We start from the raw sequence: 72,089 nt of genomic DNA on the forward strand, positions 1-72,089 counted from the left end.
AGGAATTTTGCCAAGCTGGGGCATACTAAGGGCTCTTGGCCAATTCAGCACATCCCTAGAGACCCAGGTTCTATCCCTATACACCAGCTCTGAGGCATCTAAACAAGGACTTCTTCCTATTTTTCTTGGTCTCATGGGTAATGCGTTCCTCCAGCTTGTCCAGAAGAACATGGAAGCAGAAGAGGAAGTCTGAAGAGGGCATTTTGAGTTTGACATACTGTGTAAGTTCTTTCAGGGTGTCATGGTCCTTCTGCTCATAGAAATCATCAAGTTAGAAGTCCATCCACATAGGGAAGATGGAACAAACCATGCTGTTGGCAAATTGGTGACAAGAGAAATGAGAGCACGCCCTATCCTTCCTGAGCCTTTTAATATATCGTTTTTTCTGGCAGGACATGCATGTTGGGAAGTGTGTAAAGACGCCTACATGCAGGATGCTCCTCACAACCCACTTCTAGGAATTTCTCTAATACAATCCTCTAAAATTTCCCATGTGACAGGAAAAGAAATTGTTTCTCCACTGGATCTGACTTGTTATACACAACCCTCCTTGTCATCCATGAGAGTCCAAAATAACAACCACATCCACAACTGTGTAATCTGCTATCCACTGACGTGGCAAGCATCAACCCCCTGGGGAAAATCACAACTGGTGTGCAAAAAAGAATTTGACTTTGATTCAGAAACTTCAAAGATACCCAGTTTTCAAAGACAGAACTTCTCTTTGTGCCAACGTCCACTTATTTCTTCATCTTGTTCATCTTCCTCCCAGTAATAGTAGAAGGATCTGTACCAATGCAGGAAATAAGGAGAATAACTCTATGCTCTTCCTTTTCTGAAATAACAGGACACACATGGGACTGGCTAAGTCCCACATGGTAATGTAAATATGGCAGACAAAAAGTGGAGATATGTCTACACAATTTCAAGGAAATTCTGTGAGGATGGTTATATGCCTCTCTCCAAACAAATGCACAATGGCTCATGCCTCTAATACTACTAATCCGGAGAGTGAGATATCCGGATGACAGTTTGAACCCAGTCGAGTTTGTAAAATTGTAAAGACACTTTTCTTCAATTAACCAGCCAAAGGCCAGACTTGGACCTGGGGCTCAAGTGGTAAAGTGCTACGAACGGGACAGCACTCAGGCCCCAAATTCAAGTTCAAGTTACATTATTTCTTCTGTCCATATTCCTTCAAAGGCTTCCAAGATAGTGATTTCCTAGGAGAGGGTGGACGTTGGGTGCCACTGAATCATTCCTTTAATCATAGTTTCTCAGCAACCAAACTGCTATGTTTCCACTAGCTTATGAGGCAAATGAAATGTTCTGGCAGCCCAATACGAAGGAAGTAGTCATGGAGGGTACTTCTTTGTCTCAAGCCAAGCTCCTGTGACCAGACCCCAGTGAAACACTCTCAGAGAGGTACCAAGTATTCCAATAATCTTCCAGAGGTGGTCTCATCCGCCCTGGGTTTGAAAGAGGAACACTCACTTTTTTAACAGAACATCCAGCAAGTGCTCCATTTTGGCCCATTCTCTAAAATGCTGGAGAAAGTTTCCAACACAGAAGATATCACCTTTCTTGTAGGCAGGGACCAGGTCCATTATCAGCATTTCCAACATGCCTGAATCCAAGTTCCATAAATTATCAGGCACATTCAGGGTTTGTGCTGACTGATTGTCACACTGAGGTGGTAAAAAGAATGGATCTTTGAAACATGGAAATGGGAGTACACTTCAAAATGAGTAATTGTAATAGAGTGGATTGAAAAGTACACAGCAAATATTTTCTCAATAAACACATATAACATCACAGAATAAGAAGGTTGTACTGTGGGCTAGGTCGAGATTAAATAGATTTCCTGTCCTAGTTATACCTGGCCTGAGTTGCCTTGTGATTCCCTTGGTTTCTTCTTATAAAAAGGCCTGAGATATGGGATTCATGTTTAGCACTGATCTAATGTCTACAGCATCAAGTGAGGCACACACACCTCTCATGCTGAGACCTGAGTCTCTTGAACTTTGAAAACAACACAGGAACATCTTTCTTGTTCCTGAGCTACAGGCCACATGAGGTGTCTTGAGCTGACTGTCAGTTACAGTTGCTTAGCTCTCAGAGTTCCATATTATATTCCATTGTGAGGGACGTAGTGTCATCTCTCAGAGCCCAATGATCTAAGCTGCTTGCTCACATAAGAACATGCCAAAGACAAACTGGAGGCTGAAATCTCCTCTCCCACAAAAATCTATAAACATGTGGACATTGTCAAATCCCAACATCCTCAGCTAGGCCTAGGAACCAGCATGGTCTCAGCCTCATAGAACCCTTCCTAAGTCAGATCCATGCCTTGTTTGTCACTATTCCTCTCATCTGCACCAATCATTTTGCTTCTCAGGGCCCTCTCAGCCTGCTATGTGCTTTTTGCATCTATTTTTGACATCCACTTCCTAGAACATTGTTAGGTTTTTGTTTCCTAATCTTCTGTTTGCTCTTGAAGTACCTGTGTGATGTCATGTGGAAAATCATACAAGTATTGAGAAACAAACCTTACACATATAGTCAGATATTTTTACAGGTGTACATTCTTGTAAGATAAAAGATTATTTTGAAACTTTTGTCATATTTTATGATAGAGGGGAAGGGGAGAAGATAAGAGGGGTTACATTGTCTTCTCATAATTCAATGATTAAAAATACTGTGGTTGAAGGAATGTAAGATTTAAAGATAAAAACTGCTCCTGTCTGTTTTATAAGCTAGTCGTTTATAAACTATTCCTCACTAAAGTCTTGTCATGACTGTCCCATGAACTACCTTTCTCCTTCAAAATAATCAGGAAAAATCTTCAGAAATAAGTTAGCTGTTGTCCAATCTCTGGATAAGAATTTAAGGTACAACACTGCCTGCAATTCTGTGTTTATACATGTGTGTGGAGTGTGTGTGTGTGTATGTGTGTTAATGTGTGTCTGTGCAAATGTGTGTTTTAGGGCTTGAACTCAGGGGCTAGATAGCAAACCTGGGGCATCTTTCCCTTGAATGTAGTGCTCTACCAATTTTGCCACAGTTCCACTGCAAGCTTTTTGTAGTGAACTGGAGAGGAGAGACTCATAAAATTTCCTGCTCAGGCTAACTGAACTAAATCTCAGGACTCAACCTCCTGATTAACTAGAGTTATAATTATAAGCCTCCAGAACCTGGTGATGAAGCATTGTTACTGGAGGCAATGGGGTTTCAAGTTTCGGTCCAACTTCACAATACTCTATATCATAAAACAGCAACAGCAAAACTCTATATCAAAATATAATAATAAGATGTAATTAGAATACAATTTAGTGATGTAGTCTGCTAGCATAACTTTCAGGAAACCATGGCCTTAATGATTTAGCATCACAAAACCAAACAAAATGAGATAATTTCATTAGACTCAACAAATTATTTAATTCCATCTTATAATACTTTCTAAGCATTATAAGAAACAGGAAAACATTCATATGTATAAGGAGAATGTAAAGAAAAATGGCAGATTTTGAAATGGAAAATTCTACACTGCAGGAAAACTATTGTCATGGTGAATATGTGATAATGTTCTTCAGAGCAGCAATAGATATATATTTATTTCCTATACATAGTCTAACTTATATCTATCTCTATCAAATTCCAATCTTCTAGTGCACATTATCAATGTATTCATGTTTATGGTATATTTCAAAATAGCTAACAAAGTCAGGAGGTTACCAAAATACATTAGCTTCAATGTTTTAGGACATAAACCTGCTAATTATATTGACTATTCTATATTTTTAAAAGGAAGCGTGTTATCTTTGTATGCTGTAAGTATGTACGTACACTACTTCAACGTGAAATGGAATACAACAAGATTTTTCCTGTAAAGCTAACTATTTAGGACATCACTTCCAGACCACTGTAGTTTTACCTGCAACCCTCCCCAACCACTAGCTATGCGTGATGGAATATGTTTATCATCCCAGGTCCATGGGGAGCTGAGAGCAGGAGGATTTCAATTGTATGCAATTGTAGGCAAGAATTTCCACATGGCTCCATCTCAACCAAAGAAGTTTCAACATTGCCTAGCACCTATCACTCTCACCTAGGAGAATATAAAATAAGAGCATTGTAGTATAAGAAACAAATTATATTAAAACATGCCAATATAAACTATCATGAACAACACACACCTAGTGTTTGTTTCTCATACCTGTAATAATAACTATAGCTAGGATTATATATGTGAGCCCAAGACACCAAGCATTTCATCATTTTAAAAATGTCTATTTGAAGACAGGTGCCAGTGTCTCATGCCTATAATCCCAGCTACTCACGAGGCTTAGATCTGAGTATCGCAGTTCAAAGCCAGTCCCCATAAGACTCTTATCTCCAATTTGCAACTCAAAAACCAGAAGTGGCCTGTGGCTCAATTGGTAGAGTGCTACCTAATTTGAGCACAGAGGCACAGGGACAGTGGCCAGGCCCTGAGTTCACCCCACAATTGACTCAAAAAATAAATAAACTTTTTAATGGCTGAACTTCTTGTGAATTAAAATGACAGCTGTGGTATACAATTCTATAGACTACAACAGATTTTGTTATATTTGCAGTTAGAAAAAGCAACAGCACTTGAATAAAGGATATTTTTTTCATAAACTGGGGCAGACTGGTCTTTAATTAGAGAAAATTGCTGGACTCATAAGTAGTATTTTTTGGTTGGTTTTTGTTTTAATTTTAGAACAGGATGAGAAACATTATTTCTGCCAATGGTCATTTGGATATGTTTAACATCATTCATAGGCCATGTAGAATTAACAATAAAGAAAAGACACAGTCAACTGGCAATAAACCTACTTGTTTTTATGCCATGTTCCAAGGGATTTGTTTAGTTTATATGTTACTATGGCCTATAGTTTCCTATTCTTGTCTTCATCAAAATACAAGTATGTTCTACCAATTCAGATTTGAGCCAGGCAATATGTAGTATTAGTGCTAAGAGTCGAGGAAAATTGTAACACAACCAGGGAAGCATAAAACCAACACTTTAGTAGCTGGACACTGAAGACTCAGGCCTATAATCCTAGCTACTCAGGAGGCTGATGATCACAGTTCAAAGACAGCAGGAGTGAGAAAATTTGTGACTTTTCTCTTCAATTAACACCCAAAAAGCCATAAAGGAAGCTGGGGCTCAAGAGGTAGAGTACGCTTGATTACAAAAACCCAGGGGCAGCAACCAATCCTGATTTCAAGCTGAAGGTCAGGTACACAAATAAAAAAACATCAACAACAACAAAAAAAGAAACTGGGAGAAAGCTCAGGAAAGGATGCCATTGTCTACAAGAAAAATATACACATGACATGAATTGTGAAATGGTAAACTCACTGTACACACCTTAGTAACAATTACATTTAAAAAATAATCTGAGAAAACCGAAAACCATGGGCCTTATGATGTGCATCTGCTTTCCCGAATTTCAAAGTTCCATCATCTGAGCTGGTACCTCACTGGTTGAAGCCCAGGGTGATTAGTAAATATGAGGGCAGAGATCTTTTCAGAATGTCCCACCAAATCTTTGCTTATGTTTGGCAAAAAACAAAACAAAGCAAGGAAAATAGACTTTAAGGTTAATAAGGATGCTATTAAAGATTCAGATGTTGGTATACTTTGTGGAAGGGAAGGGAAAAAATGGTTTAAATAGGGATACAGGTGGACCCATTGCAACACTGAGATGTAAAACATTTTATGTCAAAAAATGAACTTTACAACTTTGGCGGGAGAGGAGGGGGATGGGAAGGGATAGAAAGGGGAAACAAAGGAGGAGGCAACAATGCTTCATAAGAAATGTACTCATTACCTTGCTCATGTAATTGTAACTTCTCTGTACGGTATTTTCACAATTAAACAAATTTAAAAAAAAAGATTCCAGGCAAAATAATACTGTTACATGATAAGTTAGTACATATGTTTTGTAGATACTGAACACACATGTGTCAGAAAAAATATCCATGGATTCAAAACTAGAAACACTGAAGTGTAAAATCCCACATAAATCCAAAGACATTAATTGTTGGGGATTTTAACACACCACTCTCCCCACTAGGTAGATCAACTCGGCAAAAACCCAACAGAGAAACCACAGATCTAAACAGCTGCATAGATCAACTAGATTTAACAGACATTTCCCGAATATTTCACACAGCAGCATCAGAATAAACGTTCTTCTCAGCAGCACATGGAATATTTTCTAAAATAAACAACATTTTAGGCCACAAAGCAAACTTGTCCAAATTCAGAAACATTGACGTTATACCTTGCATTCTCTCTGACCACAAGGGAATAAATTTAGAACTCAACACCAACAGCCACCAAACAAAGTCCGGTATAATATGGAGGCTGAGCAACACACTGCTGAATCACGAGTGTGTCATGGAAGAGATTAGAAAGGAAATTCTAATGTTCATGATATTCAAGAAAAATGATCAGACAAATTACCAGCTACTCTGGGACACAGCAAAGGCAGTACTCAGAAAAAAGTTTATAATTCTGAGCTCCTACATCAACAAATTGGAGAGATCTGAAACCAACAATTTAATGACACATCTAAACCTCCTTGAAAAAGAGCAGCAAGTTAAACCCCAATCCAGTAGACGGAAAGAAATAATTAAAATTAAATCAGAATTAAATGGATTAGAATCCAAAAAACTATAGAAAGAATCAACAAAACATAGAGTTGGTTATTCGAAAATATTAAAAAAATTGACAGACCCTTAGAAATCTTATCAGAAAAAGAAGAGAAGACACCCAAATTAATAAACTCAGAGATGAGAATGGAAACATCACCACGGAAACAACCAAGATTCAGAACATTATAAGGGAATACTTCTCAAAACTTTATGCTAATAAGTTTGACAACTTGACAGAAATGGACCTTTTCGTAGCAAATATTGACATGCCAAAACTAAACCAAGGTGAGTTAAACCATTTTAACAGGCCAATATCAAGCATTGAAATAGAAACAGCAATAAGAGACCTCCCAGCTAAGAAAAGTCCAGGACCAGATGGTTTTACAGCGGAATTCTACAAGGCCTTCAAAGCAGAGCTCACACCAATACTCCTCCAACTCTTCAATGAAATTGAAAGAGAAAGTTCACTACCGAACACATTCTATGAAGCCATCATAACCCTCATCCCAAAACCAGGCAGGGACTCATCAAAGTAAGAGAACTATAGATGAATTTCTTTGATGAACATTGATGAAAAACTTCTCAACAAAATTTTGGCCGAACGACTACAACAATTCATCCAAAAAAATCATACACCAGGATCAAACAGGATTCATTTCAGGGATGCAAATCTGGATCAATATACGCAAATCGATTAATATTATTCATCACATCAACAGGAGCAAGGATAAGAACCACATGGTTATCTCAATAGATGCAGAAAAAGCATTTGACAAGATCCAACACCCTTTATGATGAAGGTTTTCGAAAAATTAGGAATCCATGGGACATTCCTCAATACAATAAAGGCTGTATATGACAAACCTACAGCCAGCATTATACTTAATGGTGAAAGCTAAAGCCATTTCCTCTTAACTCAGGAACAAGACAAGGATGACCACTCTCTCCACTTCTCTTCAATCTAGTAATAGAATGCCTTGCTACAGCAATAAGACAAGATGCAAACATAAAGGGGTTCCAAATAGGGAAAGAAGAAATAAAACTCTCCCTCTTTGCAGATGACATGATCTTGTATTTAAACAATCCCATAGACTGCACTCCTAAATTACACAAGCTGATTCAAAAATTTGGCAAAGTAGCAGGATATAGAATTAACCCTCAAATATCAATGTCTTTTCTCTATGCCAACAATGAGAAAAGTGTGGTTGAAATTAGGAAAATAACTCCATTTGTAATAGCCCCTCAAAAAATAAAATACCTAGGAATTAACTTAAACAAAGAAGTGAAGGACCTCTATGATGAAAACTTTAAAATCTGAAAAAGGAAATCCAAACAGAACTTAGAAAATGGCAAAACCTCCCATGCTCATGGATTGGAAAGATTAACATCGTGAAAATGGCAATACTTCCCAGGGGTTTCTACAAATTCAATGCAATACCTATCAAAATTCCAACCTCATTCTTCAAGGAAATAGAAGAGGCAATCGAAAAATTCTTATGGATCAATAAAAGATCCCGAATAGCAAAAACGCTCCTCAAGGCAAACAACACTGCTGGAGGAATATCAATACCAAATTTCAAACTCTACTATAAAGCCATAGTAATCAAAACCACTTGGTACTGGCAGAAGAACAGACCTCAGGACCAATGGAACAGAATTGAAAACCCAGAAATGAACCTACAGGCATATAGCCAACTAATCTTTGATGAGGGAACTAAAGTAATAGAATGGAAGAAAGACACCCTCTTCAGAAAATGGTCCTGGCAAAATTGATTAACTACTTGTAGAAAACTAAAACTAGATCCTTATATATCACCCTGCACCAGAATCAAATTCAAATGGATTAAAGACCTCGGAGTCAAAGCAGACACTCTAAAAACATTAAAGGATGGAATAGGAGAAACCATAGGTCTCCTTGACTCAGGCTGAAATTTTCTTAATTTAGACCCAGAAACCCAAAAATCAAAGAAGGTTGGACAAATGGGATTGCATGAAGTTGCAGATCTTCTGCAGCGCAAAGGACATAGCTAGTAAGATCAATAGAAAGCCCACAGATTGGAAAAAGATCTTCACTAGCCATACAACAGACAAGGGTCTCATATCTAAAATATACTTGGAGCTCAAAAAATTAAATCCCTCAACAACAAATCCTCAAAGACCAACTGCCCAATAAATAAGTAGGCTAAAGATTTGAAGAGAAACTTCTCTGAAGAAGAAAGAAGGATGGCCAATAGACACATGAAGAAATGCTCAACCGCCCTAGCCATAAAAGAAATGCAAATCAAAACAACATTGAGATACCACCTCATCCAGCCAGAATGTCTGTAATCAAGAACTCTAACAACAACAGATGCTGGAGGGGATGTGGACAGAAGGGAACCTTACTTCACTGTTGGAGGGAGTGTAAACTTGTTCAACCACTTTGGAAAGCAGTATGGAGGTTCCTCAAAAGACTTCACATAGAGCTCCCCTATGACCTAGCAATCCCACATTTGGGCATTTACCAAAATGTTTTCAAACAAGACCACACTAAAACTACCAGCACAACTATGTTTATTGCAGCATTATTTACCATAGCTAAGATATGGAAGCAACCCAGATGCCCCTTAGTAGATGAATGGATCAAGAAAATGTGGTATATATAAACAATGGAATTCTATGCCTCCATCAGAAAGAATGGCATTTCCCCATTTGTTAGGAAAAGGAAAGGCTGGGAAAAAATTATATTAAGTGAAGTAAGCCAAGCCCAAAGAAACAAAGGTCCCATCGTTTCCCTTATTTGAGATATCTAGTATATGTTTGAGTCAAGCAGGAAAGGTCAGATAATGTAATGTTAGGAAAATGAACCCTTAGATAAGTATTTAAATGTTTCTTTCTTTCATGCATTTGTTTCTAACTCATTTACAAGATTATTTCTTTGTAGCTTTGTATGTGCCTCCCCCACAATACAACCCCTGCTTTCACTATATTTGATGTCGGTATAATTTGTGGAGGAGATGGGGAAAAACAAGTTGGTTAAGGATACAGGTGGACCCGATGCAACTATGAGAAGTACAAGTTTTCATGTCAAAAACAAACTTAACAACTTTGGTGTGGGGGCGAGGGATTGGGTGGGGGGGCGTGGGATTCTGGGAAGCTATGTGAAGGGTCAACAAATGAGGAGGCTGCAATGCTTGATAAGAGATGTACTCATTATCTTGCCCATGTAATTGTAACCCATCTGTACAATATGTTTACAAAAAAATTAAAATTAAAGAAAAAAGAAAGACTGAAGTGTAAGGTATATTAATTAGGTAAGTTTCATTAGGTAGCCATCGAAAAGAACACCACATGGTATTCAGTCAGGTAAAGTAGTTTATTTACTGAACTGCTGCCCATGCCATACATGTCGGAGAGGCGTGTAAAAAAATGGGGGTGCAACCTAATCTAGTGTCAGGACATAAATAGGCCAAGGATTGGATGAGATATGGCCAGGCAAGGGAAATGGCTGGCCACATTGTATCTGGATGTTACCTCCACGCTTGGGATTCACCTGTAGCCACATGTAAAGTGTAACCAGAGGCTGACCAGGTTGTGACTTAGCAGGAAGGGGAGGTGGCTGTCTCCAGGTGTGTCAGATACCTAGTTAACACATAAAGGGTGGAAACAGCCAAGAAATGGGGAGGTGTCTGCATAGGGTCTGCATGCTTGGTCAGACCTAATACCAAATACTGGTAGTTCCTCTGCCATGTGACTCCTGACTCCAAACAATTCATTCTCTATCACTTTCTTTCTTTCTTTCTTTCTTTCTTTCTTTCTTTCTTTCTTTCTTTCTTTCTTTCTTTCTTTCTTTCTTTCTTTCTTTCTTTCTTTCTTTCTTTTTCTTTCTTTCTTTCGTTCTTTCTTTCTTTCTTTCTTTCTTCTTTCCTTTCTTTTCTTTCTCCTTCCCTCCCCCTCTCTCTCTATCTCTCTTCTCTTTCAATCAACCTCCCAATCTCCTCTACCTCAGTATTTTCAACTCTCAAATAATGAACACTTGCTGAGTTGAACTCACAGGCTGGGAAGAGCAACTCAATTGGCAAATGTGAAATTTAATTTAATATTTCCTCACACCTCTACCACAGGTCACTGGAATCAAATTGTGAACACTTAGCAGCATGGCATTTCAAGCCTTTTGGAGGAGGAAAGCAAGCAAATACACTGCATTCTGTGAGGTCCACCCAGGGAAGGTGAGGCAGACTCCTTCCTCCTCTTGGCTAAATCCCAGCCCAGCTTCTGGATCAGGAGAGGTGACTGCCTCCAAGTGAGCCAGGGATGTATGTGACACAGGTACTGAGCAGCGACTTAGCCTCTGGTGGTGCTGAGATGAATGGCATGATTCAACATGATTCACTATTTTGTTGAGATTGATACTTCCTAAATTTTTGTTTAGGCTATTTTCAAATTGTGATCTATTTTTTTTTTCTGATTGCTAAACATGTTTATAGATGTGAGCCAGCACATCAGACCATTCAAAGTCCTTTATTACATATGGAAGACATGAAGTTTCCCAAATGACATACAACTTGACAAACAGCAAAATAAAGCCTTAATTCTGGTAGAGATGTGTTTTTAATGTGAAACAAAATTACTTAGCAAAATATCTAACTACTGTGGTTCTACTTTCAAACTTACCCTACATTTTAATATAAAATCACCTATATTAGCCAATGATTCACTCAAATTACCTGTAATCATTTATTTCTGTCATATCTTCTAGAGGTAAGCAGAACTGGAGCACACACTATTAAAGTGTTGGAATTTGAGAGGATCACATTTCTGAATCAGTCTAGGAAGGAAAGTATCACGCATATCCACCCATTAGGTATATGTGGCACCGCTTGCTTACAGTACAATGAAGGGGAGTAGCACTTTCTAATGAAGTCCTTGGATGAAACCCACCTCCAGCCCATGTAGACCCATTAGATGTCCATTTGGTGTCCGAGGGGGTCCAAGACACTACATTGGTGCTGCAGCAAGTGCAGCACTTGTTGCAGTAAGCTGTAGCCAACAAGGCTCCATCATTGACCTAACCAAGCAATCCAGACTCAGGTGCCGAAGCATGGGGATAGTCAGGGCAGACCCCAAGTCCTGCTTTCCCCCTGTGCAGCCTACATTGCCAAGGCCAAATCCATTCCCCAGCTTTGGAGACCATCAATGGTAGGGGGTGAGCCCATTGCCTCCAAAAAGAGCATCCCTGGAATGGCATCAAGAGATGGGCCCATGTGGACCAGAAGGACGATGGAGGAGGCTACACAGCAAAGCCAAAGAGGCTTCGTGCCCCCGGTGCTGCAGCTGATACTCTGCAAGTCCAGGTTCCTCTGGTAGTGATGGGCATATGCAAGGATGGACCTGCACCCGAGTCCACAGGGACCAGAAAATGGAGGTCCACAGAGATGCTGAAGGGGATCCAGGTTGCTGAGCTTCTGCAGCTTTCACAAGCCCACTGGCAGAGGGGATAGCACATGGCTCCAGTCCACAGATGAACTTAAAGACTGATGAGGTGAACCGAGGTTGTGCTGCCTGGCCTCAAGGTGGCTAGCTGCACACCCAGCCTTCCTTCTCACATGGACTGTGCAGTGTACAAACATAGTGTCCCCCCACCCCACACCATGGGTGTAGGCAGTGAACCCATAACAGTCTCCCTGGGATGGCACTCGCACCAAGGACCACTGACGAGCAGTGCCAGCACAACTGGAGGAGAGGTCATCAGTGGACTCAATTCCAGCCCCATGACTGCCAGCTCCTGGGTGAAATGGAAAAACTGAGACTGGGAAGTTAGGTGGGCATGGTGGGTGGGACTCATCTGACAATGTTGGGGAGTATGCCCACACATACACTCACTGCACATCCACTGCAAGGGAAGGGGCCACACTTCTCAACGAGTGATCTGAGAAAGCACCCACAACAACAGAGACTACAGGAATGTATGCACACATGGGGACTTGGAAAGGGCTCCAGGGCACAGCCTTGGAGCACTGAACAACTGGCCAAAAAAAAAAAAGAAAAGACAAAAAACTTAAAAGCATCCACTAAAACTTTCTTTTTTAACTCAGGAAGGTTGCATTTAGTTCTTTCCCATGTTTGATTCATGAAAAAGAAATCCTGAAGTGTTCTGTAAAACACCAAACTCAGGATTTCATCTGAATTCCTCACTGAAGAATGAATAAAATAACCGAGCAAAAGGTAACACACCTATTGTCACTGTGCTATCTCTCTCTGATTAGAAATTAATCCTGCCATGCACATGAAGATTACTTATGCAAAATGTTTTCCAACAATTCTAGTTGTTGTATTGCATTTATCTGCCTCCTCCTGCATCCTCTCCTGATCCTCTTCCCCAGGGTAATGTACCCCTCTTGCTTCTCTCCTCCCCTCTACTTTTTCCCTCTCCCCTCCTTTTCTTCCTCCTGCTATGCCCTTCTTCCTTTCTTACCCCTTCCTCCTCCTTTCCTTTCCTCTTTCTCCTACACTTTCACTTTCTTCTACTTCTTTATTTTCCTGGGGGTTGGAATCACATTAAGCAGATGCTCTGCTGCTCACTACAGGCCTCCACTTGGGACACTCTATTTCTTTACTGCAAACCCAGAAAATACTTTTGATTCAGGATATAATTCATTGTACATATTCTACATCATAAATATGTGCTACTTCATACATTGTGGCTAATAGGTTTGATTATGTTTGGGGATTCAGTTAAACTCATTAGAAACAATGTGTTTGAAGGCAATCTAGTGTGATCCTGTTACTCCCACATTAATGAACTGGTTACTTTGTATCTAGTAAAATATTCCATATTGCTCCCAGTTTAATGAACTGTCACTTTTTGGTAGCACCCACAGTAACGCTCACCCAAGGATTGCTGGGGATCCGAAGATTAAGTCCTGACAGGAAAATCCATGAAATATGTATCTCAAATTAACTATTAAAAAGCCAAAAGAAAACCTGTGGCTACGAGGTTTAGTGCCATATTGCACAGAAGAAGCTGATGACAAGACCCAGGCCTGAGTTGAAGACCTGTGGTGGGTGCACACATACACACACACACACACACACACACACACACACACACACACACACACACACACACACACACACACACACACACACAATTTCCTAGCTAGAGCTAGTAGAATGTCTGTTTTCCCAATAACATGTCTGAATTTTTATCCCAAGTGTTTAGATATTTTTGAAACCTTTATCATCAATTTACCTAATTTTAATAAACGACACCCTGTTCACTATTCTTTAATCCTGGTTGGAAAATATTTTAAGACATATTTTCAGGTAGAAAATTGAATTTGTTTTCACAATTGTAACTGTCTTGGTTTGTAAGAATGAAATAATTGCGCCTTTAATTCATTAGTTCATAAATTAGAAAGGTAACACTAACCCTAGAACCAATTGCATTTGGATTCTAAAAGCCACACAAATACATTAGATTTATTAATCCCTTCTTTGATTCAATCCATCTTTCATAAAATAATTTGTAGTTTTGCTCAATATTTTGTTATTTTTCTAATCTGAACCCTAACTGGAACATTCAGGAAAAGCTGTGATAATGGAAGTACAATATATTTCTAATATCTTTTCCTGAATTCTTAGAACCTAAAATAAGTTCAGATTTACTAAACATTTATCCCATTCCTTTTTTTTTTCTTTTTGTTATTAGTGGGGCATCATTTCTGGGCCTGGGTACTATCCCTGAGTTCTAGGCATGGGCACAATCCCTGAGTTCTTTAACTCAAGGTGTGCACTTTACCTCTTGAGCCACAGCACCACTTTCTTGTTTTCTGGTGGTTAATTGGAGATAAAATTATCACAGACTTTCCTACCTGGGATGGCTTTGAACTGTGTTCCTCAGAAATGAGCTTCCTGAGTAGCTAGGATAATAGGCGTGAGCCACGAATTTAATCCATTTCTTTACTCTATCCTCAAACCGCTTTAACCAGAAACCAAATCCTAATCACAATCCAAGTTAACAACAAATGGTTAATGTAAGTAAAATTGTTTGCATTCTATAAAATCACTCATTTTTTTGCTTCTATTTCTTAGTGAAAAGTAAATTTTACCCTAAAGCTTGTCCTTCCCTAATCCTAACAAGAACTAAAACAGTAACTCACAGTTTAAACCAAATTATAGCTGAATGTTTAAAATTACACCGACATTGGTTTGCATTCATTCTAACTTTGATGCCATTCATTCTTCCTAAAATATGTTGCAGTTTTACACAGTATCTTACATCTTTTTTCTTATTCTAACCCCAGCTCTAACTGGAACACCTTGCCTAATCCTAAGCCTACATATAACTGAATCATAATGTTAATAGCAAGCCTCTATTTCACATTTATCATATCTCTTGCTAAGCGTGTAGGTCTAAATTTTACTTGCATTTTGAACCTAAATTTTTAAAGTTTTAAAGTGTTTTTCTATTTCATTTTCTATTTATATTTTCTATTTATATTTCTATGTCAGGTTTTATTTTTCATTAATTTTAAAATCTTATTTTATTGTAAAGAGGCTTACAAAGGGATTACAATTACATGTGTAAGGTAATTCGTTCTTTTCTTGTAGAGCATTGTTATCCCCTTTTTTGTAGTTGTCCCACTATCCTTTCCCTCTCCTACATCCCTCAGTCTTCTCTCTCAATGGTGTAAAGTTCATTCTCAACAGAGTGTGTTGTGAGTATCATTGTTTCAATGGGTCATCCTGTGTTGAACCTAAATTTTCTGTTACTCTAACCCTAATTCTAATTCTCTCTGGGATCCCAACCCTAATCAAAATAATAATGATAGCTCAATTCAGAAGTTAACTGAAAATACTCAAGGTTTTTTTCATCCTGTTAATCCACTGTACATCTTGAATTAAGTTGCAGTTCACATTAAATTTTCAAAATTAGATTATATGTGCATATATAAAGATGTAATTTGATGTGAAAAACAGAAGATCTTTGGAGAAAAGAATAATAAAAAGGAAATAGAGGGAGTATAATCAAAAGTTTAAAATATATTATGGAAAGAGCATAATGAAAATGCCACTTCTGAAAATGAATAACCATTAACAAAGTAACTAAAAATTAATAAATACATAACACTGCCTTCCAGTGTTCTTTTTTTTTGGGGGGGGGATCCGGTCGTGGGGCCTGAACTCTGGGCCTGGGCGCTGTCCCTCAGCTCTTCAGCTCAAGGCCAGCACTCTACCACTTGAGCCACAGCTCCAATTCCGGCTTTTTTCTTTTTGCTTATGTGGTGCTGAAGAATCGAACCCAGGGCCTCAAGGCATGCAAGGCAAGCGCTCTACTACTGAGCCACCTTCCCAGCCCCCTTCCAGTGTTCTTTAAGAGTGCCATTTTTCTTTTGAAAGAAATATATATGTTAGATAAACTTTGTTTATGCATAATTTATATTGTTATTGGCTAATTATTTAATTTAATAAATAAAAATCAAATAAGATTCCGTAACAGAAAATGTAAACAATTACTTAGTAATTGCTTGACAAAAAGTTGTAGTAATGAGTTTTAGGAAACTAAATTTCTATTTCCCTACAAAGCAATGATTTAGGGTTAGTAATCTAGTATTTCTAGTAAGTTTAGAGAACATAATTGGCATGAAAAGCAATGAACTGTACATCTTTTGTCTTGCATGAGTGATATTTTAAACATTGTCTTTTATCCAAATATATACTTAGGTTTACTTTTAAAAATAAATACAATTTTATCTCCTTTCAGAACAAGTACTTACCCTGCAATTAAATGTATTACTATATTCAGATATTTGAATGCTAAGTTTTCTGTTTAATATATGATCTAAATATTCTGAATGACTTGATTTTTGTATTTGTAAATGTCTAAGCTCTAGAATTTTTGCTTCATCAATATAAATTATCTCATGAGTTTATTGTGAAGGCTCCAGTAACCAATGTGGTCAAAAACATTTCTTAAATTCTAAAGTTAAAAACTAATCATTTTTAACCTTTTATTATATCAGTTCTTGTGTGACGAATGTAGAGAGTATAAGAACCTTATTCTCAATAATAGTTTCAGTTAAATTAAATTAAATCATATATCTGGATTTCTAATTTGGAGGTAAATCACGTGGAAATAGGAAAATAATAAGAAAAATAATTACTTTGGGATTATTTTCTTCTTAAAATTATTTTTTATTGTGAAAATACCGTACAGAGGGGTTACCATTAAATGGGCAAGGTAATGAGTACATTTCTTATAAAGCATTGTTGCCTCCTCTTTTGTTTTCCCTTCCCATGCCTTCCCACTTCCACCCCCAGCCAAAGTTGTAAAGTTCGTTTTTCGACATAATGACTTGTCCATCTCATTGTTGCAATGGGTCCACCTGTATCCCTAATATTATGAAGCAAAAATATCTCTAAGAAATATATTTTTCAATAGTGTTTCAATCCTTGGGTAAAGGGAATTATGCTCTAATATATAATTTATCTCAAATTAGAAATTCTGCAACTAATCTAATGTATGTTTTCCTGCACAAACTGCTGTGTCTTCTATTCTTGTCATTTGATTTTAATTATATTTTTTGTTTGTGACATGTTCCCTACTTACATTTATTACAAACTTCTATAATTTTACAAATCATGCCTGTACCCATTAATTTATGTAATTTAATATTCAAACAAATTATCTTTTTTCCTGTCTCCCACAGGGAAGAATGAGGTGCTGCAGTATATTAAATGAAAGCACTCTAAAAGAGAGTCTGTATGGAATGGAAATATGTAACATGAGGATGGGATCATGAGCATTTTCTATTTGGCTGAACAGTACAGTACTTTCCTATAGGACTTTCCTACCATTTGATCACACAGGGAAAGCCACAAAATTTGAAGTTCATATGAAAGAATTACATTCCTAAAAGATGTGGCAACCTGCTCAAAAGTTCGATCTTATCACTAGTACTTTGTGCTTGCTGGCTGATCTATTTCTCCATCATATGTTCCATATTATTAAGCACATTAATAATTTAGCTGTCAGTACATTTCAAGAGACTCCTGAAATCACATCTATTGCTGTGTAATATTCAGAAGAGAGGAAAAAGGTTAAACTGATCTCTGATTCCTCCCTTTAGCCTTCAATATGCTAATAAATTGTCAAAACAATCACGTTAGATGTTAGTTTATTTTCCCTATTTAATTAGAAATTAAGCAAGTGTTTTTCGCAGTAAAAGGTGATGACAATGGTATCAGAGCTCTGATATGAGCACCTCCTCCCTAATAAGTAATGCTCTATGGTCTATAAATATGGAAGCCACACTAAAATTCTCTCTCTCTCTCACTCTCTCTCTCTTTCTCTCTCTACACACACACACACACACACACACACACACACACACTCTCACACACACACACACACACACACATGCAAACACACACAGCTGCTACCCAGAAACATCAGAGATCAGTTCCATTCCTTTGTAATTATAGTTGATTGGTGTTTGCTATATTGATTTTTCTTTGCTTCAGGATCTTGCCTGGACCTGTATGTTTCCCTGAGATCAAGTCCCTTCTTCTTAGTATACTGTGTGTCTTTATATGCTTCAGGCCAATTAACAGTAACCTGAATACAATATCTACAATCTTGACATTCAAGTCAAACTCCATGAATTCATACTATTACAAAATACTAAAATGTATTGGATCTAGAGACCAAAAAAATCCACCTTGTTATTTTAGTAGGAATTGACATCATGAAATAGAAGAATATTGATCAGGAACTGAGGTAAGAGAACGGGAGTATGTGGAAAAATGCCGAATATGGATGTGAGTTAGAAATACAGAATTACATTCTATGGGCCCATTTATTGAAAACTTGCCATCTTATATTGAAAGTTCTATTTACATATACAGTTTTCCAGTTACTTTGCTTACCTATCATTTCTGATCATAAATCCTCTTATGAATTTTTATAGTATCTTTTAATATATCACATGATTTGCAGGTACTTATCATCTTAAAGAAAGACAGTATACTTCTACATCTTACATTCTGTGTCAAACCTTATTTTTATTTCCCTGTTTGCTGAAAAAAATGTATTCCTGGAAACAAGATATTGACAGCAAATCTGGGTGTAATTTTCATTTAGTAAACTTCAAATATAATATAAACTTTGTATTGACTAGTCATTTTCTAACAATGAGTGATATTCATGAACACAATGTTTTGGTGGCTTTAAGTCAATTGAGGATTGATGTGGTAGTCCTTGTGTCTAATTGTCTTAACCATTATATTATTTATATATAAACATGGGCATTGCACTTTTATATTTTTATATGCAAAATAGTCTCCAGGGGTTTACTTTAAAGTGATAATGGTGGGGTGGCTTCCAGTTCCAAACCTTATATTTCATTAAAAGTACTAGAAACATAATGTTTACTGGAGCAATATAAAAGATGAGAACATAATTCTAAAAAGAATGTATTTATTGATTAAAACATAAAATAGAGTAAAATAGGTTTCTTGCTTGAGACTGCATAAATTATATATGAATGTAGCTCAAGATGAGGCTCAGAGATAAATTCGTATTTATAATACTGAGATTTATAACACAATATAAGAAATATAGGTATTTTAAGGAATTGGTCATTCAAAGATATGTAATGGATGAAGAATGTAATTGAAAATAGCCTAGGAAAACAATTCCACATGCAGGTATTATGACTTTATAATATTAATATGAAAGAAATGGAGCTTTTGCTTTTCTGAAGAAGAATGTTTAGCCAGTAATTTCAATATAAGGCATCAGTTGTTATGAGTCTAAAGTCTTTTCCTCCAAGATATTCCCCAGTACTATACTCGTCCTCTGTAGCATAAGAAGTAATTATTTTCATTAGTTTTGCTTAATACTAATTTACTTGTAGCAAATAGGTTAAAATGTCTTCTCTATTTCTCTTAATGTAATAACAAATATTTCTCTCTTTCTGTCTCTTCATAGAAGCATGAAATAACTACTTCAAAATAACCCAAGCAGGAAAACAAAAATAACCTGATACAACCATCACAAATCCCAAATTATGTGAAAAAATCAACAATATATAACATAAATCTGAGGAAGAGGAAAAACAATGGCAGAATAACAACAGAAAATTTCCCTAACTCTCTCTAATGAAACAGAGATTTAGAGTCCTGGCCAGTACTCCACTTCTAGAGAGTCACACCAAGATAGCCATAATTATAGATTTACAGCTGTAATTATAGATATAATTATAGACATAAAATTCATAAGAAGATTTTATACTATCTTCACTAGAAAACAGAAATCTATGAAAACGTGCCCAGCCAGGCAAGTGACTGCTGTGACTGTATTGGCCATCATATTCAAAGGCACATCTGCAGTGTAGAAATAAAAGGGCTACATAGAAAAAAGTAGGAACAGAAATGTACATCAGAGAAAGCCACATGCATACACAGAGACAATTCAACATACCATTGGACAGTCCGAACTGTCACTGGAACCATATGTATTAACATCACAATGTCTCACCACAAGTGATTTACACTTCTACACTTAATTGTATAGACAAAAACCTAATTCCAGAAAAACAAATCAAAACAGAAGACCAAACCAACACCTAGCAAATCAACCAAGAACATTGAGTCAATTATTAACATCATAGTTTCCCCAAGAGAAAACCTCCAAATGGACACAACCAATCAGAAAAAAAAATACAAGAAAAAATATGTCAAGGTATTTCAATTCACACAGTAAATAACCAGGCATTAGAACAGACAATCAAGGACCTCGAAGATAGTTATCAAAATATTTTACAAATGTTGCTGAAAATGTGATTAATGAAAAGATGGAAAACCTCTACAAGGAAATTTGTGAACAAGATGAGACCAAACAAAGATTAGCAAAATAATTCATGGAGATAAGAAACAAAGATAAAGTCTGAGAAGTAAAGGGAGTCCAAGGAAAAAATGGATGCCCAGTTAAAAGATATGAGAGCAGACAGAGCTAAAAAAAACAACCTTTGCAACCCCCCCACCCAAAGAAAAAAATGTACAGAAACTCCATACAAGACCTAAAACAAATCTTTAATAAAGAGATAGAAGCCCTAAAAAAGGACCAATTAGAAGACAGGAAAATCGAAAACAAAATAGAATGTCTCCACAGCAAATAAATGACATAGAAGATAATCTCAGGGTCAAAGACAGAATAGGTTTAACAGGAAAGAGAAAATTAGCATTTAGAACAAATACAAGAAATAAGAAATTGCGGCGCACGCCTTCTCGACCAGCGAGGAAGAACGAACACCACACCAGGAGTCTTCTCAGATCACGCTTTATTGGAGAGCCTTTTAGTTGATGGGAGAGCTTGAGCGCAAGAGAGAGTGCACCCGAAACATGGACACTTATATAGGGAATAGGAACACGGGTCTTTCTATCATTGGTCGTCTGCCTTTCACCGTCACCAGGTGCCACGGGATTGGCTGGGGACTCTACGTGGCTCGGCATGCGCAAAGCCCAGGACCCACCGTCCCGCCAAGCACCGCCTGAAAGGGAATGGTTACCTCAAAGCTGCAAGGGAGTGGGCGCCATCTTGTAATGGCGTTTACCCTGGCTCCCTACAGTTCCCCCTTTTTTGTTTTTTGGCAACAGGTAAGAGTAGAGGTTGGGCCTCTGTCTAAAACATTAGGACCTTGCACTGGCCTTCGCCTGAGGGGCGCCTTCCCCAGTGATGACCAGGCCCGTCCGATGCCTTTTTGCAGAGGTGGGATCTTGGGCATCAACCCACTTGCAGCTCAGCATGCTCTTCTTGAGGAGATGGTTCTCCTCAAGTGCAGTGCACTTGCCTAGCACCCTGTCCCAAATTGAAAATTGCATACCTGTCCCGGTGCAATGGGATCCCCTGATCCCTCCGGGTGCTAAGGCTATGCAGGATGGTAAGGCTTAATTGCCTCTCAGGGCCGACAGCCCGATCTGGGGTGAGGATCCACTCTCCAAAGAGGCTAATGCTTGCAAGATAACAACCTTGTCCCTTCTGGTTTGGGCTCGAAGGCGACAGACCAACCATAGGCAGACCATGCATCCTCCCAGGCAGCAGGCTAAAAACATTCCGACTCCCACCCACTCTTTGAAAAAGGACACCACAGAGGCCCAGTCAGTAAATTGTAACAGCCCACAGCCATTGGTTTAGCTATCACAAGGGTTGCTATTAGCACTGTTGCTAACAGCAGGACGATCAGCTGCATCAGGAGACGAGTGGATGGCATCTTAAAGAGGGGGTTCTGCTGCAGTCTCCACCGGCCTGGTCAGTCTCGTTGGCACCCAGTGAGGTACTTCTTGACTCTGTGGAAAAGCACAAACAGCTCCCCTGGATCTCGTTATTACCAGATCCGGTCAATACCATTTATTATTAATAACATCCTTCCACATAACCATGTCTTTAGTATCCATGGGGTCTCTTGTCATATGCCGATCTGCGGCAGAATGATCGTTGTCATTTAGAATTTAAAAATTAAGGGTAATGAGCGCAAGAGAAAGTCTTTCCCTGGGGGACGCTGACTCAGCAATTACCCCTTTTTGTTTTTGAAGCATTTCTTTTATGCTTCTATTAGCTCTTTCCACTATACCTTGACCTTGAGGATTGTAGGGCAGTCCGGTGGTGTGGGCAACCTGCATTTGTGCGCAAAAGGCGCGAAAACCATGGGAAGTATAAGCAGGGCCATTATCCGTCTTGAGTCTAAGGGGCTTTCCCCAAGCTGCCCAAGCTTCTAAGCAGTGTATTTTGACGTGAGACACCTTTTCTCCTGCCAAAGGTGTGGCATGAATGACACCAGAAAAGGTGTCCACAGACACATGTAAATAATTTAACTTACCAAATTCTGTCAGATGAGTAACATCCATTTCCCATAGTGCGTTTGGTCTCAACCCCCTGGGGTTTACCCCCACATGGGGAGGATGAAGAAAGGTAACACATGATTTACAGACTTTAACAATATCTCTTGCCACATGCCTGGACAAATTATATCTTTTCCTAAGGGTATTAGCGGGTACATGATACAATCTATGAAAGTCTTTTGCCAATTCTACAGGATCAGCAGTGACCAGAGCCACAGCCCGAGTTTCCTGGTCCACCAAATCATTACACCTTGCCATCGGGCCCGGCAACATAGAGTGGGCGCGAATATGTCCAATATAAAAAGAGTGTTTTCTGTTTAAGATAAGGGATTGAATCTGTAACAAAACATTAGAAATTGTACTGGCCTGCTTAATTGAAGCAGCAACTTCAAGAGAAGCAACGGCATTTACAACATCTAATGAATCAGAAAATAAATTAAAAGGTTGATCAAATCTTTTAAAAACTTCAAGCACAATTAAACATTCAACAGCCTGTGGGGCATTCGGCCGAAAATTAAAGACTACGGGCTATTTGTGTCCTTGAACAAAAAAGGCACCTTGTCCAGATTTTGATCCATCCGTAAAGATGGTCAGAGCATCAACCAAGGGCTCCTTTGAAGTGACAACAGGAAAATACATTAAATTTTTGTTAACTATGGCAAGCAGAGGATGCTTAGGATAATGGCTATCAATTACATTTGGAAATGAGCAAACAAGAATTGCCCACATATCCACTGTGGCTGCTAAAATTTCAACTTGCTCACGGGTGTATGGAATAATTAATTTATCTGGAATTTTTGCAAAGTGCATCAAACCATACTTTATAGCTAAAATTGCCTGCTTAGCCACTAATTCAGGAAAATATTGAACAGTTTTTGCTCCCACAGAATTGCCGTGGAGCCACCATAAGGGGCCATTTTGCCAAAGAACCCCCGTGGGATAATTTTTTGTTTTTAATATACATAAATCGATAGGTAATTTTAAATCAACCCGTGAAAGTTGAGCCCTAGACAAAGCTGCCTCAACCTTTTGTAGGGAATTTAGTGCTAAAGGTGTCAGGGATCTAGAGGAGGTGACTTCAGGGTAGCCCTCCAAAATGGCAAATAAAGGTAACAACTCTGACCGAGGGAGATTAAGAAACCCCCTTATCCAATTAATATCTCCTGCCAATTGCTGAAAATCATTAAGTGTTTTAAGATGACCAGTTTGAATGGAAAGTTTTTGTGGTTTAATCTCAGTAGGAGAAACAAAGGTTCCCAGAAATTGAACAACACTAGTCTGTTGCACCTTCTCAAGGGCAATAATCAGTCCTTTATCAGCTAAAGTCTCCGTTACCTGCCCAAACACGTTATGAAGAGTCTCTACCGAGGGAGCAGCCAACAAGATATCATCCATATAATGGACAATCCGTACTCTTGGAAATTTTTTCCTAACAGGGATTAATGCAGCCCCTACGAACAATTGACAAATTATTGGGCTATTAGCCATCCCTTGGGGGAGAACTTTCCACTGATAGCGAGCATCCGGGGTTTCATAATTAACAGAGGGCAAAGTAAAGGCAAAGCGCTCCCTATTCTTTTCAAAAAGAGGTATGGAAAAAAAGCAATCCTTAATATCTAAAGCTAAAATAGGCCACTCTCGAGGTAGCGCAGAGAGCCATGGAAGTCCCCTTTGGATGGGTCCCATAATTTGCATCTGGGCATTTACTGCTCTAAGATCATGTAATAATCTCCATTTTCCGGAGGCCTTTCTAATCACAAAAATTGGGGTATTCCAAGATGACACTGAAAGCTCAACATGCCCCAGCTGCAGCTGTTCCTGGACAAGAGTTTGAGCCGCTTCCAATTTTTCTCGAGAGAGGGGCCACTGAGGAACCCACACCGCCTATTGTGTTAACCAAGGTATGGGTACCGCACCTTCAGTGGAAACTTTGTTTTCAGAGGCCCCTAAGAAAAACCCAAACCCTTCCTGTCCTGTTTAGGAAGTGGCTCTATCGGCTCCTTGCGTCCTTGGAGACGCCGACCAAGCCCCAAGGCTGGCACAAATCCTTGCTGTTTCATCATATTCTGACTGGCCTCAGTATAATCATTAGTTAAAGTTAGCTTTAGCTGTTGCTGCACATCTCTTCCCCAAAGATTGACAGGGACGTCTACCACAAATGGCTGCATTTTTCCAAATTGGCCTTCGTCTGTTTTCCAAGTCAATTCTTTTGCACTTAACTGTGGGGCATCGGCATAGCCCATGCCTTGTAAGGTCTGGGAGGATTTCTGAGTTGGCCATTGCTTTGGCCACTCCCCTCTTTGGATGATGCTTCGATCTGCCCCTGTATCCACCAGTCCCTCAAATCTTCTCCCTTCCACTTGGAGAGTTAGCATGGGTCTTTGGTCTAAAGTTATGGACAGGCATGTAAGGTCGACTCCAGTGGAGCCTAGCCCTTTATCTCCTCTCTCTATCTCCTTAGCAGGGAAGTTGCCATGAAGAGAAGGCAAAAGCAGGAGCTGTGCAATTCTATCCCCGGGAGAAATGGACACCACTCCATGGGGGACATGACAGAGGACCTTGATAGTCCCCGTATAGTCAGGGTCAATCACTCCCGGGAAAATTATTAATCCTCTCATTGTGGAGGAGGAGCGTCCTAAAACTATTCCTACAGTGCCTTCATCTAGGGGTCCTGTCATGTCTGTCTCCACAATCTGGACTCCCATCTGCTGTGTTAATACCCGTCTGGAGTTGGCACAGAGGTCCAACCCTGCGGAGTCTGAGGTTGCTCTCTTTGGCTGGGGGGTTGTTGCGGCTGCTGTCCGGGAGCCAGAGTCTGAAATGCCCCGTAAATTTTCGGGCCCTGGAGACGAGGGCCCTCCTTCCCGTTTTTTGGCTCTGGTTCCGAATCAGCATTTGGAGTAATTTGGGGGATAAAATGTCCATTGATGTCTCTAACTGACCTGCACTCGTTGACCCAATGCTTTCCCTTTTTACAATGAGGACACACTCCTGGAGTCCTTGGCGGCCTGGGTACGTTTTGCGCAGGACCACCATTTTTTGGGCACTGTTGTCTAAAATGTCCCAACTGACCACACCGGAAACACCCTTTTCCTTTACTATCTTTTGCGGCCCCGGCAGCAGACAAGACAGCAGCCGCCATCCCCACATTGGTCAGGGGGCCACCTACTTCTCTGCAGGCTTTTAACCAAGCTTCTAGGCTTTGAGTTCTTACTGGGGTAATTGCCCTCTGACATTCCTTGGTGCTTTGTTCAAAAATATTTTGCAGTACAAATGGCATGGCTGTTTCCAGATTTCCTAACACCCGCTCAGCTGTCTCTAGCATACGGGCAACAAAATCAGAAAATGGCTCATTAGGGGCCTGCATGATTTTTGTTAGATTTCCAGCCATCTCTCCCTTGTTTGGGAGGGCCCACCAGGACTTGTAAAAGATCTCGTTTACCTGGCGGTATACTTCAAATGGATATCCTGTCTGGTCTACCGTGTAGGGTCCCTGCCCGAGAAGCATGTCCACCGTCCACTCCGGGTACCCATCATGGACATTTTGTCTATATTGGGCTTGAGCTTTATCTTGTACAATTGACCGAAAATCAAGGAACTGCCCGTGATTAAGGCAAGTACGGGCCACTTCAAAGTAATCCATAGGTGTCATAGCATTAATAGTTAGCCTTCGAAGCAAGGCAGTGGTATAATTGGCTGTCACCCCATAAGTCCTGACTGCCTCAACTAAATCTTTTAACTGGGAGTAGGAAACCGGCTCAAGAATTCTCTCATTGGTAATGGGATTCTCAAAGATTGGGAAAGCGGCTGCTAACCACGACCAGGTGCTCCCTTTTATAAAGTGACTCTGCCCTGCCAGGGGGAACGCCCGGGGGGCCGACGGGTGAGGGCCAGCTCCTTTTCCTCTTCCTGGCTGCTGCAGTACTCCTACCCCTAGGGGGCGCCACCCCCCATATCTGTCTGCCTCACACTCCGCCGCAGCCTCTTCTAACTCTTCACTATCAGCTGGATCGAGCTGTTCTCCCTCCTCCTCTAACATTTCTTCCTCTGAGTCACTCACAAGATCACTGCATTCTTGGTCCCGCCCTTCCACATGTAGGGCTGAGAACCGGTTTGCTTTTAAAGAAGGGCATGGGGGTCTCCTTGAGACCCCCTCCTCCCTAAGACCCTTCTCCTTTTGTGAGGGCTGCAGTCCCTCCTGCTTTAATTCTTTAGGATCCTTTTGTCTTTTTTCCCTTTTTCTTTTAGGCCTATTTTCCTCCCCATTACTGGATGCTGACACTGATAGACTATCCTGATGCTGTGTTAGTACTTTGCATCCTTCCTGGATTAAATCAAACCCTCCCTCCTCGAGGCAAGTGCGCACCATCAAAAAGACAAGCCACAAAGGAAGAAGCAATGCAAGCAACCAATAAATATCTAAATCTACAGTGAACAGCATACCGGGGGATACTTACCGACGTCCCCTCTCCGCGTGTTGAGTTCTGGCTCCGGTTCGGCCTCTCGCGCGGGTCCCGGGTTTCGGCACCACTTTGCGGCGCGCGCCTTCTCGACCAGCGAGGAAGAATGAACACCACACCAGGAGTCTTCTCAGATCACGCTTTATTGGAGAGCCTTTTAGTTGATGGGAGAGCTTGAGCGCAAGAGAGAGTGCACCCGAAACATGGACACTTATATAGGGAATAGGAACACGGGTCTTTCTATCATTGGTCGTCTGCCTTTCACCGTCACCAGGTGCCACGGGATTGGCTGGGGACTCTACGTGGCTCGCGCATGCGCAAAGCCCAGGACCCACCGTCCCGCCAAGCACCGCCTGAAAGGGAGTGGTTACCTCAAAGCTGCAAGGGAGTGGGCGCCATCTTGTAATGGCGTTTACCCTGGTTCCCTACAAGAAATGATATTGCCAGAAGTACAAGACTCAGTTAGAAATCAAACTTCGGGTAGATAGGTATCAAGAATGAGAAGAGCAGGAAACTAAATGGATGGGAAACATATTACAGAAATATAGCAGAGAACATGCCGAACATCCAGAGAGATAGGCTCATTCAGAAAAGAGAAAACTTTAGAATACCAAACATAGAATTCTAGAACTGAACAAGCAACCACTACATAATAATCCATTAGAGGATCATTAAAGATCAAGGAAAGGATTCTTAAAGCTGCTACAGAGAAAAGACTGATTATTTATAAAGGATATACAGTGAGATAAATTACAGATTTTTTAGCTGATTTGGCAAAAAGAGAGCCTGGCATGATATATGACAAACATTAAAGGTAAACATCTACCAATCGTTAATACGGGGCCAAGCCAAACTCCTTTACATTTAAAGGAAATATAAAAATATTTCATTACAAAGTAACTTAAAGCAATGTATCTCTACCAAATCAGCAGGATAGAAGTTAATCAAATATATCCTACATAGAGAAGATCAAGTAGAACATCAACTGATTATGAAAAATGCTACCTATCAGAGAGAGTAGATGAAGCACAGCTCCTAACAGCAAATGTATAACATAGCAGGACTTATCAGGCAATTCTCAGTCTTAACTCTCTACATCAGTGGACTCAAATTTCCAAATAGAAGACATAGATTAAATAGTGGTATCAAAAAACACGTCGTATCCATCTAGCATCTACAAGAGACATATTTTATTAACAAAAACAAACACATACTGAAATTGAAAGGCTGGAAGGAAAATTTTCAAGCAAATGGACACCATAAACAGGCTGCAGTAGAATTACTAACATAAGATAAAGTAGAATTAAATTAAAATTAGTACAAAGAGACATTACATATTGATAAAGACAACACTCAATTAGGAGGATACAATATGTCTAAACATCATCAACCAAATACTACTTAACCTAAAAACACATCTCAACACATCATTGTCATCCATGAATGACCAACCATCCAGGAAAAACTCAACCAAGAAACTACAGACTTAAATTACTACATTGACCACCTAGCCCTAACAGACATCTACTGAATATACGACCATCATCAGAATATACATTCTTCACAGCAGCTCATGGAAGATTATCCAAAATAGAACATATCCTATGTCACTCAGAAATTCTGTCCAAATTGAAAGAAAAATTAATTGAATTCCCATATCTTGTCAGACTGTAACAGAATAAACTTAGAATTAAACAGCTAAAGCAAAAAAAATTGTAAAACCCATGAAGACTGAATAACACGTTGTTGAATGACCAGTGGGACACTGAAGGGATTAGAAAAGAACTGAAAGTTTCTGGAATTTAACAAAAATGAACACATAAAATACTAGTTTCTCTGGGACACAGGAAATGCAGTAGTAAGAGGAAAATTTATTGCTCTGAGTGCCTGCTTCAAGCAATTGGGGAAATCTCAAATAAATATGTTAATTATGTACCTCAAACTCCTTGAAAACAGGAGCAAGCCCTAACCCAAAGCAGTAGACAGAAACAAATGTAAAAAAAATCAGAAATAAATAAATAAAGACAAAATAAAACTTAGAAAAAATAAAAAAACCAGAGTTGGTTTTTTCAATAAATTAACAGACTTGACACAACCATACCAAGTCTGACTAAGAAGAGAACTTATATAGATAAGTAAATAAAAAGCCAGCAGATTGGGAGAAGATCTTTACTTGCTCTGCAACACACTATGTCCTCATATCTCAATATATTTAGAGCCCCAAAAGTTAACTCCCCCGCAAATAAAAACATATCCTCAAGAAATAACAACTCTCTTAATAAGTGGGCTAAAAATTTAAAGAGAGACTTCTCTGAAGAAGAAATATGCATGGCCAATAGACACATGAATAAATATGCAACATTTCTGGCCATAAAAGAAGTGCGAATCAAATCAACATTGAGCTGCCACCTCACCCCAGTTAGAGTGACCATTATGAAGAAAACTAAAAATAACAGATGCTGGGCTGGTCGGGATGTGACCAAAAAGGAACATTACTACAGTATTGGTGAAAATGTAAACTTGTTCAAATACTCTGTAAAGAAGTATGGAGGTTCCTCAATAGACCTCCCTTATGAGCCACCAATGAGGGATCAAGAAAATGTCATATACGTTCACAACAAAACTCTATGCTTCCATCAGAATGAATGGCATTGCCCCATTTGTAAGGAAATGGAATCACTTCGAAAATATAATAAGTCAAACAAGCAAGATCCAAAGAATCATAGGCCACTGATTTTCACTCCTTTGGAAACAATAGAATATGTCTACAATATTCACAATTGCTCAAAAGCAATATGCATATCACCATATAAAATGATGCTTATCGAAATGAGCTCCAAGAAATGTATACAAGATGATTGTATAGTGAGCTGTTTTGGGTTATTTATATTTAGTTTTTACCCTTTGGTTTATTCCTTGTACTCACTGTTTTTTTTATTTCTGTACGCTTTGTCTTATACATGTTTATCTGATTTGGAGAAAGGGGAGAAAAATCACAGAAATGGTGGCACAAAGATTAACCAAAGCAAAAGTGATATACACTAGACAACATGTTAGAAATTAACTTTACAACTTTGGTGGAGTGGGATGTCAGGGTTGGGGGAAGCAGGAAAAAATGGGGAAGTGTTAACACTTAAAAAAAATGTACTCATTACTTATGTAACTCTAATGAACCCTCTTTATATCACTTTCATAATAAAAAATAAGAGGACTCACTCAAATAGAGAAAATTAGAGACAAAAATGAGACAACACAACAGATATAAGCAAAATTGAGACTGTTATAAGAGAGTACTTTGAAAACCTTATGCCAATAATCTGGAGAATCCTGGACAAATTGATGCTTTCCTATACTGAATCTGAAGCAAGAAGTAACACATAAGAAGTAATGAATATTAAATGTCAATAAACCACTTCCCATTCCAGAAAAAGCTAGGATTCAATGAATTTACCATGAAATTAAGGCCTGCGGAGAACATACAATATGCAGGTCTAACTCTTCAATGGAATGGAAAAGGAAAGGGAATTATCAAACACATTCTATGAAGATAGAATTACACACTTCCCAAAATCACATAGGGACTCACCAAAGAAAGAGAATTCTTTGATAAGCATTAAAACAGATCTTAATAAAAATAAGAGAAAAGAGAAAGGAATGCAGACTCTGAGCAATATAGATTTCATGGATTCATTCATGATAGCTAGAAGGTGCCCACAAATCTACAAGTAAACAAGACAGATTCTACCTCATCCCAATTAGAATGGCCATTATCAAGAAAACTAGCAATAGAAAGTGCTGGCATGGATGTAACCAATTGGGAACTGTATTACACTGTTGGTGGGACACTAAACTTGTTCAACCACTGTGGAATGCAGTACGTAGTTTCCTGAAAAGACCAAACATACATCTCCCTTTAGACCCAGTAATTACCCTCATTGGCAGGAATCCAATAAATAACTAACAAGCTCACATGAAAACTACCAGCATAACCATGTTCTGGGCCCAGGCCCAGAGTTCAAGGACTGGAAAAAAAAAACTTACCACTGTTGTTATTTGTTTCTGCAAATATGAACTTTTGACATAGGATACCAAATCATTCTATTTGCAGTAGCTAGAATAGGACTTAAATGTAGTGGTTGATAAAATGGCTTCTTTGTTGAATGTTAGGAAAAGATGTAGGCCGTCCAAGAAAAGGGAGATTTTTGTTGTTGGTCGAGGGGCTTGAAGTATGGACTTGGACACTGTCCCTGAGCTCTTCAAGTCAAGGTGAGTGCTCCACCTTTTGAGCCACAGTGCCACCTCTTGTTTTCTGGTGGTTAAATGGAGATAAGTCTCAGGAGCTTTCCTGCCTAACTTGGCTTTGAACCGCCATCCTCCGATCAAAGCTTCCTGAGTAGGTAAGATTACAGCTGTGAGCCACTGGCACCAGGCTAAAAATGGGGGATTTTTAGAAAAGAAAATCGACCTCATCACCTGTGTCTAAACCTAGATATCACTATTAGAACACTTCACCCTCTACTCATTTCATCAGACATTTTAAAATTTTCTCTTTTCCTTCATGTGGGAATACTGCAGTCAGTATTAACTCAGCTGTGGGACTGGATCAATTGTATGGTAATTGCTAGCACCTACATCAAGAACTGTTAGATCAAAACTAATGAAGCCCTCATTTGGAATAATTATTTACTCTTTTTATTACAAATCTGTGCTTGATTACTTCCTAATGTGATCTTGGACCTCCTAACAGAGTGATGGCATTTTCTTTCTCTTCAGCCTTCTTCCACATGTTGTCAAATATTTAAGAATTCAAATATTTCCATTGATAATTCATTAAGCTGACCTCTAAGTAAATGTGCATTTCTGGAATTTGGTCTGCTGTCTTGTTCTTATATGTGCAGGCTTACTATGATTTATTTGTTCTGCAAGGAATTTTATTTTCCAATCTTTGTGTGACCAATTTTAGTCTCTCTGATCAGTTTTCCTGACCCTCTTTCTGGGGTCTCAATTCAGTCTGCCTCATAAAAAATATATTAGTTATCATCTAAATAACTCTCAGCTTCGCTTTTTTTGCCTGACTTTAAGTAGGTTGTGATAGCAGACCTGATTGGCTGTACTAACTGGAATTTTTTTGTTTGTTTGGTTGTTTGATTTGTGTGTGTGTGTGTGTGTGTGTGTGTGTGTGTGTGTGTGTGTGTGTGTGTGTGTATGTTTGTGTATGTTTAGTTTTAGAGGTCTAGGATTACTATTCAAGGTAGTAGCTTCTCTGGGCCCCAGTGCTTCCCTGGCCTAGAGTCAACTGGTTTTTCCCTGAAAGATACAAAGAACTGGTGAATAAATTCCTGTTAAATTGTCTCAAAATGAGGCAATTTGGCATCCTTACAAAGCCATGAATAACTCTGTAGTAATCTACTTACAGAAATGGTCTATCAAGATGGCTTTTCAAGGTTGACTGTGAAAAATGTTCATTTTCAAGTAACCACCATAAAGCAGATCACATCCCTGGGAGCAGACTTTTGGAAGGGAGGTTCCGCATCCTTCCTTCTTCTATGATAGATCAAACCATAATATTCTGCAGTTGTGGCCATCCTGGAGCACATTTTCCCAAGAATATTCTGTAGTGTAAAAGAGGACCAGCTATCAAAATAAAGGTGAAAATACTTTTCTATTTCAGACTGATTTATCTTGCTTATATCTGTTGTTATTTCCATTACTTCTAACTCATGGATAAATTATATTAGTATTAGACAACTGGCAAAGGATTAATGGCAAAGAATTACTTTCATATATGCAATATAATACACTTAACCCAGTTAAGGAAAATTAAATCTAACTGTAGAAACAATATCAGGAATATAAAAGAAGCCTCAATATGCATAATCTGGCCCACATGCACCATCATCTAATCAGAAATTCAGTCTCTCTATAATTATTTATTTGGTACAAAATCATAAAAATTTAATTAATAAATATGACTTTTAAGTATCATCTGAAGTACTCCTCATGCATGTAATTGTATATACTTGTATAAATGTCACCTAGACAGGAATTTAACATTCATGTAGAAATCAAATTTCCACAACTTAAACAAGATGAGAGGGGTCATTCCCTCGTGTATTGTGTGGTGTGAATTTTACCACAGTTCTGAATCCTTCCACCGAAAACCGAGTCATGTGCAATAATTTATTATTTGATGTTAAGATGAGTGTTAAGTGTAGAATACACTTTGAATTATTACATTAATTCACAGAAATAAAATAATAATGATAAATTATTTGTATAAATTCTAATGTTTCTCAGTTTTACAATTCATGAAATATATCATTAAAATTAGTTTAACTTTCTTCTTTTCTATAGCTGCTAAAATTAAAATTATATATTAAACATTCAATATTAAGAAATCAAAAATAAATACCATTATAAAAATGATATATTATTTAACTGTGATTTGAATTATAGTGCTAACAAATTGTGATGTAAACAACATTTAATAGAATTATGGGTAATACTTTTTAAACTTACCAGCTTGTTATTTGTTACCTAATTGTGTCATTTGTTATTCTTGGTCCAAGTCATCCCTTCAACTTGCTTAATTTTCTATTTTATCTATATTGGTTTGCTGATTGTGCATTTTGTTTTCCCTTTTTAATTACTGACATGAGGCTGAAAATCTGTGTGCAAGTTTATTCCTTCCTATGTAAAAGTAAAATTTCTGGTCTCCACAGCTGTTTTACTGCACTGTACTACAGTATTTCCCCCTTTCCTATCTCCTTTATTGCTGCTCTCATATATTTTATTTTTTATTTAAATTCTATTGTTAAGGTAAAGTACAAAGGGGTTATACTTACACAAGTAAGGCAAGGAATTCATTTCTTTTCTAACTTGTTACCCCTTCTCCAATTTTTTACCTTCTTCCCTTCCAACGCCCCCCCCCAAGATTATTTCCAACATATTGTCTTTTGAGTATGACAGTTGCATAGGTTACTCATTTGACCTTTGTCTCACCATTTTGTTTTTTCTCTTTCCATTCCCAAGTTCAAATCAACATATTTACAATACCCAGGGCATCAGATTAAAATACAGTGACTTCAGGCGATAAACCATAGGTGGGGAAAACACAAAAGGATAAAAACAAATCACGTAGTACATTAAGAACAACAAAAAGTTGTTCTTATAGAGTCATATGTACATAGCTATTGAGCTATTCTGCTCAACTATTAATATTATCCTTGATGTACACAATACTGTTCCCATATTACCCAGTAATCCCACTTCTGGGCATTTACCCTAGTGACCACAAACAAGGCCACTCTAAAGCTACCAGCCCAATTATGTTTATCACAGTAGTATTTACCCTAGTTAAGATATGGAATCAACCCAGATGCCCCTCAGTAGATGAATGGATCAAGAAAGTGAAACACACACACACCACACACACACACACACACACACACACACACACACACACACACACACACACACACACACACACACACACCAGAGAGATATACGTACATGTAATACTATGCTTTCATCAGAAAGAAAGGTACCATCTCATTTTTAAGGAAATGGAAGAACTTGGAAAAAATCATATTAAGTGAAGTAAACTAAACAAAGAAACATAGGTCCCGTGGTTTCCTTTATTTGCAATAATTAGTTTACACCAAGGATAATATCATGTATTTTAATTTGACATTTTGTTCTATATTGAGCATGCAACATTATGTTCATCTTATCCATTACTGAGGGAAGCACAACAAAAAGAGCAACCCCTACTCATAAGAACAACTCCTACTTACTTAGCTTCATTCATTTCTTTTTTTAGTTGTGAAAATACTGTACAGAGGGATTACAATTACACAGGCAAGATAATGAGTACATTTCTTAACAAGATTGTAGCCTCCTCCTTTGTTTCCCCTTCCCACCCCTTCCCATCTTCCCTCCGCCCCCCACCCAATCCTACCCGCTTCCCCCCACCACAAAAATTGTAAAGTTCGTTTTCGACATAACGACCCATTGTTGCAATGGGTCCACCTGTATCCCTATTTAAACGATTTGTTTTTCCCCTACCCCTCCACAAATTATACCGACATCAAATACAGTGAAAGCAGGGGTTATACTGTGGGGAAGGGACATACAAACAACAATGAAATAGTCTTATAAATGTGTTAGAAACAATCGCATGAAAGAAAAAAAAAGAATACATATCTTAGGGTTCATTTCCCTAACATCACCTTATCTGACCTTTTCTGCTTGACTCAGACATATACTAGATATTGCAAATCAGGGAAACCATGTAAGGCCAGTGTTGTCTCCTGTATCCTCATGTTGTACATTACAACTCTATACTGATTCATTCTGTATATCTACTATCTTCAACATTGTGACCTAAATGTCCCAACAATTCCACGTTGCTTTACTTGTTAAAAATTTCTGTCTTAATTTTTGATGTTGGTTTGTGTGTGTTTGTGTGTGTGTGTGTGTTTACAAAGATCAGCAGACTACATTTTTCTTCATTTCGAATACATCTTTCAGCCGGGCGCTGGTGGCTCACGCCTGTAATCCTAGCTACTCAGGAGGCTATGATCTGAGGATCGCGGTTCAAAGCCAGCCCGGGCAGGAGAGACCGTGAGACTCCTATCTCCAATAAACCACCAGAAAACCGGAAGTGGCGCTGTAGCTCAAGTGGTAGAGCGCTCGCCTTGAGCTGAAGAGCTGGGACAGCGCCCAGGCCCAGAGTTCAAGCCCCACGACAGACAAAAAAAAAAAAAAAAAAAAGAATACATCTTTCAGGTCATTGTAAGTTGTCGCTAATGGGAGAAGTCGCTTGCTATTTTAAGGATGAAACAGAAAAAGATATTTGTGCATGTACCACAGTTGCTTTATTAGTCTGTAGTTGAACACTGAACTTCGATTTATATCTTGGCTGTTGTTGTGAATGATGATTACAATGAACTGCACATATATTTAAGTTACAAATAGAGAAATAATCACTTGATTGTTGGGGCAGATTATATTTCAACTTTGGAGTTCTTTAGAAAGCTGCATATTACTTTCTACAAGGAGAATACTAACCTGCATTTTGTTGAAGAGTGTAGAAAATTTCCTTTTCTCCACACTCTCAGCATTATTACCTTTGTTAAAGGGTAATAAAGGGCAGGTTTTTATTCTTTTCAGTACTCCAGACTGGCCTTAGACTTAAATCCAACCTCCTAAATGCTTGGAGTTAAAAGTCTTTACCACCACACCTGATTCCTTTGATTTTTTTGATAAAAGTTACTGTTAGGTTTTTAAAATGAGGTAGCTGAGTAAGAACAGCACCACGCACGCAGTATTCAGGTACTGGGTAGGTTTATTCAGTAGACCTGCTGGGACCAGGCAAGGTTGGCACTCCACGTGGCTGGGAAAGGCCTGGGAAAGAGAGGGAGCTGGGAAAGAGAGAGGAAAGAGCTAGAAAAGAGTTAGAAAAAAGCAGAGAGAGCTAGAAAAGAACAGAGAGAGAGCAGAGAGAGAGAATAGTGAGAGAGCAGAGAGAGCTAGAAAAGAACAGAGAGAGAGAGGACAGAGAAGAGAGCTGAGAAAGAACTAGAAAAGCAGAGAGAGCTTCTGGGCCTGGGCTAGGCCTTATCTAGGGTATGGGCAGAGAAAGTTGTGGGCACATCAAATTCAGATGTGACCTCTTCCAGGTGTCCCAGTTGCCAAACGCAGATACAAGGTGGAGAGTTTGCTGTGAGGAGGGTGGAGTCTGCTCGCCATCCAGGAACGGACCTTACAGTTACAATAATTATGAAGTAGTATCATAGTAATTTTGAATTACATTTCTGTAATGACTTCTGCTCAAAAAGAATTAAACCAGCATAGAAGTGGTATTAAATAACTTTGTAAACCCACTGTAAATTTTCAGGGCTTTAAGGAGAACATGTCTATTCAGAACTTTTGTACACTTTTAATCAAGTTTCTTGTTAATATCATCTTTAATCTTTCAATACAAAATCAATAATTAATTCAAGATATTAGAAAGCAACAATATTAAGCAACTCCTAACATTTTCAATTTTAAATAACATGATATTGCTTAATCATTTTCTGTTTATGCTTGAGACTATATAACTCACTTTAGTCAGACCTTTTATAAGGCTGTATGCATTTTATTTATTTCACAATGATTGTTTTTTCCAAAGACTGCGTGTCTAATTTCCTTGTTTTCTTTCAGTCTCAAGTAGTTCAGATTTCAAATGAAGAATAAATGGACAGAAGCAAACAAAAAATAATATACTTCCCCTCATCTGATGATGCCTTTACAAGAATGAGGAAAGTGTTCATCCAAGAACCGATGATAGGACATCGAAAAGAGAATCCATTCTTTTAGGTCATTCTTAACTTTTCAATGTACCTTAAATAATGTAAAACACAAAATAATGTTCAGATACTTTGAAGTTTTATCAGTTTTGCACATTTTCATATGAACTTCACCCAGTCTACAACATTCCTTCATTATTTTGTCACTGATATTTTTACACTATCAAGACATAAGATAACCAGTTTGATTTACAGCATGAGAAATAATCCACCTGGCTTCCTTGGAAGAAGAGTATGGTCAATAGATAACATTACTTCTGTTTGCTCACTATATGCAATGGTTTCTGTAATACTTATCACATTCTTTTTAGTATTTAAAAAAAAAAACTGCTGGCTAAACTCAGAACTCATTCATGGAAGTTTATGTTAAGTATTTCACAAGTTTTATTTTCCTTAATTCTTAAGATAACATTTTCTATAATGCTAATGTTATCACCATTTTAGTGTTGGGAAAAATTGTAATTAAAGGCAGTAAGTGCATGGCCCAAACACGCACTGTGAGGAAGAAAATGAGTCAAAGTTTCCAAAAGTCTTTCAGCAATAAACAAAAGGTAGGTAAAATCTCTCCATTCTCTTACACTCTCAATTCAATATTCATATTGTCCAAGAAATAATACCATAGCAATTATTGCCCATGGTGATTGTTTTCTGTTACATTTTGTCTTCAACACAGACTATGTAGGTGACATTGGGTTATCATGCACAGAGCTGAGCTTATAAGAAAGACAAATATATTCTGTCCCATTTTTCCAGGTTCCAATTTATAAAGTACTAAACTTTTAAATATCATCACTTACTTTCTTAAGAATCCAAAAAAACGAAAAAAAAATTCACAAATAATCACTCCAAAATGCTTTAAAAGTAGGAGATGATAAAACAGGCCCCTGTGAAGTAAACTTTCTTCTACTTTTAAAATTACTCTGAAAGCCTTGTGCTGGTTGATCACACCTGTAATCCTAACTACTCGGCATATTTACTCAGGAGCCAGAGAACTGTGGATAGCAGTGGAAGCCAATCAGGGCAAAATAAATTCATGAGATTATTTTTTCAAAAATTTCAATGAGTTAGCAACGGGCCAGGAATGGAGATGTAGCTCATATAGTAGCTCACCAATCTAGAGAGGAAAGGCCTAGCAAGACTTTGAAGCCCTTTTTTCAAACTGTGAGCACACCAACATACATGGAAGTGCATGAGAACATGTGCACGTGCACACACACACATTCATTCAAAATACCTTGATATCAGTTTTTTGCATTAATTTCTTTGTTAGCCATATTGTATGAGTAAAATAAAGGAAATAAACTCTCCCATCTCAGAACATTTTCATACTTTTTTATTTTAAAAATACTGTACAGAGAGGTCACATTTACATGAGCATGTAATGAGTACATTTCTTAAAAAGGATTGTTACCTCCTCCTTTATTTTCCCTCTACCATCCCTTCCCTCCAACCTCTACAAGTAAACTCCCCTCCCCTCTTCCCCTGCCTAAATTGTAAAGTTCATTTTCCACCATAGTTTCTTGTGCATCTCATTGTTACAATGGGTCAATCTGAATCCCTACTTAAGCATTATTTTTTCCTTCCTCTTCACAAATTAGAGGAGTGTATATACAAGAGGTGGGCACACCAAATTCAAATACAGTGAAAACAGGGGTTATAGCATGAGGGAGGAACATATAAAGAAACAAAAAAACACAGAGACTGTTATAAGTACGTTCGAAACAATAGTAAGAAAAAAAAAACTTGTGTTCCTATTTGGGCGTTCATTTCCCTTAACATCATCTTATCTGGTCATATGTGCATAGATTTTGACCTTTTCTGCTTATTCCAAACATATATTAGTTATTAAAATTAGGGAAACCCTGGGACCTATGTTTCTTTGGACCTGGCTTACTTCACTTAATTTTTTTCCAAGTCTTTCCATTTTCTAACAAATTGGGCGATGCCATTCTTTCTTATGGAGGCATAGAATTTCATTGGTACAAATAGCACATTTTCTTGATCTATTTATCTGATGAGGGGCATCGGGGTTGGTTCTATATCTTAGCTATCTTAAACAATGCTGCAATAAATATAATTGTGCTGATAGTTTTAGTACCGTCTTGTTTGTGATATTTTGGGTAAATGCCCAAAAGTGGGATTCCTATGTCATAGGGGAGTTCTATGTGGAGTCTTTTGAGGAACCTCCATACTACTTTCCAAAGTGGTTGAACAACTTTACACTCCCACCAAGAGTGCAGTACAGTTCCCTTGTGGCCACATCCCCTCCAACATCTGTTGTTGTAAAAGTATGGAATGGTACAGGAATTTGCCTATCATCCTTGTGCATGGGCCATTCAAATCTTCTCTGTATCGTTCTAATGTTAGAGTACGCCATGCTGAATGGAGCATAGAACATGTTTTATATATAAAGTGTAATTGATTTTCTTAAACTAGACAATTCAACAAAAAGTAAGTATAAAAGAATTTTCATGAAATTTAAAGCCATGTACTTCTTACATAAGCACACATTTAAGAATAAAGTCAAGATTGACATGTCAAAAACAAAATAATTACAGATATTTGTTGTTCAAGAGATGTGTAGGAGGAGGAATTCAATTATTCTATACAAGGCTCCTGTCATAATGAACACTGCAGCAAGTGTTAAGTTTTGTTAAAAGTTTTAATGGTTTAAATATATTTAATTTGGGGAATTTGCTTATATATATATAATTTGGATTTATCTCTATATTATGATAAAAAACTGTTTGAATAATTGATTTATAATATATCCTAGTTTCATATACCAAATTACACTCAGAAAATGGGATATAACAATTAACAAATAAGTCCTGGCAGAAAAAAATGGCACCCCTATACTATGTGACACCCAGTTCTGAGATATTTCATTATGCCTCCATTTAATGAATGTGATTGTTTAAATGTTTCATAAGTACTAATTAAAATTGATCAGTGTATTATAATCTAATTGTTTACAATTTTATCCGAGAATCATTTAAGAATTTCCCATTCAATCATGACATCACATTCCATTGGTATTCATATGGATAGGAATGAGTTTCTTAGGATCTTCTGCCATTTGGAGATGGCAGGACCAGGATTCGAACTGTGGGCTCCAGCTCCCTCCACTTCAACCTGAGGATAGGGACTCACTGGTCTTTCAAGAACATCAGCAAGACCAATGATTAGGAAGGCACCAGTGGCTCTCAGAAGTCCTCGTTGATACTTACTATAATGCCCGGAGACTTGGAGCCTCCCCAAAAGACCACCAGGGACCAAAGATCAATGCAAGCGGTAATGAGTCTTTTATTGACGAGCTCGAGCACGGACCCCTCTGTGCACTGATGTGCGATTGCAGAGAGAGACCCCAAGCACAGGGTTACAACACTTTTTATATGTTCTTTGGTAGGGGTAAGGCCTCAGTATGTATTGGCAATGAATTAATATACCACGTGGGAAATTTAAATCATAATTCTAGCAGATGATTGGTGCAATACAAAGTGGGAAAAGGGCTGGGGCTAATAACTGGTCAGGCTAACAAGATATTGTGCTCTAAACTAATTAGACTGTACTTCTAGGGTAACTTAGGAGAAGTGGTTGCCAGATGTCCACTATCTCTGACCCCGACCCAGGGGAAGTGGTTTTGCCAAGCAGCCACTATCTCTGATCCTAGGCACAGGGGAAAGTGATCTGGAATGTGTACTTTGTCAGGTACTCCCTGCCAGAGGGTCGTTAATTTCAGCTCCAGATCCAGGAGTGTCTGGGGCTCAAGGGAGGGTAGAATAACAGCTGCATTCCTCAAGAAGATCTAATACAAAATGCAAATACAGGTCTATCTGATTATATATATCACACTTCTCATTACAAGGTTGAGATAGGAGGATCATGGTCAAAGTCATCCTAGGCAGAAAAGTCCTTGAGAACCCTGTCCAACTTCAGGGCCAACAAAGCAAGAAGTATAGCCATATGACTCCAGTGTTAGAGGGTTAGCCATCAATAAAGCAGCTCACGGACTGTGCCCAGATCCTGAATTCAAGGTCCAGGAGTGTTAACAAACAACTATGCACAACAATCTTTGCAGCCATCTGCCTAAAGCAGGTCATCCTCAGCAGTCTTTATTTACATTTTATTATGAGGCCAATGCAGGAACAGTCACAAACCACGCAGGGGAAGAGAAGATCAGGTTTCTTAGAAGTAACCAATATTCAGAAAATTAAAATTGAGGACATAAAATGGTAGCATACTTATGTAAAAACTACCATTAAGAAAAAGATGAGGGGGCTGGGAATGTGATTTAGTGAGAGAGTGTTGTCTAGGATACAAGAAGCCCTGGGTTTGACTCCTCAGTAGCACATTCAAGAAAAAGCCAGAATTGGTCTTGGATGTCAGGAGGAAAGAAGGGAACACTCCCCAGTCATGAGGCCTTCTGCAGTGTGCCAGGACACCAACATGTTCTTCACACAACCACAGAGCAGGAAGACTGTCTCCCACTTCTCAGTCAGCCAAGGGCCCCAGAGCAAAAAAAAAAAAAACTAGCAACTTACAGATGGCTACCAGTTTTACATTTGTTTTCTTTGCAAGGTGACCATCCTGCTTCTGATTGACACGGTTGAAGAATGTTGGTAACTTGGTATTGCTGAAGGCTGGCGGGCTACCAGGGAAGCCATAGGCCAACATGGCAATATAGGCCCTGAGTTTAATGCCGGGTCCTGACCCCTACCAATGGATGGAGATCCTATGAGTCTCCTTCTTATTCACTGGAATACCGATGGAATATTATGAATGGCAAAGTTGAATTAGTTGTTTCTGAATACTACTATATAAATAGAGTGATTTTAGTAGGCCAATGGATTTTAATGAATATTTTTGACACATTCAAAGAATACTATTAATTACATGGACACAATAATTCCAGGGCAGTGGTTGATTTAATTAATAATTAAGGATGAAAACAATAATATTGATTACATGGAGGTATACGAAATACACAAGAATTGATAGGAATGTAGCCTATGTAACCGAATAATGTATAGACATCTCTGGCACTCTATAAAAATCAATATTTATTTGTGTACTACCATCTGCATGTCTATCTGTTCTAATTTTGTCAACTCTGGAGCTGGATCTCAAGTTTTGGAAATGCTTGTGAGCTCAATATGCCTCAGGCTGGCATGCTGACACTCATCCATTCATGAATTGGACCTTGTAGGCTGTGACTTTAGATGCCAGCACACACAAAAATTGAATTGTGGAGTAAGAAGCCAATGGTGACACATGTTTTCCTTTTCTGTGAAAGACCTGGTATCAGGTGTGAAGTTTCATACATAGGCAAATCTATATCCTATGTAATAAATGTAATAAATATTTCATGTGTAATAACAGTCAATAAAATATATGGTAAGTAAATGAATAAAAACAAAATAAAATGAATAAGTACACTAAGCACAATATGGGGTCAGCATACGGGGTTCTATTTCAGGGCCTGGAAAGTGCCTGGCAGCTGAATTGCCTAGAAGCTGCTGTGCTGACAGTCATCCATTCATGAATTGAGCCTTCTAGGCCCTGAGTTAGATCCCACCACTGCCAAAAAATGTAATCTTTGAGTAAGAAGCCGAGCGTGACACATGTTTTCTTTTTCTTTGAAAGTGCTTGGTGACAGGTAGGATGTATAATTCAGATGAAAATCTATATGTAATATATGCAAATCTATATGTAATAGGATGTCATAAATCTAAAAAATGTCATAGGTGGAAGAATTGTCACTACAATAAATGAAAAGGAGATTGAATTAGTAGTGAATCATTCTAGGATAAAATTAGACACTAAAATTATAGGATGTGGATTAAGTTTAATATTTTATTATTACCAGAATAAAAATTGCATGGAAACATAAATACCTAATAATTGGTAGTAACACATGATGCATAATTCAACGATGTATATATATATCTGTCTCATTCTATTAAATATGAAATTATGTGTATGGATATATGTACATATGTGATAAACAATAAAAGGATATTGAGTAATTTAGTTAATGCTTTATTAATTGTTAACTGGGACACATCATTAATAATTTAATAAGTAATAATTGGTAGTAATATCTATAAATTAATAATATGCAGACATCTTTCTGTGTATATAATGCTTATATACATCAATCTCTATTTATACCTGTTCACTCCTGGGGCTCGGTTGTTGAGTGCTCACCTAGTGAGCATGAAGCCCTGGGCTCGATTCCTCAGTGCCACATAAACAGAAAACCCAGAAGTTCTGCTGTCTTTCAATCAATTGAGTTCTACCCTTGAGCATAAATGCTTAGGGACAGTGTCAAAACCTTTATTCAAGCCCCAGGACTGCCTCCAAAAAGAGGTACAGTGTTCTAACGGCAACTATAGAAGGACAGGACTTCAAATACCACATGAAAGAGCAAGCTAGGAGTCTGGTGCTGACAGCTGCAACATAGCCTGACTTAGTCAGATATAAACTGCTGCAACCCAGCTCCATGGGTTACCCCCATCATCCTGGCTTACCCTGGCTTACCCCCGATATCCTGGCCTCTCTGGGGCTTTAAAACTTGACAGGAAGTCTGCTAGACTCTTTGAAATATGGCTCTAAGTGGTAGAGTTCTAGCCTTTTGCAAATGTTATTAGAACAATAATATCCCCAAGCTTTAAGCTCAAGCTCCATGACTAACCCCCCCCCTCCAAAAAAAAATCCCACTAAACTGTTAGGTGTGAACTTGTGTGGTTTGTGAAATGTTCCTCAAAGAATGGTGATATTGATTAGAGTGCCTTAAGTCTAATGACAGCTTGTGGAACAGAGCTATGTGTGAGTCATCCATAGGGTAGTCTGTGTTGAGTACTGCACATGGTGCTATGTGCTGAGTCCTTCACAGGTTGCAGTGTGCTGAATCGTGCATTGGGTGCTGGGTGCTGAGTCTTTCATAGGATGTTGTGTTCTTAATCATACAAAGAGTGCCATGTGCTGTGTTCTTCACCAGGTGCATTCTTTCATTGAGTCCTTGTAAGATCTCCCCACTGAGATGATTATGCAGATAAGAATATTGAGGCTCATATATGTATCCATGGCAGGGACAAAATTATGTATTACTGTAGACTAGTGAGTTGTCTACTTCAGACTATTGTTTTGTTTTGTATTTTCTCAGTCATAAACCTTGAAATAGGGGTCTAAGCTCTGACCCTTACCTCTTGGGCTCATGGTTAGCACTCCACCGCTTGGACCCATGGGCCCCTTGCAGCAGATGCCACAGCCTAGGGGTCTATAGCTGAGGTCTCTCATCCTGCCTTCCCAGGAAGCTGAGATCTGAGGATCTGGGTTCCAAATTATCCCAGACACAAAAGGTCCCATGAGCGTATTATCTCCAGTTCACCACTAAGAAACCTGAAGTGGAAGCTAGGTGCTTGTCACTCATGCCTTTCATCCTAGCTACTCAGGAGGATGAGATCTGAGGATCATAGATCAAAGCCAGCCTGGGCAGGAAAGTCCCTGAGACACTTAGCTCCAATGGGCCACCAGAAAAGCTGAAATGGTGTTTGGCTCAAGTGGTAGAGCACAAGACTTAAGCTGAAGAGCTCAAGGACAGCATCCAGGCCAAGACATCAACTCCTACAATAATAAAATAAAGAGAAACAAACTAACATACCTGAAGTAGAGGGCTTGGAATATGCCTTAGGGGTAGAGTGCTTTGCAAATATGAAACCGTGGGTTTGAATTCTCAGGACCACAACAGTAAAAAAAATACTGAAGTAGCTCTGTGGTTCAAGTGGTAGAAAGCTATGATTGTACAAGAGAAACTAGGTACAGTGCTCAGGTCCTGAGTTCAACCTCCAAGAATGGTGTATGTGCCCGTGCCCCTGTGCACCCACGTGCGTACACACACACACACACACACACACACACACACACACACACACACACACACAGACTAGAATTGATGCTGTTACAGAAAATGGTAAAGCACCGGGCTTCTGCACTGAGCTCATGGTCAGCACCCTGGCCCTGTGTTCAACCCTAAAACCTAGCCACCCAGGGCCCAACTAGGAGAGGTCAAATGTTTCAAAACCTGATGGGATTCACCATCCCTAGATGACAGGGACCTTTGTGATATCAGACATGTGCTTGGATTTCCCAAGCTTCCAGAAACCTAGGAGAGGCATCATAGGCCCATCATCACTGGCAATGAAACAATTAAGTTCAGTGCCCTAGTTGTCTGCCAGAAGGACTCTTGAATTATATTGAGCACTGTATCTGAACACCGGAATATAGTCTCACAAAGGCAGCATAAGTGCACAGGACTTGGCCTGCCACAGGAGGTGGCACAAATGAAGGCTTCTTGTCAAACCAGAACACTGGGGAGAGAGATAGTTTGGGGTACAAAGAGACCTTTTTCTCCTGACCTTCAGAGCCCGCCCAAAATCATCCTCACTATCTGACCCAGATGGAGTTGTTTGTTACACAGCTGTGCAGGAGTGAGGGCTTTTGCCTGCCTGTCCAGACAATGAGAGAGACTTCTTCCAGCAGGCCTGGGATGCAGAGGAACCTTCAGGCTACACTGGGAACAGAGAGGGGAGCTCTGTATTATTCACTGTCGTGAAAGCAGTCTCTGTTATGAAATCATTTTATTGAATACAAATCCTAGCTTGATGCCATTCATCATAACTACTCTGGAGCTTCACCTCTAGGAATATATCCATACATACCCAAAGACATGGAGGTACAGGCTCTTTTTGAGGGGGCAGGTCCTGGGGTTTAACTATGAGCCTAGGCATTGTCCCTGAACTCCTTTTGCTCAAGGGTAGTGCATTAACTTTGAATCACAGCCCCACTTCTGGGTTTTCCTGTGATCTCTTAGAAATAACAGTGTCATGGATTTTGCTATACTTGCTGGGATCAAACTCAGATTCTCTATACCTCAGCCTCCTGAGAAGCTGGGATTACAGTGAGAAGCGACTGGCACCTTCTTTCTTTTCTTCTTCATTTTTTCATCTGGACAATCTGACTTCTTAACAGGGTCATTCCAAAGTTTTGAATTTATAAATTATCTACCCAATGTTCTTTATAGCTGTTATCTCTGAGAAGGATTTTCTCTCTTCAAGACAAAAGTGAGAAAAGAGTGTCACTCACTGGATTTGGGAGCAAATGTCCACAGGACACGCACGTTCTGTCAATTAGCATTGAGCTGCAGTAAATTTGCTGTCTCAAGATGAGAGGACCAAAATCTGGAGCGATCCTTATACTGTCTTCATTGCTCCTTTTGTCTATATAATGATCTAATAATAATGAGAGTTGTGTGTCTCCAACCTTATGTATGTAGAACACACTAGACTCGTCTTCATGTATCTCTTTTTCTCTAGTGCCTCTCAAGATTTAGCCTAAGGTTTTGTATGGAGGGGCTCCTTGGTGTCTTCCTGAGGAAAGCCGATTGAATCCTGTTTGCAAGATTGCCATTCAAATTCAGCCTGAGCAGGAATTCTGTGAGACTCTTATCTCCAATAAACCACCAGTAAACCAGAAGTGGTACAGTGTTCCAGAGAGTAGAGCTCCAGCTGTAAGAGAGAAAGCCGAGCAGGATTCACAGGCCTGACCAGGAAGGAAAGCCTGGGAGGCGCTTATGTCCAATTAACGACCAGATGGCTGGAAGTGGAGCTGTGGCAAGGGTAAAGCCTCAGCCTTGGGAAAAACAGCTGAGAAATGCATCGGGCCCTGAATTTAAGCCTTAGTAGGGTCACAAAAAAATTTTCAGTGCTCTACCTACTTAATCTGTATACTACCTCCCAGAATGCAAACAGACCTTACGCAATGCTTCTCCTTTTATTTACTAATTTATTTTTCAGATATGCTCCTTATGCATACTGCATCATTCTCTTCATTTCAGACCCATGGCTTTTCTCTTCCAGGGTTCCAGGCTGTGTCCTTATATGATACACTGAAGCTCTCAGCAGATTTTATTTACATTTTATTATGAAGCCAATGCAAGAACAGTAACAAACCAGGCAGGGGAAGAGAAGAACAGGTTTCGTAGAAGTATCCAGTATTCAGAAAATTAAACTTGGGGACATAAAATGGCAACATACTTATGTAAAAAACTACTATTAAGGAAAAGATGAGGGAGCTGGGAATGTGGATTATTGAGAGAGTGCTTGTCTAACATGCAAGATGCCCTGGGTATGATTTCTTGGTAGCACATGCACAGAATAAGTGAGAATTGGGACTGTGGCTCAAGTAGTAGAGTGCTACAGACAGTGCCCAGGCCTTGAGTTCAAAATAAGAACTGGCAAAAATATACCTAGGTGTTGAGTCTGTGTCTGTCCAATGAAAGATGAACGGGGTCTGAGGAAAGGTCAGTGCTGCGCTCGCCCGTTCCTTAGCCTCCCTCAGCTCGGGAGACAATCAGACACAGTGGGGAGCCAAATCAAGCAGGAAGAAAAACTCATTTTTTAACAGAGAGCAGCCATTTTTAAAGCCAAAAAGGGTGGGTGGCATGGCAGGGGAGGAAGAGGAACCAATCACTGTCAAGGTCACACCCTATCAGGCAACTAAGCTTTCACAGGCTGGTTCCACACTGAACTTAAGGCAAATTGGGCTCAGCCCACTCTACTCTCTCAGCACCTCTTTGCTGCCCATGTGCCCTGCAGATTCCCCCTCACTTTTTTCTTGTTTTATCAGGATTACATTTGTAAGAATAGGATTTGCCACACAGGGGTTTTGAGGCAAGTCTGGGGGTCGAGATTCACCAGACAAGGATAGGGAGGGCCCTTGTGCATGATCCAAGAGCCTGTCCCAGTTGCCTCACATCCCCACCTAGCACAGTAATAAACATCAGTCCCACCACAGTTAGAAATGTCCGAAGCAGTTCAATTATTTCCTGGGCATATATAAAAGTCAGTATCAGTATCTCGTAAGGTTGTCCTCTTTAGAACGTGGGAGCAACCTGGGTATTGGGAGTTCCACACATGTGGCATGGTACATCCTCGTGGGCCCCCACACTTAGGCCGTTCTACTATAGTCCAGAAAAACAAGGAAAATTTAAAACAAACTGCAGACATAGCAAAGCAATCCTGGGCACCTGGTGTCTTTTAAGTAAGCAAGTTCCTTGTACATGCTTTTAAGCTAGGACAGGGGTCAAAATGACCTTTGAGCTTTACTGTCAATGGCTCCCAACATCATCTCCCCCATCTTTGTTTAAAGAAGCAAACCCACCTGTCTTACATTGGGTGGATTGCCTTGTCTGCCTTACTCGTCATCGGGAATTTCTTCAGAGTGAAGCTGAAGGCCCTGTATTTAGGTTGGTTAGACTGACACTCCCTCTTACCTGTCTCTGGCTGCGATTCCTCTAAAGGGAAAATTCATTCACTTGGAGCTTGATCTTATGTAACAGGCTGGCTAAGCTCAAACGAGTTTTGCAGTGTAGGTTTAATGCAAGGAAGGCATAGAAAAACCATTAGCAAAAGCATTACCAGGCCAGGAAATGTCATTACCAGTCCTTTAACATTAGTGAAGGATGGAATAGCAGTCTTTGCCACTTCAGAGTCCAGAGATGGGGCTTTTAACAAAAGGTGGTTGTTTAACAATAAGTATAGATACAATGCCGCCATACAAGCAATTAGTAAAAGAACAATTAAAGCAGGTAATATTAAAATGACATACGGTGGTGATCAAAATGAAAGTCAGGCCACCAGGTCAAAGGGACAGCTTCTCTTGTGGTGTTATTGATGATTTCTGCATTGCCAGTGCTGATCACTGCCCAGGTCAACTGTTGAGGTTGATGCAGATTCCGTAGGTCCATTGCCAGGACTGGGAGTGTCAGGACAGCAAACAGCTGGAGTATCGCCATCTGCAATTGTTAGAGAACACAAGCGCTTCTCAAGGTCTGGTTGCCCTTGGGGATAGTTATTAGTTATCTTTCTGGATTTTCTCTTTTAAACACAAGCCTAGCCCATGGCTGTTTTTCTTTCCTTGTTTGTTAGTTTATCTTTGGGCATCCTCTTGTATCGAGGAGATGGGTAAAAACTTAAGGTTCCTGGCAGGGATCCAAATGGGGGCTGTCTCCCCTATGGGAAAAACACATCCAAATCCCCTGCCCATAGTAACTAGGGGGTCAGGTCCCCTCCATTGTCATGTCAGGGGGATAGAAAAAAATAATCTTTTACAACCAAGGTATATTCTGATGGTACAGCAGGAGTCCACGGCATGCTTCTTAGGGGCGTTCTTATTAGCTCCATCCTTTCATGTATCTTATGTAGATGTTGGAGCATATGCCAAGCCCAGGAGGCTTTTGAAATAACAAATATTGGTGTTAGATATGGTCAACGGTGACTGCTCCATCCAGATTGGGCTTCCCGGCTTCCACCTAATGGGAGGTACTCCGGAGGAAGTGACATTTTAGGGTTGGTGGTGCACCTGAGTGGGTCCCCTATGTTCTTCTCTGTAATTATGAAAGTTACAAAAATCCTTTTCCTTAACTCCCTCTAGAACCTGTTTAAGCCTTTGTGCTTCATCCCCATCCAGGATATCATCATAGGATGCTTGATGGTCTGTAGTGACCACAGCATACATTTGTCTTAGCATGTCTTGTCTTAGTAAATTGGCAGGGAGTTTTTTTTGCCACTAAAGGGCATATCTTTTCCTGTTCTCCATCTGGGCTAGTCCATGTCATAAGGGCAACCGTCTCTTGGAACTGGGTGTTGCCCTATACCCCCAATAACAGGGGCCCAGGTGAAAGCTTCCAGTTCAAGGGCACTTCCTCCTCCCTGAGTATGGTTCAATCTGCCCCCAGTGTCAATTAAGCAGTGAAACCTCTTTCCGCCTACGAGAATACTCATTTTAGGGCAGAGTCCTTCCACCAGGGGGACGGTCCAATGGGCCTGGGTCACCCTGCCACAAGGCTGCCTGGGCTTCTCAGCAGAGGGGGTTACTCCTTGAGTTAGTGGGACTGGAGGATGCCCCTCTCCTAGTTTAAAGGCTTCCCATCTAAATCAAACTTGTACTCCTCCCCGCCCGTGGGGCAGAGTGTAGGGGATGGTTTGCCCCCAGGCCGATTGGTGGGGGATTGTTGTAAACAGTCCCTCTTCAAGTGCTCTTCCTGCCTGCATTTAAAACAAGTCCTCTCCCAGATGATCTTGGGGTTCCTTGGCCCTGGGCTGCCAATGCCTGGGTAATAGCCTCAGTCATTGCAGATGTCTGAGCCTTTAAAGCTAAAGCTAATGATTGGAACTGGTGCTATTGTGTTCCCACATCCTGGGAGGCCACCACCCAGCTGCCCAGAGAACTCTCTCTCAATCCTATGCAGGCCATGCGGTGGTCTGCATTCATCCCTTCCCAGACCAGCTGCTTTACAAACTGATCATGGAGGTTCCCTTCCATCAGCTTGCTGTGAATGCTCGATTGGATTCGGTCTATGAAATCTGGTAGAGGCTCACCCAGTTTTTGTCTCACTCCTGCTATGGGGGACTCAGTAGGCCTATCATCCAGTTTGTACCACGCGGCAAGTCATGCCTGCCTCACCTGGTCACAGTACGGGCCAGGTATTGTGGCCTGTTGGATGTCAGTGGAGTACCCTTCCCCCATCCCTGCTAACATGGCATAAGTAACAGCTATCGCAGGTTGAGCTTGCCAGTTATTCTCCGCCCACACTCTGCATTCCTCCTCAAAAAATGCACACCATTTAATAAACTGAGAACTAGTAAGGACGGCTTTGGCCACATCCAGCCAGTCCTTAGGGACACATGGGTGATAAGCAATGCCCTGTAATAGGGTCTGGGCCCAAGGAGAGTTTGGGCCATCCTCTGCCACCGCCTTGTGGAGCTCTTTAAGATCCTTAGCTTCCCATGGATACTACTCCAAGGGCCTGTTAGCCCCTGGTGACAGATTGAATGGATACGCTTGGGGAAGTGAATCCCGTGGCCTAGAGTCCGGGCTCTCGGGTGGCCCTTCTTTCCAGGGTAGGTCTTCCAGTAGGTTACTTCCCCACCCCTTGGCCACTCCATGGGATAGGGGTCTGGGTCTTGCAAGTCCCTCTCACAGGTCTCGTAGGGTGCCATACCTCCCCTCCAATCTGGCCTATGACCGTCAGGATCACCCGACTCAAAGGGGTTAACTTTCACCCTCGTTTTGACTTCCACTGTGCATGTTTCAGTGCCCCTCAAGTCAAGGAGAACACTCTACCACTTGAACCACAGTGCCACATGGGGTCTTGTCGTGGTTCACTGGAGATAGGCATCTAAAAGGCTTTCTTTGATTAGGCTTTCTTTGAACTGTGATCTTCAGCTCCCAGCCACCTGAGATTCTCAAGTTCCATGTGTGAGCCACTGACATCTCGTCTATTGTTTTTGGCAGTCCTTGGGATTGATCTTAGGGTGTGGGTACTGTCTCTGAACTCCTTTTCTTCAAGTTAGCCACTTGGGCCACTCCACAGCTACTGGATTTTTCTGAGTATGGGACACTGAGGATTAAACCCTGGCATTCATGCATGCTAAGCGAACTCTTTACCACTAAGCCACATTTCTAGTCTCACTCTTACAATTTTATCCCTCACTAGATTTACCCAGATCCTGGGTTCAAATCCAATGCCTGGAAGAATAAATATCACGAATTGCAAGCCAGGGAGCTAATTTTTTTTATTTTACTTTTCTCAGTATGGGCTTGAATTCAGGTTGTGGCAACTCTGCCTCAGCTTCAATCACCCTAGGCTGGGGTACAGCCACTAGACCTAGAGCTACTTCTGGGATCCTAGACCCCCAGGTCTTGCAGGGAAAGCTATGCACAGAAAAAATGTGGCCTTTTTATGTTTTCTTCCTTTGCTCGGTGACCCACATGGGTCTGAATGATACTATTGCAAAGGGTACTTCACCTTGCATTGCTGTAGGCTGCCAGAATATCTGGGAAGTCATAGGCCCACGTGGCAACCTAGCCCTGATTTGAATACCCCTCCTAATACCAACCAACGGCAGGAGATACTAAGAAAATGGTTGCCATCCATAGGAAGAAAAATGGAATGTTATCAGTGTCAAGGTTCAATGAGTTGATCATGAATGATGCTCCTATAAATTTAGGCAGCATCATTTCAGGAGGCTAATTGATTTTATTTAATATTTATGAAGCATAAGAAGAATATTATTACTTACAGGAACACAATAATTTCAGGACAGTGATTGATTTCATTACTAGTATAAGGATGAAAACAAGAACATTAATTACATGGACGCATGATTAGCACCCAGGAATTGATAGGAATGCAGTCTATATAACTGAATAATTTATAGACATCTCTAACACTCTATAAAAATAAATATTTATTAGTGTACTGCCATCTGCATGTCAATCTGTTCTTATTTTGCTAACACCTGGGGCTTGATCTCAGGTCTTGGGAACAGCCGGTCAGCTCAGTTTGCCCCAGGATGGAGTGCCGACACTAACCCATTCATTAATTGGGCCTTGTAGGCTTGTAGGCCGTGAGTTCAGATGCCAGCACTCCCCAAAATTGAATTGTGGAGTAAGAAGTTGATGGCGACACATGTTTTCCTTTTCTGTGAAAGTCTTGGGTGTCACGTATGAAGTGGAATACATATGCAGACCTATATCTTATGTAATCAATGTAACCAATTTTTATGTGGTATAATAGTCAAAATAAATTGTCAATACATGAATAAAGCAAAAAAATAAAATAACATCACTGAATGCAATATGGAGTCACCATATGTATATAAATATAAATCGTATATGTAAATTGTACATGAATAGGATGTTTTCTAGTGGTGGGGATCTATTTCAGGCCTAAAGAAAAGACTTGAATTTCTTGACTTCAAGGAGGCCAGCTTCCACTTCCCACACAGTGCAACAGAGTTACCAAGGCCATAGGTTCCAATCCCAGTCCTGGCAGAAAAATGGCACCTTTATATTATGTAATATTATAGTAATTCTTAGGTATTTCATTATGCCTCCATTTTATGAATGTGATTGTTTAAATGCTTCATAAAGCATTAATTAACATTGATTAGTGTCCTATAACATAATTGTATATAATTTTATCCTAGAATCATTGAAGAAATTCTCTTTCAATCATGACATACATCATATTCCATCGGTAATCATATGGACAGGAATAAATTTCTAAGGATCGCCTTCCATTTGGAGGTGGCAGGACCAGGATTCCAACTGTGGGCTACAGCTCCCACCACTTAAACCCAAGGATATGGAACTCACCAGTCTGTCCAAGAACATCAGTAAGACCAATGATTAGGCAGGCACCAGTGGCTCTCAACAGTCTTCCTTGATACTTACAAGGCTATGATGGGAGGATCATGGTCAAAGTCACCCTAGGAAAGAAAGTCCAACTTCAGTGCCAACAAAGCCAGAATCCCTGTGGCTACAGTGTGGAAGGCCAGCCTTGAGCAAAAGCAGGTCACAGACTGTGCCCATATACTCAGTTCAAGGTCTGGGACTGGGAACAAATAGCCATACACAACAATCTGTGCAGCCATCCGGCTAAAGCAGGTCACCCTCTTGTCTCCAACTGAATTGGACATTGTTCCCTGGGAAAAGGGCTGGGGGAGCTGCTATCTTCTTGACTCCTCACATACTGTTTGCATCACAGGATTCTGGCCACACCCTCATTCTTTCATTGTTCTTTATGACCAATGAGATACAAGAATGGTGCCACGCCCACATTCCATGCTGCCTGGTAGCACCTGGATTCCCTCTGTTACTTTACACCATTACCAGGAGTTGAGGAAGGTAGAGATGGCTGAGAAGAGACACAAGGTGACTGGAATATAGAAGGAAATTGAGATGCCTGCCTATGCCCCAGCCCCCTCCCTGCCTTCCCAAGGTTCGGAATTTCAAACATCAGGCAATGGCACACTGCCAGGGCATGTAAAGCCCCAACCTGTTCCCTGGGCCTGGTTCTCTTCTCTGAGGCCATGTGTCTGCAATGCCACTGCCATCGCTGCTCGCCCCACCTGGAGCAGCCTCAAGCAACTTCTCCCAGCAGCACTTGTGAGTGGCTGCCGCAAAACCACCCCTACCCCGGGTCAGACACCCCTCTGGGGGCACCATGACCCACTACTTGTGTCCTCTCCCTGTCTGTGAGGAGCCACCTTTCTGTCTTGGGCATTTCTGAAGCAGAGCCTCAATATATGCTCTGGCTGGACTGGATAGAGGTCCTCATATCTGTGACAGGTATGCTCCACCAGGCCTGGTACTGTATAGTTGGAATGGTAGACATATAGCAACATAAGCAATCATTGATTTAGATGGATTATCCCTAACTTTTAGTCCACAGCAGCCGAATCTTTTTTTTCTTTTTTTTTTTTTAATTGTGAAAACATTGTACAGAAGGGTTAAAATTATATTGGGAAGATAATGAGTACATTTCTTATCAAGCATTGTAGCCTCCTACTTTGTTTCCCCTTCCCATCCCATCCTCCCCCCGGCACCCTGACCCGACCTTCACCTCCCCCTACCAAAGTGGTAAAGTTCATTTTTGACATACAAATTCTACGTCTCATTGTTGCAATGGGTCCACCTGTAATCCCTATTTAAACGATTTGTTTTTTCCCTTCCCCTCCATAAATTATAACATCAAATACAGTGAAAGCAGGGATTGTACCGTGAGGGAGTGACATAAAAAGCAACAAAGAAATAATCTTATAAATGTACTAGAAACAATAGTATGAAAGAAAAAAAATTTGAATACACACCTTAGGGTTCATTTTCCTAACATGAACTTTTCTGCTTGACTCAGATATATACTAGTTATTGAAAATAAGGGAAACCATGGGACCTATGTTCCTTTGGGCCTGGCTTACTTCACTTACTATAATTTTTTCCAAGTCTTTCCATTTCCTAACAAATAGAGCAAGGTCATTCATTCTGATGGAGGCATAGAATTCCATTGTGTATATATACCCCATTTTGTTGATCCATTCATCTACCGAGGGGCATCTCGGTTGGTTCCATATCTTAGATATGGTAAAAATGGCTGCAATAAACATAGGTGTGCTGGTAGCTTTAGTGAGGTCTTGTTTGTGAACATTTGGGTAAGTGCCCAAAGTGGGATTGCTGGATCATAGGGGAGCTCTATTTGGAGTCTTTTGATGAACCTCCATACTGCTTTTGAAAGAGCTTGAACAAATTTACACTCACACCAACAATATAGTAAGGTTCCCTTCTGTCCACATCCCTTCCAGAATCTGTTGTTATCAGAGTTCTTGATTATAGCCATTCTAACTGGGGTGAGGTGGTATCTCGATGTTGTTTTGATTTGCATTTCTTTTATGGCTAGAGAGGTTGAGCATTTCTTCATGTGTCTATCGGCCATCCTCTTTTCCTCTACAGAGAAGTTTCTCTTTAAGTCTTTAGCCCACTTATTTATTGGGCAGTTGTTTCTTTGAAGATTTGTTGTTGGGGGAGTTAATTTTTTGAGTTCCAGTGATGCTTTAAATATGAGACTCTTGTGCGTTGTATGGTTAGTGAAGATTTTCTCCCAATCCATGGGCTTTATAATGATCTTACTAGTTATGTCCTTTGCCATTCGGAATCTCTGCAATTTCATGCAATCCCATTTGTCCAACCTTTCTTTGATTTCTTGTGTTTCTGGGTCTCTATTAAGAAAATTTCAGCCTGTGCCAAGGAGACCTAGGATTTCTCCTGTTCCCCTCTAAAGTTTTCAGAGTGTCTGCTTTGACTCTGATTTCTTTGATTCATTTGGATTTGATTCTATTGCAAGGTGATATATAAGGATCTAGTTTTAGTTTTCTAAAAGTAGGTAACCAATTTTGCCAGAACCATATACTGAAGAAGCTGTCTTTCTTCCATTCAATTTTGTTAGCTCCCTTATCAAATATTAAATGGCTATAGGTATGTAGGTTCATTTCTGGATTTTAAATTCTATTCCATTGGTCCTGAGGTCTGTTCTTGTGCCAGTACCAAGCTGTTTTGATTACTATGGCTTTGTAGTAGAGTTTGAAATTTGGTATTGATATTCCTCCAGGACTGTTCTTTCTGTTGAGGATCATTTTTGATATTTGAGGTCTTTTATTTTGTCCCCTATGAATTATTGGATTGCCTCTTCTATTTCCTTGAAGAATGAGGTTGGAATATGGATAGGTATCACATTGAATTTGTAGAGAGCCTGGGGAAGGATGGCCATTTTCATGATGTTGATCTTTCCAATCCAGGAGCATGGGAGTTTCTGCCACTTTCTAAGATCTGTTTTGATTTCCTTTTTCAGGTTTTTAAAATTTTCATCATAGAGGTCCTTCACTTCTTTGGTTAAGTTAATTCCTAGGTATTTTATTTTTTGTGGACTATTACGAATGGAGATGCTTTCCTAATTTCAGCCACACTTTTCTCATTGTTGGTATAGAGAAAAGCCATTTTGTTGAGGGTTAATTTTATACCCTTCTACTTTGTCAAAGTTTTGAATCAGCTTGAGGAATTTGGGAGTGGAGTCTATGGGATTCTTTAAATACAAGATCATGACATCTGCAAAGAGGGAGAGTTTTACTTCTTCGTTCCCTGTTTGGATCCCCTTTAGGTTTACATCTTGTCTTATTCCTGTAGCTACGCATTCTAATGCTAGATTGAAGAGAAATGGAGAGAGTGGACATTCTTGTCTCGTTCCTGAGTTAAGAGGAAATGGCTTATTTTTTCACCATTAAGTATAGTGCTGGAAGTAGATTTGTCATATATAGTCTTTATTGTATTGAAGAAAGTTCCATGGATTCCTAATTTTTCCAGATCCTTCATCATAAAGGGGCGCTGGATCTTGTCAAATGCTTTTCCTGCAACTATTAAGATAACCATGTGTTTCTTATCCTTGCTCCTGTTGATGTGACCCAGCTTTGCATCCCTGAAATTAATCCTATTTGATTATGGTGTAGGATTTTTTGGATGAATTGTTGAAGTCGATTAGCCAAAATTTTGTTGAGAAGTTTTGCATCAATGTTCATCAAAGTAATGGGTCTATATTTATCTTTCTGTGATGAGTTCCTGCCTGGTTTTGGGATGAGAGTTATGATGCCTTCATAGAATAAGTTCAGTAGTGAACTTTCTCTTTCAATTTCATTTTCAATTTCAAGATTTGGAGGAGTATTGGTGTGAGCTCTGTTTTGAAGGCCTTATAGTATTCTGCTGTAAAGCCATCTGGGCCTGGACTTTTCTTAGGTGGGAGGTTTGTTATTGCTGTTCCTATTTCAATGCTTGATATGGGCCTGTTAAGATGGTTTAACTCCTCTTGGTTTAGTTTCAGCGTGTCAATATTTCCTAGGAAAAGGTTCATTTCTGCTAAGTTCTCAAACTTATTAGCATGAAATTTTGAGAAATATTTCCTTATAATGTTCTGAATCTTGGTTGATTCTGTGGTGATGTTTCCATTCTCATTTCTGAGTTTATTTATGTGTGTTCTTTGTTTTTCTGATAAGATTTGCTAAGCGTCTGTCAATTTTGTTAATTTTTTGGAAGTAACAAACCTTTGTTTTGTTGCTTCTTTCTATGATTTTTTTTGGATTCTAATTCATTAACTTCTGATTTAATTTTAATTATTTCTTTGCTTCTACTGGATTGGGGTGTATCTTGGTGCTCTTTTTCAAGGAGGTTTAGATGTGTCACTACATTGTTGGTTTCATATCACTCCAATTTGTTGATGTAGGAACTCAGAGCTATAGACTTGCCCCAGAGTACTGCCTTTGCTGTGTCCCAAAGGAGCTGATAATTTATGTGTTTTTGAACATTTGAATTTCCTTTCTAATTTCTTCTATGACCCACTAGTGATTCAGCAGTGTGTTCTTCAGCCTCCATGAGTTACAGGATTTTCTCTGGTGGCTTTTGGTGTTGATTTTAATTTTATTCCCTTGTGGCCTGAGAGAATGCAAGGTATAACTTCAATGTTTCTGAATTTGGATAAGTTTGCTTTGTGGACTAAAATGTGTTCTATTTTGAAAGATGTTCCATGTGCTTCTGAGAAAAATGTGTATTCTGATGCTGCTGGGTGAAATATTCAGTAGATGTCTGTGAAATCTAGTTGATCTATGCAGTTTTTTAGATCTACAGTTTCTCTGTTGAGTTTTTGCCGAGTTGATCAATCTAGTAGGGAGAGTGGTGTGTTAAATTCCCCAACAATTAGTGTCTTTGTATCTCTGTGAGATTTGAGGGAAAGTGCTGTTTCTTGGATAAATTTGGGTTTTCACTTGTTTGGCGAATAGATATTTAGAATTGTAATATCCTTCTGAAGGAGAAATCCCTTATTAGTATGTAATAACCTTCTTTATCTCTTCTCACGAATTTTAATTTGAAGGCTCTTATATCTGATATTAGGATTGCAATTCTCACCTGTTTATGGGGGCCATTTGTTTGATAGATTTGTTCTAGCATTTCACATTCAAAATGTGTTTGTTTTTATGGGCAAGATGTGACTCCTGAAGGCAGCAGATAGAAGGATCTTGCTTTTTAATACAACTTGATAGTCTAAGTCGCTTAATTGGAGAGTTAAGTTGTTAATGATGAGATATAGGACTGAGGTATTTCGGAGTACCTGTCATTTTATCCATCTTCTTGGGGGCTGCGTCTACTGGGTTCTTCTTATGGTTCTTGGATTCTCAGTTTGGGTGCGATTTCCTGGCATTTATTGTTATCTACTTAGTTTTCTATGTGTTGGACGTCTTTAAGAATGTTTTGTAGAGCTAGTTTGGTGGAGATATATTGTCTTAATTTTTCTTTTCTATGGAAGGTTTTTATTTGACCTCCAGTTAAGAAGGAGAGTTTAGCTGGGTACAGAATTTTGGTTGATAATTGTTTGTCTTTAGGGCATGGCATACATCATTCTAGGCTCTTCTTGCTATGATTTTTTCCGCTGAGAAATCTGAGAGGATTCTAATTGGTTTCCTTTTATAGGTGATTGATCTTTTCTCCTTGCCAGTTTTAAGGATCTTTTCTTTGGGCTGAATTGATCCTGCATGGATTATAATTTGATGGTGGGATGTCTTATATTGGTCTGGTCTTTTTGGAGTTCTAAAAGCTTCTTGTATCTGAATGGCCTATCTTTTTGCATGTTTGCGAAGTTCTCTGATAGGATCCTGTTAAACAAATTTCCTAGACCATTAACTTCTGTTTCTAGGTTCCCCTCTACACCCATTATCCTCAGATTAGGCCTTCTGATGGTGTCTTCCCAGTGTTGAATAGATCTATCATATTTCTTGGATTTGTCTTGGATGGTTGTATGTCCTTTCTCTATAATACCTAGGCTGTCTTCCAACTCCGAGATTCCATCTTCTGCATGACCTAACCTACTATCAAGACTTTTACTTTGTTTTGAATTTTTTTTTCTACTAGTTGGTCAGCTTTGATGGCTTCAAATTATTTGTTGGAGCATTGTTTTAGATCTTGTGTGAACTTCTTTACTTCCTTAATTTGGTTTTCAGTGTTTATTCTCAAATTATTTAGTTGATTGGTTATTCCCCTTCCTTCTATGGGGTTCCATTCAGCATTCCCTTTGTGGTCTCCCTGACATCTTTCAGTTCTCTGTTTATGGATTCCATGAATGCCTTTAGTGATCATTCTGCATTCTCATCCCGCTTTCTCAATTCCTGTATTTCTCTCTGATTAGCTTCTTCACGTTCACGCAGTTCCTGTAGTTCTCTTTGAGTGATCTCAGCCTGCTCACGACATTCCTTTATTTCTCTTTGAGTGTTCTCAATCTGCTCATTCAATTATGTATCAATTTTTGAGTAGCTTCCTCACGCTCATGATATTCTTGTATTAAATTTTTTTTCCTCCTCTGTCTCCCTATCACGCTCATTCAGAGTCCTTTGCAGGTTTTCAATCTTTTCATTGACCATAATTACCAGTAGGGTTTGTAGAGCTTTTGGGGACCTCTCCTCTGGATTATTGATTATCTTTTCTGACCCCTGATTATCATGAGTGGGAGTTGAGATACCCGGACTTGCCATTTTTCTTGTGTTTTTCCAGGTTGCTCTGCCAATTTGGGATGAAAGTAACGCTGATTTTGTGCTAGCACACTATTTTAAGGCAAGCATCAACCAAAGTCTGTAGTTTTACAGTCAAATATCTGCAGATACAATCTAGTTCAACAGATACACCAGATACACCAGATACAACAGATACAAACAATTATGTATTAAGGGGCTACGAACCACAAAGATGAATTTGGCAAAGAGAAATTATTATTTTTAGGGTGAGATATGGGTAAAAATCGGCATATACGGATGTGGAAATGCAGTGGGAGAGTTAAGTTAACTAAATCCTAATCTCAAAGCAGGAAATAGGTTGGAAAGAATGATAGTAGAGAGAGAAAATAAGAAGAAAGAGAAAGAAAAGTTAAGAAAAAATAGAAAAACAAAAATTAAAAATTAAGAAGTGCAACATTTAAAAATTATGCAAAATGAAAACGTAATATTTAGAGAAGAATATGGATAGAATAAGAGAAGGGGAGGGATATAAAGGAGATGTGAAAAAATTTAAAAATAAATATGCTTAAAATATTATGTACGTATAAAGAGGTAGTACCGCTATTAAGGAATTTAAGTCTAAGAGGTTTTAAATTGAGTAATAAATTTCTGGATGAAGTGTGTACACATTGAGATCTAATAATCAATTATTGGCATATCTGAGGATGAGCAGAACAACAATTAAGTCACGCAAAGAAGAATGAAAAAGAAGAAAAAGTGAAAAGAGTGAGAAAGAAAGAAAGAAAGAATCAAATGATCAGTAGAGCTAAACAAAAAAAATTTTTAAAGAGAAAAAAAAGTACACACACATATCCTCTAAAATAAAAATTATGAGAGGAAGAAAAATTAATAGAAAAAAATTCAAGTTAGAAATTAAAAATTAAAAAAAAACTTTTAGAAAAAATTGTTTATAAAAGGTAAAAAAAAAGAGTTCGTTGATTTTTTTTGGGGGGGGGGATTGGAAGATCCTGTATCTCCCTTCTGTCCTTAACCTGTCTCTTGTTGGAGTCTCTGGTCTGCTTGTGGTTTTTGATTTTCCTGTGGCTTGAATTGTTTCTTAAGTCAGTTTGAGCAGGCAAAAAAAAAAAAAAAATCACAGCAGTCGATTCTTGACCACAGGTGAAGCTCTGGGTAGGGTCACAACCATTAGACCTCATTCTCCTCAGAGGAGTTATGAGGAAACAAGGGATTTATACAGAGGGATCTCCGGAGCATGGCTAGGTACAGAGGGAGCAGCCTTTAGATTAGGTTCTCCGCAATTCTGTGAGCAAATAACAGGAAGGTAGCCGGAAAGGGCTCAGGTGGGGCTTGTTAATTTTGTAACAGATGTGGGATTATGAAACAAAACATTGCTCTCTTTCATAATTACCCTATACCCATGAGGAAGAGGATCCTTCACTCTGTTGAGTTTTGTAGCTGGTGAAACCAAGGCAGAGAGAAGCCAGGTGACCTAGTTATGACTTCAACTTCCCAGGAAGCTCTGCCTGACTTCGCTAACTTGCTCCCTAGGACAATGGGTGCTATTCAATCCACTTCTTGTTGTAGGAAGTCCACTTCTTGTCAGTCATGGGGCTGGAACTCTAGGCATAGGTGATGTTCCTGAGAGCCTCAGCAAAAGGCTAGTGCTTTACCACTTCAGCCCAGAGAACTACTTCTGATTTTATGGTGGTTCTTTGGAGTAAGAGTCTCACAGACGGTCCTGCCTGGGCTGTTTATGAACCATGATCCTCACATCTCAGCGTCCTGAGTAGTTAGGATTAGAATTCTGAGCCACTGGCACCAGACTTAATTGTAATTTTGACTTTTTTTCTCTATCTCTCACAAGAACTGTTTGAATAGGTGCTGGAGCAGGGGGCCCAGCATCCCCATGTGGCTGGAACCCAAGGAGGCCCTCTCATTCTGGAGGTTGGCTCTGGGTCAGGAGCTGTCTCGCTCAGCTTGTTGAAACAGCTCCATGAGATAAGCCCCTCTGTTCCTGGCTAGACAGTGACAGTTCTTCATTGTCCATCCAGCCTTACTAGACTTATTGTATTGTATTGTTTTCTACATTATTTTCTAGCACCTGGCCAAAATTATGATACGTAGTTACGTAATGAAAATGTATTGCCATCTTAAGAAAGTTATTTAGGGCTCTGGGAATGTGGCTTCATGGTACGGTGATTACCTACCATCCATGAAACCCTGGGTTCAATTCCTTAGTAATGCATAAAAAACCCCACTGGAAGTGGTGCTGTGCCTCAAGTGATAGAGAGCTAGCATTGAGCAAGAAAAAAAAAAGCTCAGGAAAATTCCCTACCCCTCAGTTTAAGCCTCTCGACTGGCAAAAAGAAAAAAACAAATTAAAAAAAAACAAACAAAAAAACAGTAAATGCAAAATAAATAACCCATACTTGGAATATATAATTGGTCCTTCCATACTGACACCTGATTCATGTACTTTACTTATATGAGGATACTGTGTTGAAAAAAGTTTTGTTCATTAAGTCACAGCAATTAATGCCAGGAATGTGCTTAGATGTCAGTTAAAGTTTAATTCTGGAAATTCAACGATTCCAGGATTTGTGTCATCACTGATAATGACAAAGAGAAGGGTAGGCTAGGTGTAATCTTGAAAGCTTTTTGGTCAATTATGGCACCAAAAAGTCAGAGGCTAATTAAAAGTTGTGACAGAAAATAAAGAATAACTCCAGATGGAAGGAATAAATGATAGTAATTAAGGTATACCAGAAACTGTTCTTGAGAACCATTTTTGGTTATTGTAGAACTAGTTGTCAACTAGGCTTTTCCTCATTGCCTTTAGCATTCTAAATCTCTTAGGCTAGCTCTTAATCTCTGTTTGAAAAATGTATCTCCTTCTATGCTATTCTTTCATACCTTATCTCCTTTGCTTTCTAAAAATCTTATTATTTCTACATTTCTCTATGAACATTTCCTGAAACTAAATACACCTATACAGATGGCAGAGGATGCTAATGTAAGAGTCCCATAGCTCATAAGTCATTAATGTTACAAAATGGAAAAGGAGGACATATTTATTGCCACTTCAATTTTTCTGAAATGCTGCAATGTCATCATTTGGTTAAAATTTCCATTTTTTGTCTACACAGTGTCATTCAGTGCACATAAATGCAAATATGAGCCAGGAACTGGTGGTTTACTACTTTAATCTTAGCTACTCAGGAGGTTGACACCAGAGTATTGTGGTTCAAAGCCAGCCTTGTCAGGACAGTCCATGAGAGCCTAACCTTCAATTAACCACCAGAAACCCGAAGGTGGTGCTGTAGCTAAGCACCCAGGATCAGAGTTCAAGCCCCACAACCATCAAAAAAGGTGAAATATGACTTTAAGTTTCCCCAAAAGGAAGGACAAGATCAATAATCTTCCCAAGCAAAAGAAAATAATTCCAAAATGATTCAGTGCACCTACTTTTGCTGAGTTATGTTATGGATTATTTGTTGGACATATTCTCCAAAAACAAATCGTTATACCAGGGATACAGGTGGATCCATTGAAATAATGAGATGTACAAGTTGTTATGTCGAAAAACGAACATTACAACTTTGGTGGGGGGGGGGAGGATCAAGTGTGGGGAGGGGGTATATGGGAAGAGATGGGAAGGGGAAACAAAGAGGAGGCAACAATGATTGATATGAAATGCACTCGTTATCTTGTCCATGTAATTAACTCCTCTGTAAGGTATGCTCATATTAATAAAGAAAGAAAAAATTTTCAAATATTACCTTTACAATAAACTTCATCTAAATTTTCTTTTTGAAAAGAGAAGTCTATACAGTTGATGTCACTTGGCTTTCTTACTATCTTTGTTTAAAGCCAAACCAGGTAGGAGAGTCTGTCAAACTCTTATCTGTAATTACACAGCAAAAAATACACAAGTGGAGTTTTGGTTCAAGCAGTAGAGTACTAGTTTTGCGGGTAGGTGAGCAGGAAAGAAAATTGTTCAGGGACAGGGTCCAACCTCTGGGTTCAAGCCGCAGAACCAACACAAGCTAAAAAAAAAAAACAGATATTTCATTGGGACCTTCCTTAAAGGAGTACTGGTCTGAAAAGTGACTCCTTTTGCTGATCATACGCACTAGATGCTTTTTTGGAATCCTTATTGCTCTAGAGAACTCAGGACCAAACTAAAGGAATTGATAACTGACTAATGCAACAAAAGAATCATCTCAGGGGCCAGGCACTGGTGGCTCACGCCTGTAATCCTAGCTACACAGGAGGCTGAGATCTGAGGATAGCGGTTCAAAGCCAGCCCGGGCAGGAGAGACCGTGAGACTCCTATCTCCAATAAACTACCAGAAAACCGGAAGTGGCGCTGTAGCTCAAGTGGTAGAGTGCTCGCCTTGAGCTGAAGAGCTGAGGGACAGTGCCAAGGCCCAGAGTTCAAGCCCCATGGCCGACAAAAAAAAAAGAAAAAGAATCATCTCAGGGGTGAAATATCCATTCATAAAACACTTTTAAACTAACATGTCTTTGTTTCTTTGCAGTAGAATTTTTTTTGGAGGGGGGGTCCAGTCGTGGCCCTGAACTCTGGGCGTGGGTGCTTTACCTCAGCTCTTCAACTCAAGGCTAGTGATCTACCAATTGAGCCACAGCACCACTTCTGGCTTATTTTTGCTTATGTGGTGCTGAGGAATCTAACCTAGGGCCTCAGGCAAGCAAGGCAAGTGCTCTACCACTGAGCCACCTTCCCAGCCCCTGCAGTAGATCATATTTAAAACAACGTTATTTCCTTTTGTTCTATGCGAGCCATCAAATGGCACATTATATCTTTTTGTAATTCTCTCAAATAGAAGTTTACAGAAAAGTTATATATGAGTAAAAACACACTAGAAAAAGTCAGGGACAGAGTTTCCTTCAAGCCTTCGGATTCTCTTCTTTTACAGTAAAAAGGAAATCACAAGTTAATTTTAACTTTGTCAAATTTCTATGTTCCATTCCTCTCCTGGGATCAGTTTCCACATCCAGTAACAGTTACTTTCAGGAACAATCTATGGTGCTGCTTGAGGTATAATGAATGTTTTCTGGCTTCACCGAAATAACACAAGGACACCTTTGGACCTGTGTTAACACGTGTTTCACAGACAACTTAGTAAAGAGAAAATATGAAATTTATATTTCTTATAAATACATTATCCATTAGTATATTGAGTTCAAAATTTGTAGATTCTCCTTAAATTAAGGCGAATTTTAAAGGGGAGAAGGTTCTCAGATCATTTTTTTTGTGAGTGTATGTGCTGCACATTATTTCCCAAGTGTACATGAATTTGTTAACTCATGTTAACTATAGGAATAATAAGAGAAAGAGAAATTCTGTGTTTAAGTATAAGGGTTCAATACACTACAGAAGACTCTACAAATAAGACCACGTTGAAACAATAAAGCCAAGTCCAGTATGTAGATTTATGAAAGTGACATAGAGAAAGTATTACGCTTATGTGGAACACGAAGTAGATTCTAAATCACGCTTGCTAATGACACAACTTTGTAGAAAGTAGAATGGAAGAATAATTATGTTTCAAATGCAAGTCAGATATAAAAGCATGGTCTTAATTTGAAAAAAAAAGTCCATCTTGAGAGAGCAGGGATTATACTAGCCATGAACTGGTGGATAAGATCACCTTTTTTTCTTTCCTTTACTTATATATTTTTGTTGGTGGTGGTCTTGGCACTGGAACTCTGGGCCTGGGCACTGTCCCTCTGCTATTCCGCTCAAGGCTAATGCTCTACCACTTGAGCCACAGTGCCGCTTCCAATTTTCTTGCAGTAAATTGGAGAAAAGAGTCTCCGGGACTTTCCTACTGGGGCTGGCTTTGAACCCCAATCCTCAGATCTCAACACCACCCAGCTTAGGATCACATTTCTAACAGTGTACACTCAGCATATGTAATTTGTATATTCATCTATCTTTATATGAAATCTTGAGTTAAAAATCTGGACTACAGCTTAGACATTACACTCAAAAAATGTTTGTAGATTAAAAGTTGATTCTACTGGATAAATGAAACCTAAGAATGTAAAGGAGTCTGGGAAGTTCAGTTTGCATCCAGCCTGGGCAGAACAGTGTTTGAGACACTATCTATAATTAACCAGCCAAAAGCTGGATTGGAAAAATGGCTCATGTGATGGAATAACAGTCATGAGAAAGAATGATGAATAAGAGCTTGAGGCTTTTGCAAACATACATATAAACATACACATAAGCACAGAGGCACTTATATGTGCTTCTGAAGCAACTCTCAGAATATGTAGAAAAGTTAGAAAACAATAGGAAAGATGTCCTGAGTAAAACTAGAATCAAGTAATAATTTTTAAAATGAGAAAATCCTCAAATGAACTTTCTTCAAAAAAGTTTGAGAATATTACATAGGTAAAGACCAGAGATAGTAAGAGAGTCAAGTAATCAATATTAAAGGGATTGGATCTATGGAGGAATGAATCAGAGACCCGGCAGATGCATTGAAAATGTTCATACCCTGTGTCAAATGTTAGAACATCTTTGAAAATAGTACATAAACAGTCTGAGAAGTCCAGTGGATAATATCACGGGAGAAGTTCAGAATTGCTAATCTTTATCTAGATTAAATAATCCAAGCAGGGGCTGGGAATGTGGCTCAGTTGTAGAGGCTTGTGCCTTACTACTTCAACCTCAGTACCACTTGTGTCTGGCTTTTGCTGAGAAGTTTATTGGAGATAGGAATCTAGGGAACTTTCCTGCCTGGGTGGGCTTTGAACTGTAATCTTCTGATCTTAGCGTACTGAATATCTATGATAGTTAAAAAAAGTATAAATATAAATATTTGCAAGAATACCAGTGGAGGAAAAATGATGCAACCCAGTTTATTGTGGTGTTCTTTCCAGAACACGGAGGGCATCACATTAGCAGAGGTGTATTATTTTTTCCCAATAGAGATAAGCTATTTGTGATGTGAATTAAGAGAATTTTGAGGTGCACCCTACAAGTTGGAAACTGTTGGTCTAGGATGACTTTATGGCATAAATTTTGGGATTGATGGTCATAGAAACAATAGCTTAATCTGATAAACAATTGCTTACTCTTGAAGAATTAATTATAACCGATGCTTTACAGTTTTATCCTATACCAGAATGTGGCTATTTTTCTGTTCACTTCTCAATCTGTAACACCCCATTGGAAAATGCATCTATTGCAGGATTACATAACATGGAAACAGGTACTATTTTGAATCTCTCAGGTATGGAATGTTCAGAATTTGAAAGTGAGTAGTTATTAGTCATAGGAATTTTGTAGAACATACATATTCTGTCCTCTTAACAACTTATTTACTTTTAAAAGTTTTGGGTTTCCATAGAATTAAACGGTTTTCGGTTTTGGTATGAGAAAGTACTAGTTAATTCTTTTTTGAAAATATTGGCAAGTATATTGTGAAAAAATTGTCTAGTTGGATAACTTTCAAGTTGATGGCCCTCCCATAAAGAAGGGGTAATTCATTCAAATTAGATGCCAAATAGTACTGATTTTTTTAAAGTTACTACATAAAGAACAATATTTACTATACCAATACAGTGAAATTTTATTTCATGCAGCTTATATTTTAAATTTAATTTTAATGTGAAAGTGATGTGCACTGCGTTAGCAATTGTAAGGCAGTGAATACATAACTTTTGAAACTTATTATCCTCTCTCTCATTTTTCTCACAGTTTTCATTCACCCCAAAACCCTTCACAAGTTGTAATGTACATTTCCAACATATTGTCTTCTGAGTATTGCTATTGCATTGGTTTGCCTTTTGTCCTTTGTCTCGCCATTTTGTTGTTCCTCTTCCCTTCCCTAATTAAGGTAAATGTATACACAATACACAGGGTACCAAAATGAAACACAGTAGGAGATAAACCATAGGGGAAAACCCAAGGAAAATAGAAATCACATAGTACATTAAAAACAACAACTGCAAATAAATATCTCTTTCCATATCTTAGAGTTCATTTTGCTCAGCATCATGTTCATATATATGCCTAACAAAGTCACTGGAAAATAATAGTTTCATGGATACTATATCATGAAAACAACATGTTAACTGTTTTTGATGGTAAAGGTGGAATTAGCATTGGTAAATTCGCAATTCTGATAAAGGAATTTCAAAATAGTTTTAAAATTATGACAGGTGAATTTTAATTGTTCAAAATTTTAACTTAGCCTATTAAGAAAATTTAAAATTGCCTGAGAAAATAAGCTTTCATGCAAAGAAATTCATGGAGACATAGCTGAGAAGGAGCAATGTGGGTAAGATGGCTCATTTTCACAGTAAACAAACAAACCTCACAAACCTTGCTGTAAATCCTGTAGGTTCCCATGAGAATTGTCCTTACCCAGGAAATATACTCTTACTGCGTGAAACAAGGTTGTAATGGAATTTAAATTCAAAGTTTTTATTTTAAATAAGACATCACAATTTGTGAACTGACCTTTAATTACTAAACAGTAATTCTCTTAAAAAGATAATTTGAGTCAAAATATTTAGGAAGAAAGTGCCCTTCACAATGAAAGAACGTATTGAGTTTACACTTTTCTTTTTAAATACTTTCCACAATGTCTTTGCACGTGAAGCACTGAAACACAGAAAAAAATCTGATTGGATACTTCAAACCAATGATTTCACATTTCATAGTAGCTTAAAAAATAATATCCTTATTAACATGAGATAGTGAAGATTTCTTTTATTACATAAGCCAAAAAGTTTGGGGATCAGAAAATAATTGAGCAAATTGAAAAGGTAAGAAAACACGTTATTACATACCCTAGCTAAGCATTTTGGTGTCAGCAGTGGAGGAGACTAAAACTTTTTGATATAGATTGTCTTAATGTTTTTGCTACGTTAAGTGATTTTACAGAGCCTATTTGGCTCAGTGTAATGAAGAACAAATTGAACGAAGACATGACAATAAATTCCACCTCCAAATAAAAGAGTTTTCAAAGAGAAACCATGAAGATGTAGCAGTGGGGGACGTCTTATAGTCCTTCAGCTTCACTAGACTTGAAGCCAAGAAGTTGTGATTGATTGGAAATCAAGCAAGAGCTAAGAGGAGGACATAAAAGTAGGACATAGAAATATTGCCTTTGTAACAGACAATGTCATCCAAGGAATCGGTGATTTAACTCTATTCTTCTCCATACATCATGTTGAGCAAATACAAGACCAAGAGGAAAATAATCTATTTAAATAATTTTGCAAAGAATAACTTCACTGTTCCTGATATGGTATCTAAGGAGAGTCTTAAGAGAGAAGATAATAGTGGAGTATTCTTAGGTTTCCTCTAAATATCTTGTTAGCAAAATATATCGTTGAGGTTAGAAGTGATTGAACCAAAAAGTGGTGGAGTAATTATTTTTGTGGGCACTTTAGACACAAGAAAATTTCAAGGTAAAAGAAAAAAGAAAAAAAAATTATAGCCAAATAGTTGTGATTATAGGTTCTTGGACTGGATTTTTGGAGACAAAGTTTTGCATTAGTGTTGGTCCTCATTAACATAGTTGTTGGGTTTTCGTGGCAACCAAATGAAAAGGGGAAGTTTAATGGACTCGCTTGAACAAGTAAAGAGCATGATAGAAAATAATGGCAAATAATATTTAATGAATTATTTTGAACAATTATTTTGTGAGAACCAAGAAGGAAAGAAATTTCAAAATCACATGACTTTATTAAAAGTATGAAAATGGAGTAGTGAAGAGATTGAGAGAAAACATAGAGTACTATTTTCTCTCCAGTGGAGTAATAGGTTCTTGATCTTGCTTCTTCCATTCTTTCTTCACAAGCTATCAAGTGTGCCTCAGGACTGGAGTATCCAGTTCAGACAAAGAGCACTCACAGAAGAAAATATTTGCAGTAGATATAGGTGATTTATAACCTTAGACAATCTTTTTAAATCTGTTCAAAATTCTCCCCTACCCCAAATGTCCCTCTTTGAACAGCTTTCTTTGCTTTTCCAAAGACCGCCCTTCATTAACTGCTTAAAATTTTGAGAGGGCATATTCATACGCTCTAGAGATGGCTGTTTGGTTGTGATTTTTGTGTGTTTTATTGTTGTTTTTAAGTGAATTTCAAAAGGTTGTGCAAGTGTTTTACAATTAAATATGTCCATCTAATTGTCTAATGCTCCTGGATCAGAGTCACTCCTTCTATAAATCTCAAGCAACCCTTTCTCCAAGATTTAGTTCAGATTTACCACTTCCTTTATTACATATGTACATTGCGTATTCTAGCTGTACTTGCCCCTTGTTCCATTTTTCATTCATTCTATTTCTTGACTATTGTTCCTCTCTGGTTTCCATTTCCTGATAGTCATTCTGTTAAACTGCCTGTTAATACTTTGAAAGGTTTATATACATTCCATGGAGTTTCACTCCCACATACACTTGAACTGTTGTCAGCTTATATTTCCATAATTCATTCATCTGCAATAACAATTTGCAAGACTGGAGATGTTAAGCACTTAGACATGATTTTATTCTCATTCATTTGGAAGATTAATCTTTAACCAATAAGAAAGTTTAAAAATGGCTTAGAATTTATTCCTAACTACCAGTTTTTTTTTTTTATAAATAGCTTTGGACAATGGTGTGTGATTATTTTATTTTGCATAGGATAATTTTTTCTACTACCTATAAGTTTTGGAAAAGAAGAAAACTAAAATTTACTTCTTAGAGGAATATGACAGAAATAGAAGACAGATTTTATGTTTGTCACATCTCTCATCAGTACCCATATTCAAGATTTAAAATCATATTTCTTACTATGTTAGACAGATTGGGAAAACATAAAACAACACATGATAGGGCAGTTATTAGTGACTTTTTAAAATGTACCTTCTTATTTGATGAAATTTACTTTGTTATCTAATATTTGGGTTTGAAATATGGGAGGCTGATCTATTTAACACATTTCTGGAAGGCACCCACTAAACAACACAAATTGTGAGGGGTACTATTTCTACACTTTAAAGAATGGTTTAACTTGTTTGGTATTAGTGCTGGGTACGTAAATCAACTCTTTTAACTTGCTCCCTACACTTGAAAACATTGTAACGTCACTATCATCTACTTGTCAAGGGTTATTTTGGCAAATGTGATTTTAAATAGTTTAGTTGAAAATGAATATACTTTCAGGAGATTAAATGTATGTTATCATTGGTTTGAGAATGACAACATTTTTTATACTACAGAACCTAGTTTACTGAAATACCAGTGTATTGAAGCACTAAGGATCTTCACAGTTAATGTTTTTCTAAATGATATTTGACCTCTAAATCAAGTATTCCTTGCCTTGGTAGACCAATTATGGATCTATCATTACAGAAAATATTTTTTGGGGGGAGTCCAGTCGTGGGGACTGATCTTTAGGCCTGGGCACTGTCCCTCAGCTCTTCAGCTCAAGGCTAGAGCTCTACCACTTGAGCCACAGCCCCACTTCCGGCTTTTTTTCTTTTTGCTTATGTGGGGCTGAGGAATCGAACCCAGGTCCTCAGGCATGCAAGGCAAGTTCTCTACCACTGAGCCACCTTCCCAGCCCTACAGAAACTATTTTTTTGGCTGCACTGAAATCTTTCATTAATCATTAGGAGAGGGGTACTAAAAATAATCTTGTTCATTTGTGATTTTGTTCACTCATATGGGCTGGTCATCAGTAAATTGAAAGTTTGAATTACAGTACTTTCTCTCAGATTT

The 72,089-nt window shown here is 38.9% G+C and overlaps 1 non-coding gene across 1 annotated transcript; it reads right to left on the reverse strand.

Moving 5' to 3' along the window:
• Positions 1 to 39,671: 39,671 nt before the first annotated feature.
• Positions 39,672 to 39,774, reverse strand: LOC138826451 (U6 spliceosomal RNA). The gene has a single exon (XR_011371721.1). It is a non-coding gene; the product is annotated as a U6 spliceosomal RNA (small nuclear RNA).
• Between the last annotated feature and the right edge of the window lie 32,315 nt (positions 39,775 to 72,089).

The sequence above is a fragment of the Dipodomys merriami genome, unplaced genomic scaffold (assembly GCF_024711535.1).
Source record: "Dipodomys merriami isolate MVZ:Mamm:240054 unplaced genomic scaffold, mDipMer1.0.p SCAF_1424, whole genome shotgun sequence".
NCBI classification, from domain to species: Eukaryota; Metazoa; Chordata; class Mammalia; order Rodentia; family Heteromyidae; genus Dipodomys; species Dipodomys merriami.